Raw genomic sequence first — 60948 nt, 5'->3', positions numbered from 1 at the left:
CCATAATATATAATTTACTCAATGTAGTACTAAATGAAGCATGAATAAACACATAAGTAAATAAACAAACAAATTAAGGTATTCTCCTTCACATTCACGTACCCCTTAGCAGAATGCGTTGATTGTGCTCTATTGAAACCATTGGTGATTCAATTGATGCTTAAAGGTCATTGTTAAACAAATAGCTCTTCTTGATCTGCTCTTTTTCTGAGCAACCTTTAACAGCCTATACTGCGGGAAGAACTGTCACATTGAGATGAGTTTGAGCCAAACTGTTCCCAGTTAAGTTTCCGGTTTCTTTGACGGTGTCTCCCTCTGGTGGCGCATGATGATAAACACAACGAAGTGTGGAAAATGAGGAAAAACACAATTGTCGACTAATAGTGGCGGCATAAGTATTCAGGTCCTTCACCTTAGTAACGGCCAACATACCCCACCGTGAACACCAAGAGCAAGTTCTGCATTTAAATCGAAATGTATCGGAAACATGGTACTTCAGTGTTTTGGTTTCCTGTCTGCTCCTATAGTGTGTGTTCCCGTTTGTTTCCCTTGTGTCTGTGTTGTTGTATGATGTATTTTTGTTGTGTCCTCAACTCGCAAATGAACGTTTTGAAGCCTATTATTATATAGAACATAAAACAGGAGATTGCCTACATAGTTTTCATTTACACAAATAATAAGAGTAAATGTTGGTCTACTTATTTGACCAAAGGAAACCTTAACGTAAAATAACTTTCCATGCGGAAAAAATAAGGCGGTTGTTTAAAGTAAGTCTTATCCCTAACATAAACTACAATGACAAAAATACAGCCCATCTGCCGTGACATTGTATCGCAATGCCGTGACCCGGATTCGAACCGGGGTTGCTGCGGCCACAACGCAGAGTACTAACCACTATACGATCACGGCGAGCTACGATGAGCTGGCGGATATCTAATCGAAGAAACCTCGTATGTTGAATGGGACAGGCCCTCGGCGTGTTTGTACAGTGGATTGAGAGAGCTGCTGCCGCTGCTTGTTGTTTCTCTCACCGGTAGTCAATGTTAAGGGCACGTATCCTTCACATTTTCTTTCAAGAATCTTCCCAAACGCACCTTTTATAATATATTTGTTCAACTGCGGAAACTTGCAGCATAGCTTGTGTTGTTTGCACAGTAGGGACATCTGGTGTACAAACTGACACACTACAGGGGCTACACGTGATGCTTCACCGCCTCTCTGATTGGCTGATTCTGCTGTAGACGTAGCAGAGCCTCCAGTTGTGTAACGCTACTCAACGTGTTGATTACCAAACCAAATATCTCTGCGAAGACAACATCGACCACGCGTAACTGTTGAGGTAAGGTTTCGCTTCGCAACTGTGCATCGTTTTTGGGTTTATCTTGTAACTCCTTTGCGCTGCAACATGATGTTGTCATATTGTTGGTTCGTTGTTTGTGTGTGTGTGTGTGTGTGTGTGTGTGTGTGTGTGTGTGTGTGTGTGTGTGTGTGTGTGTGTGTGTGTGTGTGTGTGTGTGTGTGTGTGGCAATTCTGGTCATTGTAGATGTGTTTACAGGTTCAGAGGCATGGCTCATACATGTATTCACTGGTTCCGCAAGGGCCTCAGGCTGCATGACAACCCAGCACTGATGGCTGCTCTGAGGGACTGTAAGGAGCTGTACCCGGTGTTCATCCTGGACCCTCACCTCCACAACAAAACCCTTGTAGGGATCAACCGCTGGAGGTTCCTGGTCGGAGCCCTCAAAGACTTGGACTGCAGCCTCAGGAAACTCAACTCCAGGTAGACAGAAGGACGGCATTGAGAAATATTGAATACTTAAAAAGTTTGAAACACATATACATGTAATTATTCTGGTCATATTCTGCTATTTTGTGGTGTTTGGCTCCTCCAGGTTGTTTGTGGTAAGAGGGACGCCCGAGAAAGTGTTCCCCAAGCTGTTTGACAAGTGGAAAGTAACAAAGTTGACCTATGAGTACGACACAGAGCCCTACAGTCTGAGCCGGGACAAAGCAGTGACCACATTGGCCAAAGAACACAGAGTCGAAGTCATCTACAAAGTCTCGCACACTCTCTATGATATAGAAAGGTATCATTTACTAATGCTGAACGACGCCTACACATATTGGGGCATTGTTTCCTTATTTTACTTAAATTTCATGCAATTGTTATTTGTGAAATATTTTATTTTGGGTTTGCGACATACGTCGTTTTGATAGTCTTTTATGTCTCAGGGTGATTGAGGAAAACAATGGGAAGGCGCCGCTTACTTATAATCGTATGCAGGCGATACTGAAGACTCTTGGTCCTCCAAAGAGACCAATTCCTGCTCCAACAATGGACGATATGAAAGGTTGGATTCCATGGAATTATAACCTAAAAAGAATTAGTTTAAAAGCTATCTTATGAAAGTAAATGCTAAGAAGTGGCTGATATTGTACCATGCCCTGTTTCTTCTGTCACAGATGTGACGACGCCTTGTTCAGAAAACCAGAAGCAGAAATACGAGAGCCCCACGCTGGAAGAGCTCAGCCACGACACTGCAGCTCTCGGAGAGGAGCAGTTTCCTGGAGGAGAACAGGAGTCTCTGAGGAGATTAGATAAGCATATGAAAAGAACGGTATTTCATGCTTGTGTATTCTTCATCTCTTCACAACTGGATGGTAAATACATTACATTTCATTTAACTGATGCTTTTATCCAAAGTGACTTGCATTCAACCATGATTACAAACTTAGAACAACAAGTATCAAGAAAGTACAATTTCTTCAAGAAAGTCAAACTACAAAGTGCTATAAGTAAGTGCTATTTAAGTGCTACTACGGTGCGTGGTAATGAATTGATGTCATACGTCTTCTCAGAGGAAAATCACAATAACTTGAGAGAATGTGTTTTCAGAAAGCCTTTGCTCTCTTTCTACAAACATGATTATGCTCTATTTTCAGTCCTACATTTGATTCATAATTGTGGAACTATAAGGTTCACCTGACATCTTTTTCAAGTATTAGTCCTTTACATTTTGTAGCTCTAAAGCATGACAATGTCCCAGGAACAGAAAATGTACACATCTCGTCTTTGATGCATAAATGTACTCAATATGATTTACATCATGTTTTTTCTTCAGGGATGGGTGTGCGGCTTTGAGAAGCCACAGACTTCTCCAAACTCTCTGAGCCCCAGTACCACTGTCCTCAGTCCATACATATCGTTTGGCTGCCTGTCTGCACGCACCTTTTGGTGGAGGCTGACCGATGTCTATCAGGGGGTGAGTGTCACCATTTAGTACACAATGCTACACCAGGAATAACGCTGCACAACTCATGCTCTATAATACAATTGTAGCTTAGTTTTCCTCATTGTTAAATACATTTAAACGCAAAAAAATAGGTAAGCTGTTGATTTAAGCTTCATAGAAACAGCAGGAAATGTTATCGGTTTAACTAATGGACTATTGGCCTTTGTATGGGCCTAACTTTGGACTTAGTATGATTGCTGTGTTTGTGTGGCATTTGCAGAAGAAGCACTCAGCTCCTCCGGTTTCCCTGCATGGCCAGCTACTGTGGAGAGAGTTCTTCTACACAGCTAGTGTGGGTATCCCCAACTTTAACAAGATGGAGGGAAACCCTGTATGTACCAAGGTGGATTGGGACTCAAACACCGAATGGCTCGCTGCATGGAGAGAGGTACTGTATCCTTGAATTGGAGAGGAATGAAAAGAGCACAGGATGATGTATAATTCTCATGCTAGTTCAGTAGCATTTTTTTCTTCAATCATTAATACTTCCTGTCATCCTGAATGTACTGTATATCCCTCAAGGCTCGGACTGGTTTCCCCTTCATCGATGCCATCATGACTCAGCTGAAGCGGGAGGGCTGGATCCACCACCTGGCCCGGCATGCTGTTGCTTGTTTTCTTACAAGGGGAGACCTGTGGATCAGCTGGGAAGAAGGGCAGAAGGTGTGTAAAATTAGATTGCATTTCGTGCTTCTGTTGGTTGAGTACGGTAGACAAAACCAATCCAGGCTTACAGTACTCATTTCCATGCACAGTTTACAGTGTGTGGGAGAAAGCTGCAAAATAACACATATCTATTTATAAGTCATGATGAAATAGCAAAAACAAACAATAATAACCCTATATAAGTACCTTTTTATTAGGGCTGGGCAAAGTTGACAAAATTTAGCTGATTAATTGCATGATCTTTTTTGCTTTGTGAGGCAGAACCGCTGCACTTTAAGACATAACAATAGGTGCTTTGACGTCAGACTCAAGTCTGCAAGTCGTCAACACTGCCTGTCGGTGAGGCTACGGAAGCATGCGCTTGTACATAAAGCACCTTCAAAGTAAAAGGAGTGTATTGCATTTATGACGTGCATCTTATTCATTTATTTTAGATTTTTGATTGACCTCACACGGGCCGGACTTGAAGAGCCGTAAGACGCTTAGTTCTTAATTACCCTGTCTTTACGAGATTTAAAGTGCAGCACCTGTACCTGTGTGCGGCAGTGATAAGCCTCTCCAAATGCAAAAAAAAATGCAGTTAAAGCATGATCAAACAAGTAACGCCGTTAAAGGATTGTCAGATCAACACTGGATTAACACATTATATAAAAATCCGGCACGGCAACACACTAAAAAGTACTGAAACAATTGACTTAAAATCATCAAAGTGAATTGAGTTATGTAGTTAGGTATAATGTGAATCCAATTTACAGGATTTAAATATTATCACAAGTTTTTCTTCTTTTTTTTGCAGCCTTTTGGTTCTCACGATAAAGTTGTTTAGGTCTTTTTTGGTGAGCTTTTTAAGGTATTCTATCATGTATGGGTGAGGGGTAAATTTATAACAAGCCTATAACAAGGCGGCAGGTTTTGAAAAGAAAGAAGAAATAAAACAACCGAATTCAACCACATTCTGCTGAACCATTTTTGATCCTTACCATGAACATTCACCGTGAAAGTGTTCGAGGTGTGTGACGCTAAATCTGGAGAGTACTTACTTTGCTGACTTTCCCTGAAGGTGTTTGAGGAGCTTTTATTAGATGCCGACTGGGCTCTGAATGCTGGAAACTGGCAGTGGCTCTCTGCAAGTGCCTTCTTCCACCAGTTCTTCAGGGTCTACTCTCCTGTCGCCTTTGGCAAGAAAACAGACAAAAATGGAGACTACATCAAGTAACATCATAAACCTAACAGATTATACACATATTGTGTACACATGCAATATCTGTATATATGTATTAATAATAATAATAATAATAATGAAAAAATAATTGATGCTAATAATTTTGTCTCCACTTTACTTTATAGAAAGTACCTTCCTCTTCTCAAAAAATTCCCGGCCCAGTACATCTATGAGCCTTGGAAAGCTCCACACTGTGTCCAGCAGCAAGCAGGATGCATTGTGGGTAAAGACTACCCGCATCCCATCGTACAGCATGAAGTGATCGTGAAGAAAAACATCCAGAGGATGAAGTTGGCTTATGCCAAGAAATCGGCCGGCCCTACTGGTTCACCCAGCAAAAAACAAGGTCGTGCAAGAAAATATTTTTTTCTGAGAAATGTATCTCCTCTGATGTTACTCATGTTTACAGACCATACTGCTTCATTAATACTTTCACTTTTCCTCCTCAAGGTGTAAAGCGCCAGGCTCCATCTGTTGTTAACATGCTGAAGAAGAAAGACAGAAAAAAAGTAATCGTGCACATATGAATGCAGAAGATGTATGTGAGCAAGGCTGTCTATTATGTCTGCTTCAATACACCCTACAATGGTTCCAATTTCATATTTTAAGTACTTTTTAATATTGTATTTGTATTAATGTTTAATAGTGAGTGTACTTGTAGAACATATCTTGCATAGAGATTAAGTTAAAAGGGATAAAGATTGATAGTCTCATCTTGTCAGAAAACTATAGTTTATTTGTTCTTACTCTACAATTTATTCAACTGTTAATATTCAATTATAATTCATACAAAATATGTTCCAGATAGTCACAAGTTGTTGTTTTTTTTCCATTTTCAATTTTGTTGGCTTAATACTGACAATATCTAGGGCTTGATGTCCATTTTCAGTAGTTTATCCTGCATAAGAGTGAAACATATAGGTTGTATCTTCGAGCAGCAAATGTACAAACTCAGTCACAGCTTGTGTGGTTGTACTTTGAATCTCTCACTATAACCACTAGATGACACTGTAAGTCCACCTGCTGGGAAATATTGTGAATCAATATATTGGTTGAATTGGTCATGTTTAATATTTGGTCAAGAATATTTTTGAATATATTTTTGTTGTGTGGCGTTGCAAGAGGTAGCACATTTAACCCTCAGGAGCTGTGGTCCACACTGAGCAGCAGATATGTTATAAAGGATCAAAACATTTTTATATTGCATGCCTGTCAAACCGATAATATTTGGCACAATTTATATTATCTTGTTATAAATCGTGTGTGTGAGAGAGAGCTTACACAAAACAGAAAAAGGCTACATTTATCCCATTATTCATAATGGCCATCAGCCCCTGTCTAATGTACAGCAACAATTAACTTGGGCTGAGTAGGTGTGTGTGTGTGTGTGTGTGTGTGCGTGCGCATGTGCCCGTCCGTCCACACAGCTGTCCTTGGAGACCAAGTCTTCTCCTGTTTCGGCTTCCTTGGAGCTGACACTGGTGTGAATAACCAGAAGATGATGTCACAGCCTCAACAGCGGGCCAGACGGCCGTACAAAGCCAAGCTCAGTTTCCACAGAGACCTCTCAAACATCAAAACAATCTGCTGTCCTACTGTGCATGCGTGGTGGAGGGTGCTTAAAGGGTTCACTTGGCACTGGGCCACCATGCAAGTAACTCTCACGCCAGACCCATACAGGTCTGGATAAACTTATCAATCAATCATAACAAATTCATGTTATATTTGATTTTGCATTTGTGATCAGATAAACATGTTACATTGGCCTTAGCCTCTAAAATATTTATTAGTCTGTGATCAAAATCCCATTTATAATGGTCTCCATCCGAGTTGGTCCACTGGTGCGCCCCTCTCTCCGTCTGTGTCGACACCTCACTACTCACAGCGTCTTGGATCTGGGTGCTTTAATATCCCAGTTGGATTGGGACAGCATGTTCCCATGCAGCTGGCGTTTTATGTATCTTAAATAGTAGTGATTTATCTCAGGAGTTTATTTGCTCCACATGCAGCACCATCAAACGGTTAGTGCCCATTTTCTAAAATACCAAATTCACAAGTTCAAAGAATAAAAGGTATTGTCTTTATTTTTAACAAACCACTGGTCATGATAGCATGGGCTTTTTAACATTAATTGGGAGCAAAATGTATTAGTTAATTTATCGTTTTTATTCAACGGACACCACAAAATATTAGGACTGCACTCACCCACATGATTACCCAACAGAACGTTGGCTGGTAGTCTTCTTTACACAGGAGCGAGGATCATCACCTCATAAAACGTCGCCTCATAAATCATCAGTGGACGTGCCCATGTTCAAATCTCATGCGTCAGTGCCGGCAAATAATAGAGACTTTTAGAGACCCGTCAGTCAACACGTGTACCTGTTGTCGGGCAACTTTACCTGCTGAGAAGTCACACATGGCACCTGTTCATAGTGAAAACGTTGCAACTGTTAAATGGCACAGAAACATGAAACTACACTGACATTCATTTTGTCTCACTAGGTGTAGGAAGAGCACAGGATGATTTGATGGTGAATGCAGGTGTTCTTCGAAGGCCAGTTTATACCCCCCCCCCCCCATTTCTCCCTATTTTAGTCTTATTAATGACATAACCAGAGAAAGCATGAGGGACAAGATGTAGTTGTGAGGGAAAGGTTTATGACCACATGCTAAAAGGTCACTATTTATTGGAGGTCTATGGAGCTTTTAAATAAACGCCTCAGTGAAACAGCTGACAGTTGTCCAATCTGCCTCATAACTTTTGTTTAATCCTCATCTCCTCTAACATCCAACAACAGTCCTGTAGACGTCCTCCATTACTACTCTGTCTCTAATGACGGATTCTAACAATTTACATTTGCCCCGCAGTGACCTCTTTCTGTTTCTGACACTGCACAATTATGTTTGCAAAAGACAGATAGCGGTGTCAATGAAGCCAGAGGTAGTGATCTCTGTGAGCATCATCTGTACAGCCCCATCAGTAAATCTGCCAGACTAAGCCACAACAGGATTTTAAGAAGAAAAGCACAAGGCAATGGGCATGCAATGTTTAAATCGTACTCACAAAACCCCAACAGAATTTAGATTTGGAGAGGAATTGCAAAAAAAATGTAGGTAAAAATGTGTTTCAAGGAAATGAGCATGGTTGGCTAAAAAAAAAAATTGGTATATTAAAAAGCGACATTTGGTCTATCAAAGTAACTAAATAATTGTTTCTTTCCATTGGTCCTTTTTTTAAACAATATTTTGACCAAATAACATAATTACACAATTTTCCGTTATTGACATATGGGTCAACATTAGGAAATCCCTCTCCAGCCATCAGCAGCTGGGTAACATGCTTCAGGGGGTTTTACTGTGAAACAGGGTCACATGACAGAGTCTCCCATCCCCTGCAGTGTTTCCACACCCAGCTGGGCTTTGATCTCTCTGTACACACCCCGTCCAGAGTATTCAGACCATGTGTGTGTTTTCCAGCCCCTACACAGAGTCACACACAGCCAGTCACACTGCATGTCTATCACTGCAGTGTGTGTGCGCGCGTGTGTGTGGGGAGGGGTTTTATATGTTTATAGGAGTCGCTCATGGAATCTATTCTAAAATAACTATGACTGGTGAAGTCTATATGTCCATTTTGGGGGGTTGAGGTCCCTTTCTCATTGTTAAATCTGTAATTATTTCTCTTAAAATGTTCCTTTATTTTGAAATGTAATTATTCAGTTGATCTTGGTCGTTAAATTAAGTCACCTACCTGGAAAGGAAAGTGGAAAATGTGAGATATGAGGAACATGATGGATGGAACTGAAAATTGAAATTGACCGAAGGCTCAAGGCATGTGTAATATGAAGCATGTGTGTGGTAGTGAGTTGGAAAAATTCAGATTAAAGATAATTCTGATAACATCTAGTTCTCAATTAACTGTTCTTTTAAATTTGATTTGTTTGATGAGACAAACAATTTTAACAAGGTACCTTTTTTCATACAAACATTTGCATGAAAAATGTCAAACTGAATCAACTCATCAAGGGAAAAAGAAAAAAGAAATGAAATGGCAGATCCCTGATTTGTGTGTGTGAGAATACACGTGTGTTTGTGTGTGTACGCTCGTGTAAAGATAACAACCCATAGCTCGTTGGCAGTCAGTGGGATCTGCCTATATAAGGCTGTTCTATTCCTACTGCTTTTCCTCTGGGGATGTGAAGCAATTGTCACTCGCTGGACAATGCATTCCAGAGAGCTCGGTAGGCTTCACCATCTTATATTGTATTATAAGTATGTATAAAAACTTCCGAAGAACAAATGGGGACGAAAAGATGCCAATTCAAGAAAACAGATGTCAATGAATCTTCACACTTTTATGTTTGGAAAGAAAACCTTGTGAGAATGGAAACTAGAGAGAATGCACCGCTCATATCAATGGACTTAAGAGTGAAGGCATTATTCTCCTGATTGACAGCCTCATATGATGCTTCGCTACAGTCTGTACACAGAGCTTAAAGTTCACGGAGAAAGGCAGCCAGCTACTGACCACACCACTGCCCCCTCTTCTCTGAGTGCATGTATTCCATTGGAAACAAAATAGAAAAAAAGTCCTGTTTTTTAAAATCATCTTCAATTCAGGGAAGCAACGCCATAATGACCTTGTGTTTGAAATGGACTCGTTGTGGATGTTTCTTCTTTAAAAGTATTTGTTTTGTTACTATACACAACTTTTATTATATGGCTTTAGCTTGTTTTATAAAATGGTCCATAGACCAGTTTTGGACAGTGTGATGTGCTCTTGTGCCTATTTGCAGGCCAACTATAAATAGTCCAGCAGCCTACGCACGCTCATGTTTGATTGGAAATTGCAGTGCCTGAAGGCAGTGCTGAGGGGCGTCTGTCAAAGAAGGGACAGAAGCTAGTGAATGGTGAGTTAAATGTAGAAAATAGTCTGCTAACTGTTGTTCATGCAAATAATTAATAAGAAAGGATGTTAAATATGTATTTTTTTATTTTTAATCTCAAAGTTTTTAATCTTAAATTTCAATAAAACTTGATGTAATATAATATGCGGTTGTTCTGTCTGTGATATCATTATACATGTTAATGTTATTTCTTTCAGCTCTCATGAATCGCTCTGCAAAGTTCCCGAAAAAAGAGTTCCAACACAAACAACACAAACGTTTTGCTCCTGGAGTCCCCAGACTATCCCTTTATCTGGTGGAAAATGGATTCACGGAGAACGACGACACGCTCCTCTCTTGGAAATGGAAGATCCAACAATGGGGATAATATCAGTGGGAGTAGCCGGCCCGTAAGCTGCAGCTACCTCTCTAACGTGAGGCCGGAGAACAGGTACAGTTTCAACACTAACACAGTGAATGCAATTGTGTGGCATATTATTATTTTAGATAACTTATTGGTTAACAATAGCATCTCAGTTATGCTCCTTGGGCCCCATTTCCTATCAAGCATTACACCAACAACAGCTTCTGCATTCAAATCTGTTCATGGAACAACTTATGTCGACCTTTAAGTTCACAATGCAGACATTTTTATATACTGCCCTGCATTTTCTTTTCTTACATCCCAAATCTTAAGTTATTTGATAAACGGTGATGTGCAACATTATTGGCTTCTGGGAATATAATTATAAGAAACTAGAATTTAGATTTTTTTGTCATCTTCTGTTGGCCTTTAACACGACTATTGCCCGTGTGATTCATCCCGGAAATAATGTGAAGTGCGTAATCACTGCTAAATGATATGTGAAAATAATTTGGGGAGAATGGAGAGTAGTATTGTTTCCAGATTTGATTGGGGTAAAATCTATAACGATGTACTGGTCATAATTCCATTAGTGTAGTATTTTTTATTGTCAAAATACAACACAATAAACAGCAGTATGTAGTGCATGCACAGTAACTTATTTAAGTGAGATGACATTTAGTATTACTGTCTGCTTTTGTTTGCCTAATCACAATTAAGATGCAGTGAAGTGTAGCTGTGACTGTGCACTGACCCAACAAATGGATGTCAACACCAGACATGGATCAACTGCACGTCATGTACACAATACGCATGCCAGCCAACATTCATTTATGTTATTATGTGTGGGCTGTTTCTTCCACATTACTATATGCAATTATGGGTCAATATTGTTTAGCATTTATGGTGATATGTTTAATTTTTCTAATGAATATAGCTGAACTAATTAGGCCTCTCTGAGGACACAACACAAAGCTATACATTTTGAACTCCAGAAACCAAAGATCACACAAACCACTTTATTTTTCTTTCTGGTTTGTATGGTAGGCATAACTCAAACAAAACTGTTCAACACTCAATAAGAACAAATCTTAGTCTAATCTTATTTTGTGTTATTGATGTGAATGTAGGCTAAATTTAGATTTGGCTTTCGTGACCAAATCAGCACGTTTGAGAAATATAAGTCTCTTTTTTTCTTTGAGTAATGCTTAATCATAACTAGAAGCTCTCGCTCCACCCAGGCTTTTATTTATTTGAACCAACGTAGGATGTACTTTTTCCAACAACCACCATGCGACAAGTTGACTCACAACATTTGCGTACATTCTTTGGGTGACGCTAAAGTCACTTTGTCTATGCTTTTTCACAATGGTCATTCGATGCTGCATTTCCTCCCATTTTAAGTACCATGTTGAGGTAGTGGAGGCTCGGTCTTGAGTCAAATAACACCTCTGGTATTTTTATTTGAGGAAATTGACTGTTCACAAACTTGACCTATTGAAGGCAGCAATTTTGAATTCAGTAAACTTTATGAATCATTCCTGCCAATGCTTTTGCTCTTGAGTCTGAAAACTGTCCATCTATCAAAACAATAATCGGGTATGTGTGGAATGCCCTCTCTGTCACAGGAGCACACTCTGCAGCGTAATCGCACAGTTAACGGAGGAAACGCAGCCCTCCTTCGAAACAACCCTCAAGTCAAGAGCTGTATCTGAGAATTCCTATGTGAAGTTCTCGTGTGCGGTTACAGGTAAACGCAGCTTCACTGCACCACTTTGTGAGGCTTCACACCAGATGTATGTGACTTAATGGAAATGTATGTATATATATATGTATGTATTTTATTTTCCAGGACACCCTATTCCTCAAGTAACTTGGTACAAGGATGATGTGCAGTTAGACAGATACTGTGGACTGCCTAAATATGAAATCTTCCGCAATGGACAAAACCATTCCCTGCACATCTACAAGTATGTATGTTTGGAAACACTGACATGACATCTGAATGCACTTGTTCTATCAAAACCACACAAATTTCCAATTACAAAATTTATGACTACACAGCAGCAGATACTCTGATGGCGTTTTACTAAAGAGCTTATTTCCTAGACAAAGTTGAGCGAACACTGCACTTTCTCCTTTTCAGCAATGTTTGCTTTTGTTTTTCTCAGAGATACATTTTGTTCTTAATTTTTATAAAGGCAACTTAAATTGGCTTTTCTTTGCAGTTGCACTGTGGAGGATGCAGCTATATACCAGACCTCAGCCAGCAACAGTAAAGGCATTGTGTCCTGCTCTGGGGTTCTGGAGGTGGGCGAAATGAACGAGTTCAAGATCCACCAGCGCTACTTCGCCAAACTCAAACAAAAGGCAGAGAACAGACGCAGGGAAGCGGAAGGTAAAGAAAACCAGGAGCCGCACCGAAACATCAGTCCGGACCGCACACAGAGGAAGCGCCGCTCCACAATGGAGACCTTTCTCAGCAGTCCAGGCTCCATGGAGGATGAGGGCAACGAGGAGAGCATTCAGGCTGTCGCTGTGGAGACTGAAGCCAGGTTACAAGAGGCAACTGTGGAAGTGGTGGAGGAAAAGCCAATCCCCATCACCAAAGGAGCCGTGTCAGCCTTAACTAATGGACAGACTATCGGTGACAACGGCAGCAAGAACGGGACATGTATATACGACTCTGCCCAGAAGATTTTGACTGCACATGAACCCAAAACTCCCTTTGTCAAAAAGAAGATTAAAATTTCCAACAATACGCCAGGAGAGCAGCCATCTGAGGAGAGAAGGGCAAACGATGAGACCTTAACCTCTGTAGCTCTGGCCTGCACAGGGCCAGTTCAGTCCGATGGGAATGCAGAAGAGTTTATGGAAGTAGAAAACATTGTTAGTTCATCATCTGTGGATTCAGACTCCAGGAACGGGACAGAACGACATCAGAAATCAGAAACAGAGGAAGTATTGCGTGCTGAAGGGCCTTCAAAGGGTGAAAACAAATGTGTTGAGGTAGCCGTTCCTTCAAAGAAAGGACAGCTGCCGGCCTCAGTACCCACCACTCTTACATCTACAAGTCCTACTGTTTCAAGAACTGAAGGGAAAAAAGCTGCAAAGCATGAGAAGAAAGCTGGATGTAAAGACACTGAACGTAATTTGGAAATGCAGAAGCAAAGTCGTCACGTGACCTCAACACAGCGACAGTCAGGTGCTGCTGCAGCATCCCGACCATCTCGAAGCACAGTGAATGGTAACATCTCTAAAACAGAGCTTGTTGAAGTTATGGTTGTGGACAAGAAGTCAAATACTCCCACTGCTGGATCTTTAGCACACAAAGACATTGAGTCAGTAAACACACCACGTGAAAGCCGAAGCTCTTTGCTTCAGCGTCCATGTGAACAGACTGGAGGTCAGCCGTCTGCGAATAAAGCAAGCCCCACCCAAAGAAATGTGTCTGTGTCTCGGCCAGCACTGCTGAACGAGGTGAGCGAGCCTTTTCGCATGAGCTCATGAGCGCTTTGTGCTGCCAACACAGGCCTCATCAGTAACACAAGCATCCTGGAGCTATTCATAGCTTTTACAAGTATGCCCTGCTGTGTGACAAGAATTAAATGACGCACACGTTGACAGATGCAACAGTAGATTCATGCATTTGATATTCTTAGTTCAAAGGTCTGGAAGGTGCAGTATTTTTTATGATGTAAATTTTGGATTGTATTTTGGCACTCAAAAGATATTATGGTACCTGGATTAAGCAGATTTTCCCCCAAACAAAACTTTGACATTTGTTGATATACGTTTATTTGCTTCCTTGCAGAGAGTTAGGTCAGAAAAAGATCGATACTCCGCTCATGTCTGTCTGTTAAATCTAAATCAATAGCCAACAGCGGATTAGCTTAGCTTAGCACAAAGATTGGAAACAGGGGGAAACAACAAGCCTGTCTCTGTTAGAAGGTTATTTTAGTTTTTACACTTTCTTTTTTCATATGCAATCAGAAACAATGAGATTTATTATGTTAATGAGTGATCTTTAGAGCTGTAGGAGACCACTTCTACAATATACTACACTAGCTGTTTACTCCTGTAACTCCTGTTACTCCTGTAAACAGCTAGCTGGAGCTAGAGAAAATATGTCACCTATGCAGACAAAAAAAAACATTTCAGATGGACTTAAACAGACATGAGAATAGACCTTGTGTATTTCCCCAAACGTCCAACTCTTAAAAAAGAAGAGGAAAGTAAATGGAGGGTGTCGTGACGGTGACTTGATGGATGATGTTAGGCCTCTATAATGACATGCAACCTATACATTTGGCAACAGCCTATATAAGCACTTGTTTTGCTATTTGGATTACGTATCTTTATTGTCCACTGCTTATGCAATCCCCCTGACTCAATGTACATGGTTGAAAACTGACGGCACTGAGTGCTGAGACAAAACCCTGCACAGCTGAAGCACCTCTTGAAATGATTCACATTCCTTTCTGGCCACACTTAAGTGTAAAATAGCTCTCTTACTCGGGAATAGGACTGACTGTGTCAGCATTATATAGAAGGGAAGGAGGGAATCAGAAATTAGCGAAGCTGCTGATTTTGTATGTTGTTTATCATGACATTGAATATGACCTTATAGTTAAGTATTTTTGATGTTTTGCAATTGCTTTTTTAGGTAACCTACAGTATGGGCAGAATGAGAATGATCCTGAAGCTATATCATGGCTTACCTCATGACATATGACACGGGGAACCTCTTGTGCTAATTTGAAAGGGGATTCAGCTCACTTACAAACTTTATGAGGATTTAAAGCTCAACCAACATGTTTGTATCGCAGAGACATATGGAAGAGAGTACGGTAGTGCACCATGCTTACATTTCTCTATATGTCAGATGTATCACACTACCGGGCAGTTTTATTCACTGTTCCAGCAAAAGGTAATCTTTAACAAGTGTTAGTTAATGTGCTGGATTTGGATACTAGGTGATATCGAATTGTTTTCTTATTCAAAAACAATTTATTTCCAGGGCGGTCTAAGCTTCAAACATGAATGCAAACACTCATGTGGCAGGTATTTTACTGGGAGCAATGTGAAAATTGCCAACCGGTGAAGGAAAGGTTTCTTGTTATCATCACGTTCTATATTTTCTCTGGTTCATAAATTCCTTTTTGCTTCAAGGTCTTTCCATTCTGTCCTCTGTTTGTTGCTGGTTACACTGTTGCTGTTTTAAAATTGCATGTGTTTGTCTATGTTCTGCATAGCCAGGGATAAGGGAATAAGTATTTACAGCATGGAAACCTCTGCTTGTATTTTGCCCCAAGGTTACACAGGCCCATAAAAAGAGGAACAGGAATGATGCACCTGTCAGTCTTGAGCTTCCACCTAACCAGATGGATGCGCAACCACCGCGAAAGACAGACTCAGAGAGAGAGACCGCGGCAGATGACATCCAGACCCCGTCTTTGCAGTGTGGTCTTCAAGTAGCAATTGACAAAGTGACACCGAACACATGGGATCATCCCAAGGGATCCAAGGAAAGCCATAGGGCCCTTTTTACAGACATACAGAAGTCACCCCTCCAAAGCCCTGGTGGTGGTGAGAACTCCCAAGGGTGTAACGTTTCTTCCGGCACCCAGCAAAGCCAAATTAATACACCTATAAAAATGGTTGAAGGGACAGAAATACAAGTTGATGAGAAGGTAGAAGGCAACAAGGTAGCTAAGTTATTAGTGGATTCTACAAGTGTGACTCCAAATGAGAAGATAGTTGAGATGGAGACTGAAAGTGCTGCTGTGCATGTGATTGGACCCACTAAAACAGAAAAGACAAAAGATGCAGCAAATGAAGACATTATCATTGTTGATGGATCGAATAACGAAACTAAGACGAATGAGCATATATTAGATATGGAGAAGGAAACTAGTTCAGCATCACAGGATCTCTCTTTGTTGAAGCCTGCAATTCCACTCTTGACAAAAACTCCTGAAAACAAACACTTGTCCGAACTCCGGATGAAAGAATCCCAGGAAATTCCAAAACCTGCCACAAAAGACGTATCTGTAGCTGATCATCTGAGCTCACAAATAGAGGCTCTTGAATCCACAGTTGTAAATTCAGTGACCGCCTTACCGGTTCATGCTGGCTTTGTACAATATCCGACTACAACTGTGACCCAAACATGTGAGGAAGATAACAGCAAACCAACAGTGACTAAAACTGACATGAGTATTACTCCTCCAAGAGACATAAAAGAAACCCTCATTGAGGTTTATAATCAACGAAATACAACTGATCAGGAACAAATTCAGTCTCAAGGTGCAACTTCACCCCCTATTCAGGCTTTACAAAACCCAGCTGTAATCTTTCCTATCTCTGCCAGTGACACTGGCACCACTGCAGAGACTGCAGGACTTCACGACAGTGACAACACATATCATAAAGGTGTCATGAACATTTGCCAGGAAACTGAAGCCTCCTATCAGTTTCCTCTAAAAGATTGCCCTGTTGTTTCCCCTTCTGGAAGTGAAAATGTCAAACACAATCTTCCTCCTTTGACCTCTAAGGATGAACTGACCACACAACTTTCATCTGGAACTGTGCCACGGCAACCTGGGACTCCAACAGCAGTGACAAATATTACACTTCTGGAGCATGCCAAATGTGAACCTGTTCAAGGCAAACACATGGGAGTTACACAAAAGTTAACCCCAGAAAATAAACTCAACTTCCAAGCTGAAATGGGGATTACTGAAATTAATTCTACACCACTAGATCAATACAACAGGGAAGAACACAACACAAACCCCAGTTCTCTGCAGAGTGAACGAACGTGTCCCTCTGAAGGTGAACTTGGAACAGATACACAATTGAATAATATTCACATTATTCAGCAGGACAGCTCATTGGTGGAGGAATGTTCAAGGGCTGACTTTTTAGGCAAACCAACTCCTGGGGCTAGTCCATTGTTAAAGAGACGAGACTGTGTTTCTCCCATTGCTTCTGCTACTCCACAAGAGCTAGCCTCTGGGGCCCGACGTAAAATCCTAGTACCCAAAGCCAAACCTGAGGAGGCCTCAGAGGCCACATCCCCAGTTGATAACCAAACTCAGAAAAAGGAAGTTCCTACGGAGAGCAGCAAGCTTTCTGCAAGCCTCGTGACCCTCGCTACGTCTCCAAGCCTGTCAAGAAGGTCACCTCTACTTCAACCCCCTGTTGAGCCAACCTGTCCTACAGAAAAGCGTTCTCCGCTCTTGAACCGGAGGAAGACGCCATCTGAGACTCAAGCACCAAGCCAGCCGCCCTCTGAGGAGATTCACGCCCCAAAAAATGAGGGGAAACCTGCAGAGAAGGCCAAGCATGACCCATTCAAAGGTACAATAGAATTGTACAGCAAAGAAATGTTTGCTATGTAGCATATGGCAGACTGGATACATCCAGTATGACATTTTGAACATATACAAGTTTCTTCACTATCCTGTCTGTGTTGTGTCGCTTTCCCTACAGCTCCTCAAGTTATTCGAAAGATCAGGGGTGAAACCTTCGCAGATGCTTCAGGACACTTGAAACTGTGGTGCCAGTTCTTCAACGTACTTAGTGACTCGACAATCAGATGGTACAGAAATACAGAGACGATTGCTCAAATTAAAAGAAAGTAAGTTTTCAGTGGGACTTCAAAGAAAATCTACAGTTTCACAAGAAATACTGGATAATGTAGTTTTGTGATGTTTTTTTGAATGTATTGTTTATAAATGGCAAGAAAGCATGCAAAATACAAAGGAAGACAAACAGCTTTTCTTGTTTGTTTCTCAGTGCAGGGGATGAAACTCAGGTCAATCTTGCCATTGTTCAGGCAACATCCAAAGACTCTGGTGTTTACGGATGCACAATCACAAATGAATATGGGACCGACTCAACAGACTGTCTGCTGAGTGCAGATAGTATGTACTCTTTTACATTATATTTGGCATAAAACAAAAACTTTCTCTGCATTACTAGACCTCAACAAGTCTCATTCTGCTTTCACTTTGTTGCAGTCTTGGCTGGAATGTCCCTAAGAGAGGACCTTGGTGGTAAGATGAGTCTTTACATGGTTAAATCACAGTTTTTCCAGTGTCAGTGCCCAAATGCTTTTCTGACATTTCTTACATTCTTCTGTCCGCAGTTGGAGAAGAGATTGAAATGACACCCCTGCTATTCAACAAGGGCGTGGCTGATACTGGCACCTGGAGTAACAAATTGTTTGGTCGTATAATGATGCAAGAATCTCATATTGGTGATGGCTGTGCTCATAAAGTTTGGAGGGCAAAAGTCATCTATGGTCTGGAGCCCGTGTTTGAGTCTGGAAACACGTGCATCATTAAAGCATGCAACCCCATCGCCTATGGAGGCAAAGCAGAAAGTTGCCTTATAGACAACAACCTGGAAATTGTCAAGCAGGTATGTGAAAAGGTTTTAATTCCTTCGTGTCTTCTGAGATGTTGATATATAATTTTATAAGCTTTCAGCGTTAAAGTGAATCAGTCAGTCGTCATTCTTGCCACCCACATAGGATTACTGAGGCACTAATCAAATGAAGAATAAATAAATATACTGATGGAAATCGAGCATATCTTTACTGGCTGTTCTCCAACGTTCTGCATGCAGGAGTGTAAAATTCGAAACTTGGCCCGGGAATACTGCAAAATCTTCTCTGCAGAGGCAAGAGGGATTGAAAACTTTGGCCCCTCGCTTGAGTGAGTATGATCTCTTTGTTCAATCTACCTCAAAGTTGAACCTCTGCTTGAGTATCATTTGCAGTACACAGACTATCAAGCTTCTAAAAGTCAATGACGTCATCTTGATCACACAGGGTGATTCCAGTCTACCTGATGTACCGACCAGCAAACACTGTCCCTTATGCCACAGTGGAGGCTGACCTGTCAGGAGTCTATCAGAAATACTCTCTACTCGATAATTCAGGCAGAATAGACTTGAGGTCTGGCTCTGACGTGGAGCAGAAGTGCTGTGCCCTGCAGCACTGGATCTTTCAGTGGACCAATGGCAGTCTGCTACTCACTCGTCTAGAAGGTAGGCTGACACTTGAAATCAATGTGAAATTTATGTTTTACCCAAATTTGTGGCAACGATTTTTAATGATATGAAAACTGAGGCCACTTCATTTTTTTTTTAACCTTGTGGTTCATGCCACAACACAATAAACACGTTTCAAGTGTGTGTTCAATTGAAGAGGCAGTGAGCGTGTGAAGCTCAAAATTGGTTGACAGATTACACATACGTTACCATAATTACTTAAGTAATTTAGCTTGCTTGCAATAAGGATGTGTTTTTTTTTGCAGTGTTACTTAAAAGTTGACCTTCTCAACCCTTAAGTGCCGTGTTTATTCTAAACACCTTCAGGTTAATAAAACATGATTTATTATGCAGCGTTATATTTACAATACAATGAGAGTGAACTTGTATTTCATTTTCCGCTACCTCTTACATGCTTAGTGCTGGAGTTAATGTGGTGAATATTCACATTGCATGTCTGTCACATTTGAATATGTTTCCTGAACAACAGAAAAATAAAGTAATTGCATGGTGTTGTTTTGCAGGTGTTGACACGAAGATCACCAATGTTGGGATTTCAGTTAAATCGACAGGGTTAGTGTAATTATGTAGTGAAAACCTCATTTTACAGGTAATTTACATTCATGCTGACCACAATCACGACTGTGACATTTGGCTTTGTTGTGTGTTGCTGCAGGCATCAGGGTCTGTCAGTGGAAGGAAATCCCAAAGTTTTTGAGCAGTTTGTCTCCCAGCACCAGTGTAACTACTTCTGTGGTCTGCTCAGCCTGAGGTCACTAAAGGTCATGGACTCCTTATTGACACCATCGAAGCCTAAGGGCTCCCGGAGTCCATTACTTCAGCGCAAAATGGCGGCTGACTCCTCAAGCCCTCAGGCCGGCCGGAGAGCTGCAGGCAGCCCCAGACTGCCCAGGAGGACTGAGCAAGAGGGCAGAAACACCCCCACGAAACAGAAAGTTGCGGATGCTCCCAAACTTGTTACGATGGAATAGAGTAAGACATGAGAGATCACATACTTTCTCAAACCAGAAATTGTTCACTGTACCAGCAAAACAGGGCAGGCTGATTACAACTCGGTTTATAAGAGAGGTATAAACCCTTCAGAGACCAGGAAAGAGAATACTGAATAATGTTTTAACAGCCACCATTCCTTGCCATTATCATTCTTAGTGGATTGATGCCCTTACGAGTTGTGGTGATTATCTATTGTTTCCTACAATCAACAAATCTTGGGGTTGAAACAACAGTGAAGTGTAGTGAGAAGTAGCTGTCCTGGGTTTGTGTTTATCAATCCATGAACCAAAGGTCACAGATTGTGAATTCCAATCTCAGGTCAGTTTATTTGTGATAAATGAATTTGCAAGATAACACTTTTTGAACTGAAGTGGCATAATATGTAGTTTATTTTAGTAATGTGAATGCAAAGCAGGTATTATGTCAATAGTAAAGTCAAGTCATAACAGATAGCCATTACACTTACAGCACATTTTCAAGGCTGTGAACAAAGTGTGAACAAACTATATTTTTCATTCATGTATCAAGCCAAATGTAGCTTCAGGTGACACTGTTGTACGGTGGCAAATGGTGCTGTGCTTTTATATTGTGACCTGTCATGTTTACCTGCTGTTTTACGTTGCACTGCATTTTTGAAACCGCACCTTTGATTGCAAATGGCTGTAAAATAAAATATATGATCATGCCTTGTACGTTTGCAGAAAGTGCTGTAAAAGTGCATGACGTGCTTTTTGAATGTGGAATGTCATTCTTAATAGAGAGTAGCATATTGAGAATTGAGCTTAATCACAGCAAAGAAAGCATCCCACTCAGTCTCTCTGACATCTGCAGTCACTCATATCATATCGTCTTGAAAGATAAGTAACCCGGTGTTATCTTCTTGACTCCTATTATCTGAGAGGATAATACTTGTTCTTGTCATTTAACTGACAAGAACAAGTAATATCCTCGGGGATTGCCACATTTGGGCTGATTCCTTTCAACAACTTTACTAAAGCAACGTGTTTATTTTATTTTTATCCATATTCGTTCAGCTAAATCACAATTTTACAAAAGATGTAAAGCTGATCTGAGGGGAGCATGAATGTACAGGTCATCAAAAAATAAAAGGCCTTGAGACTTCAACTGACCACAAAAACACGCAAAATAGAAAGAAAAAGAAAGAAAGTGCACAAATGTGCCAAAGAAAATCTGTAAAAATTTAGAAACGAGATTCAGTGTTACAGCGCTGTATCTGTATGGGTAAAAATAAGCTTCGAGCTGACATGATAATAGGTTTAGCATATCATTTAGGTGTGATCTGGTTTAGCCGGTTGCCATTCCAGTTTAGCATTGTAGCATGTTATCCCTTGCTAATCAGCACTTAGTACAAAGTACAGCTGACAGTCTGGGGAATATCTTTAGTTTTGCTGTTATGTGCTCATAAACCAACGTATTGAACACAGTTAAACTTCACCTGATGATGGCACTAGATGAACAATGAAGGGATCGCCAAAGTTATTACAATTGCTACGATGGATTCAGAACAAAATATATACCTTCTAAATAGATGCAGTAAAGGATTTATCACTTTGTATTTTAGGGATCTTATTATTATCTGACATTAGAAAAGAGAGTGAAGAAATTTCACTGAGGGGCGAATCATCTTCACAGAAAATAGAAAATGACATGTTGCTCGGAAACAGTGTGTTTTACAGGGTGAAAGGCTAACTTCATCATGATAATCATTTGTGATTCCCGGTCGTTAGTGAGTCATCGTTTATGTAAGCAGTGGCCTCACGCTCAAGCGTGAGCAGTGCCGCGGACTAAAATGTAGATGTCACAAATAAGTTCCCTTAATGTCAATTCTGATGTTATCCAGTAGTGTGAGAGCGTCAGATGCTGCCAACAGAAGGAAGAGTTGACAGACTTTAGTGTGAGGTGATGCTTCTGTTATTAAGTCTATATTTATTACACGCAACTGTTTTGTTATAATTTATAAAACATGTTTGCAGTAAGGTAATACAAGTTTTTTTAAATGAAGTTTTGGCTTTGCTGTGTAAGTGAACTGAAAACGCTTACCTTGTAACCTGTCAACATACCAAACAATTTGTAACACAATGCACATTGGCCAGTGCGTGATAGTCACTTAAAAAACCCCAGATCATATGGCATCCACAGACGACAAGTTGCAATCAATATTCTTTAACAATGAGACCTAATCTTTAATTTAATGTAAATAGAACAAGACTGCATGACATCTGGCTCACGGGTCTCATAATTAATTGATTTCCACCACGTGTCCACATGATGCTGAACCTGCTGCCCTCCATTCACTATTCAGACGACGTGCAGATACAGTATGTTAGGACCAGACACACGGGGGGTATCGCAGGTGAACAGGCTGGATGTAGTATAACTGATGTGTAATAACAACATGGATGAGTTTGGACCTGCCATACAACAAGACACTCCTGCCACCTACTGTTTGTTAAATCACCGCACCATTATGAGACACGTGAAACAACTTCCGGGCTCTTAAAGTTTCAAATGATGTCTGTTTTAGTTGACCAAACTTTCTATATGAATATATTGAGGCGAATGCTTGATTATCTTTGGAGGTCATCAAATAAAGGTTTCACTTTCAATGTCACCTCTGTCAGTGTTAGTATTTCTTCACATGTGTATTGTATTTTTCTTCTATTCAATATTCATGTTTCTTGTATATATTAGTTATATAATTCTTTCTATTTTCTATGTATTTTTTCTTTTTTTCTATTAACATGCGTTGTATTTATTATGGTATTTTTTAAATAATTTATTTAGTAACATTGTGGTTATTTAGCATGAGCTGAACCACCCTACTTGATTTAATTTTTAAATTTCATTTCTCTATGTTTATGCCCCAATATACCAAAAAAAAACTAGTTTTCTGAGAAACCCTTAATGGAAATACATCTGATTCTGATTCGTAGTACTACTTTCATTACAGTTTGTTTTTACAGTTTGTTTTTACCTTGAAGGGTTCCATGAGTAAAATATTTAGTCACCGATTATCACTTTTCAAATGGTAATAATGAAAAAGCACAATAGTAAACAAATGGTGGGTATAGAGCTGTGAAACGTAACATACTCATCACAAAATGCACATGAAAATAAAAGTATAGTTTGCGTAGAGGTTTATCCACAATACTATCAATGGAAAAATATGTAAAATCAATGTTATTTTGGAAATTAACTTGAATGAAACCCTGTCTGAGAGGAATAATGACAATGACAATGAGACATCCGAATGAATTTCCTGCAATGCGTTACAGAAATAATTATGAGCAAATCGTGGAAATTACAGAGAAAAGATGCATTGGCACAGCTCTTCCTGCTGCGCTGAGTAGCTCTGACCAAATGCACTGACGAGCACTAATTCGTTCACAGTAATCTCAGCATTAATACCCATGATAAGACGCAGCAAATGAAAGAATTGTTAGTCCCCAACAGTAGAAATTGTGTGTACATTTAGGCCTAATTAAACGCCATCTAATTTAATAGGACATCATGTTGAGTTAATATGAAGACCTCACACTCGGAGCCTTTTAGCACATTAAACACATTTGTAGAATTCAGTCTCACATTCAGACTCATTATGTGGCAACATGTAAAAAATATGCTCCTCCACACAAAGATCTTATTTCATTTTGGTAGTTTTGACTGATATATAGAATAACATCTTTACATTCTGCCAGACAATATTTATACAACATCAAAGCCACGATGTAAGATCTCATTAAAGCAAATGAAAAAAGAGGGAAAACAGATACAGCGACAAGTGTGTATGTGGCCTCTCTCACAAGGCTGCCTGACCTCACATTGTTGTGCCTGACTGACCTCAATTACCATCAGCAGGCCAGGGTAGTTGTGAACATTTAGGCAGATTATATGAAAATGATCACCGGTCCCTAAATGCCACAGACCCGTTGGCATTTGAAAAAAGTTTTATCTCCAGCCCACCATAAGTTCCAGGCTGCCAGTGGTCTCTATGCCATTGCTAAGTTGATTGTTAATGCTGAGGTAATCTACCATATCACAGCAAGCTATTGCTGACAACAAAATAGTGACATTCTGATGCATATCTCATGTTATCTCCTCTCATGAGGGAACATAAAGGCTAAATCTGAATACTATCGGAGTTGTCTAAATGCTGTCTATGCATGGATGATATGCACATGATGAAGCGCTTTACAATAGGGCTGAGCAATCCTCTTTTCAAATACCGCAGAGGAAGAGGAGGTGTGTGGTTACGAGCTGAATCTGCTACAACATGCTTCTAAATCTTCTCAATTCTGTTTTGCATAAAGCACGACAAAGCCACTTCTAACACCTGGATGTCAAGAGGTATCTGTAATATCTATCACAAAAACAACAGGCCTATCATCTAGTAACAATCCCGGGCTATTCATAATCAAGAGGCATTAGGGACAACCTCTGAACAGCTTTCATGCTTTTCAATATTGCTTTTGATGGGATGGGATTTTAAAAAAATAATCAAAACATGAGTTTGTATCACTTCACAACCAACATCCTCAATTGCTCAGAGAGGTTGCAGTAAAAGTGATTTTCAGATATAGTGCACAGCATGCTCTGTATGGCACATGGAAAGGATAGCCACTAGATCACAACAGTCTGATGGAGTAAAAGCCACAACAGCTGTGAAGTTTTGCATTCACACCCTGTTTTTTGACTTACATTAGGCATGCACAAAAGTGTGAATTCGGACAAATGTATCTTTCAGAAATATGCAAGGCACACTTTTTAATTTTTTTTAAATTTTTTAAGTGGAATGCAATATTACTTGTAGCTGAGAAACTGCCCAAGAGATGCAGACACATTAATGAATAACTGAACTTTGCAGTGTTTGGGAACTTCACAGCTGCCATTGTTCCATAAGTGCACTTGGAGCACTTCATGCTGCTTGCACCATATTACACAGAGGAAAGTTTTGTTATGAAGTTAGATATATATTTTAACTTGGTTTTTAATTGATACCAAAACTGGAGAGGATTTGAGGATTTTATATATATATATATATATATATATATATATATATATATATATATATATATATATATATATATATATATATATATATATATATATATATATACTTTTTCTTCCGTGGAGAAGTACTGTATACAACTATTTTTATAGTTCAATATTTGTGGTTCGAATTTTCGATGAGGTAAACTTAAAAAAAAAAAAAACATCTCAGTACGACATAGACCCCATCATTTTTTTTACGTACATTTCAGAAAAACACACAGACAAGACAGTCTCCAAGAAATGATATTGACTTGACTTGCAAACACTGAGGGAAAAAATAATTAAATATTAGTCATATAAATGCCAACATAATTTAACAAACAAACATGGCAGGTGTGTTTCAGGTGTGTCAATGTTATCACTTACTCAGTCAAACGCACATCCTCTAGGAAATTAGATGTGTCCACTATAAAAGAAAGCAGCAGTTAATAATTAGTGGTGTTGGAAGCTTCTCACTTGTTTAGTGCGTGTTAGATTACTCCATTGTTGACAATGCAGGTGTTGATTAAGGTTGTAGTGGAAAGTAAACTCCCCTCCATTCACTTTATGCCCTGATTTATTTACATAATTTTATCCACCTTTAAAGGCGGTCATTAATACGCCATGAATTGCTATTTCAGACGAATTGTTTATATTGGTGCTTGTTTGGTTCATGAGTCAAAATCATTATGTCACTGTTAAGCTTTACTCCACTTGGCTCTCAATGAGAAGGACATATTTGTATCAAAAGAGAAGCTAATGAGTAATCTGAAAGGATATCATAATCATGTACATTCTGCATGCACTCTTACACTATCAGGTATAATTATGCATTATATTAATAGTTATTGTTTTTGTCGACTTTATATTTTCACTCTTCCAACTTTATACTGCAACTGCTGAATCCACACAGGGGAATTATCACCAAATTCATCATTATCCCATTACTGTCCGTATTTTAATGTCATATTCCCTCTTGGCTGTCCATAAACTACTGTAAAACACTATTGAACAAACGTAAAGCTTGCGACACGTTTCATTTCGTGTTCGTCCACCGCCTCGCTGATCTCTCTCGTATCCCGAACTGACACCTCGACACAGCGCTTGCTCGTGGGCGGGACTTCCGGTTGCTCGCACCCGGAAGATTCGGATGCAATTTTCGGTGTTGGACCGTGCATCCATATGCCAATTACTTAAACGTCTTCATGTGATTTAGGTATTTTTTCTTTCCAGTAGTATTCGCAACCATGTTGTCGTTAGACTTTCTCGACGATGTTCGGCGCATGAATAAGCGGCAGGTATGTAGCCGAACATGAGTTTTCTCTGATGTTACGAGCGCCTCTTTGTACGCTGAGCTAACATTAACTAGCCGCCGCTGGAGCCTGTCTATCACCTGTTAGCAACATAGAAAGTGCACTGTTTCGTGCTCATGTGTCTCTTTAAGTTCCCTTTTGTACTACAGTATGAAATACACTTAGTAACCTTGTTCAAACAACACTCCTGACTTCGTTGTGGCTAGCTGTTGTCCTCATTTTACCACACTAATGTAAAGGCACCGGTAGCTACAGTCTAACCTCAGATTAGCTCCACGTTACCAGTAAAGCCCCTTTGGATTTGATCTTATCAAACATTTGGGGGTACAATTAAGAGTTCACCAAGTTAGGTCTTGAGATGGTTAATACCTGGATTCGTGTTATTTATAGCTATACACACGTATGTTTTGATGGGTTGTTGGAAATCTAATTAAAATATTCCTTTTTTGTTAGCTCTATTACCAGGTGCTGAACTTTGGTATGATTGTTTCCTCTGCTCTGATGATCTGGAAGGGACTGATGGTTGTCACTGGCAGTGAAAGTCCAATTGTTGTGGTTCTCAGGTAAGTTTGTTGGGAACTAGGTTTCGATTATGCCTTAATTTGGCATATGCAGCCCTTATATAGCATCTCTCTATCTATTGTACATTTGTGACATAAGTGGTCATTGGCAATACCAGACTGAATAACGGCACATTTTAACTCAACTATATTGAGGAATTACGAATCTCTCTGTAGTACAGAGTTAGATTTGGTTGTTTTTCTTCCGAAAAAGCAACAACAGATTAGGAAAGCTTTATTTGACTGTCCAAAGTCCATTTCTTTAGCTCCAGTTTTACTGAGCCATGCCAAACCTTTGAAAACTAAAATAATATTAAATGCAAGTCACCCTTTAGCCTTCATTATGCTAAATGCAATAATATATTTGCCCTTGGGATCATTCTGAAACACAACATTTACATAATTACTTTCTGATTCTGTGAAAATGTATGAACATAAGTTAGTTGCTTAAAATAAAGTTGTGTTAAATTATGTGCTAATTGGTGCTCATGCCTTCCTGTTGTTAGTCTACAGTAATCTGTAGTCAATAGTAACTATGTTGACCTGTTGATCATACTCTTAGGACACATACGACTGAGCTGTTCAGGTGGTGGCATGGCTCGTAACTCCCTGGGATTCATGGTTATTCTGCCCACCTGATGCAGTCTTTTTTCATTATCTTAATCTCGTGCCATTTAATGTTGAGCAGTCATGTTGAGTCAGTTATTAATGCATCCTTGTTGGTTTGTAAACATTGCAATATGCTATTGAGCTGAGTTGGTTTCTTGTTTTTTCAATTTCTAACCAATCCACACTGTAAACATTTAGTGTGTTTTTAACTCTGAAAGAACTGGCTACTGACAAGTTGTGCCTATGTCTGTTATGTTTAAGATTGGCATTGCATATTATTCAATACAAGTAGAAATATTCTATATAAATATATGTATACAATGTCTTAGCTAATGAGTTTGATGATATGTATTCCAGTGGGAGTATGGAGCCAGCTTTCCACAGAGGAGACCTGCTGTTTCTGACCAACCGAGTAGAGGATCCAATCAGAGTTGGAGAGATTGTTGTCTTCAGGATAGAAGGCAGAGAGATTCCAATTGTACACAGAGTACTAAAGATCCATGAAAAGTATGAAGACACATTTTATTAGTAGTGTTAGATTCATGCCTTTCAGGCCTCTGTGATATTTCACGCTCATCATGCATCCTCATCCAGACACAGATGTGTGGAAAAGGAGGACTTTGTGTTCGTTGTGGTCTAAAATCACACTGATACTTTGTTTACAGGGAAAATGGCGACATTAAGTTCTTGACCAAAGGGGACAACAATGCAGTGGACGACAGAGGACTGTACAAGCAGGGCCAACACTGGCTGGAGAAAAAAGATGTGGTGGGGCGAGCTAGAGGGTAAGTACATTGTTTGGAGGAAAAATCCATAATAATAAGAAATAGGACAGATAACTTAACCTATTGTAGTATGTTTCTCACTCAAAACTGGACAATAATTGCCGTAAATGAAAGTTTGAAAAGTCCAAGAAAATGTATTAAAGTCAATAGTCTGTATTGGCAACAATACAATAACAAGAAGTGTTGCCAAAGCTTTTCTGCAGGGGGTGGACTCAATAAAAGTCACACTTACAATCTAATGGATCTAATCCAATTTTCATTGGTTGGTGACAAACTGAAACGAAGTATTATGCAAAAAACAGCAATTTCTCATCTTTGTTGTTTTAATATTTGGGAATTAGAGTTGTTCTATTATCGTTGCCAGTTAATTTATGTTGAACAAGGTAGGACGTATGCAATTCATGTGTTTCATCACTGCTCGTCGAGTTGAATGAGAGAGACGGTGTTAAAGTGACTTTCAAAGATGGCAATTAGGCACTAAGAGGGCTAATGTGGCGAGCTCTGTCTGACGCGCCATGTTCAAACAAATAGCATGACTCCATCACTGCGTTCTAGTTGTTTATTGTACAAACAAAACAAGAACCTTACCAGATGTGGTGTGCATGATGCGATATTGCGGAAAAACTAGACAATAGTCGTCTCTATACCCACCTTTGTACAAACAAATCTAATTGCAAGCGGTTGCGCAGGAAATACTAATTACACCTTCACACACAGAGATCAAATCCATCCCTACAGATAAGAAGGGCATTAAAGACTGAAACTGGGTGGATGTTTGAGCAGATGTTTATGTTTATTCAGAATATGGCAGTCACAATTCTTTAATTTTAGATCAATCTTCAAACAATTATTAGCAATTTACGGTTTATTTGTCTTCCATTTTATGTCAACAAGCTCTGTTCAGTTTGGCTTTGCAACTACACCTAAATCCATGTTGTACATTGCAATGGCTGCTCATCAAAAGTATGTGGTCATTAAAGGAGTGGATTAATCTTCAAATAGTTTGCTGAAACAGAGTTTGACCTCTCGCTCTGCCGCACATACTTATTTTACGTAGCTTGTTCTAAACGTGTGTTTCGGCTGCCTGTAACAAATGTAACGAAAAAGTGGTTCAAGACTTTCAATGACTGTAGAGGGAGGCTTGAAAAGTTAATATGCAACAGGGATTAACCGTTCCAGCTTAAGACTAACCCGCTTCATTTTACCCAACAGAAAGCAAAACACAGGAACTTGAGTCTTGAGGAGCTGCAATGTATATCAGAGACAAACCATTATGAATCAAGAGACCCGTTCCTAGCGACTCTCTATTATCATTATCATCGTCATCATCTTGCTGATGCAAATGTGTCTATTTCACTTCCTATTTCTTGCCACATTAGTCTTTTCACATGATTGTGAAATCCAACGATTACGCAAATTTATTGCGACCAGCTCAAATGATATAAACAAAAAAATGATGGCAATAGACCCTTACCAGAAGGGTGTTCTCTGATTATTAAAGTTCTTATGACATGTTTTACCATCATTCCAACAAAGGCCAATGACATCGGATCGCCGATGTCTTATTACATCCATTATGTTACAAAAGTCATAAAAGTGACCTAAGTTGTCGAACTTTTGTGTACTGTGGGAAATGTTATCAGTAAAATATTTAACATATTTGATGCATCAATGCAATCTTTTGACCGTAAGCATTTTTTACCATCTCCAGGTTTGTGCCATACATTGGAATTGTCACCATTCTCATGAATGATTACCCCAAGTTCAAAGTAAGTTGGTGGACGCCATCGCACCTTTTTCTTTGACAAGAATTGCTTAGTTTTTTTGCTTGAATATTTCGGCATGACCATCTAATTTGTCAAATCTTCTGTGTTCATTCTGCAGTATGCTGTACTCTTCCTGCTGGGTCTCTTTGTGTTGGTCCATCGAGAGTGAGATACCCAAACGTCACGGCTCACAAATGATAAACTACGTCCAGGAAACCTCAGTCATGCCTTTCAAAACAGAATTAAGTTAGATTTTGTCAAACCCAACTGGCTTTTTTGTACCATTTATTTGAACATTTTGTAGAAATGTGGATAGGGTGTTTACATTGGAAAAATTCAAGCTTTAAAAATATTTTTGTGAGGGGAACTAGACTATTTAGTTTGAAACGTATCTTTATTTGTAATCTTCAGAATGTGAAACTGCATTCATCGAGATACATTTATTTGTGTTTATTTTCTGTTCATTCATTGTCTTTGAAAAAATATGTGAAGTTTTTTATGAAAACTCAGTATGACTCATATTAAATATTAAATCTGGTTACCATTCACTATAGATTATTTAACGATTTGTTTCATTTTCTCTCGGCCCCTGTGTTACATTAAAAGCCACTGTCCACCATGCCACCTGTTTTTAATTATTAAAGCTAAAAACCCGATGAAACCAGAGGTACGCTCTGCCAAAATTAGGGTGAATTTGCCAAACTACCATAAGTAATGTGTTGCTTTTACATTTTTGTGGAAATGAAATGATGTAATGGGTTGTTTGATAACTTTCTTCTGTAAAGGTCAAGGAGTGGTTGACACACTGTCTCTTTTTAAGTGGGCTTAGCTTTTCATTGGACAAGCGTTAAGTGTTAACCTCGTTTCTCTTTTATACATCAGGAGCACACTGAACGTGTGCTCGCAATCAAGATGAAATTGAGTGAGGCTTTCCAACGCAGCCATGTAATCATAAATATTACCATAATATTAATCCACTGGAAATAGTTGTGATACTTTGACTAAAATTGTAATTGGTTGTTGTGTCCCATGAAACCTTGATCTTGTTGCCTACTTTGTGTGGATTTTTCTTTTGCCATGTTTGGACACACAACATTATGCTTCACTGGTCACAAATAGACATGATGCATCACACATGTAATAAGAAAGTCAAATATCAAACACTCTCCGTTAAAACGGCTTTTCTGATCAACTTCATATAGCTCTGTTAGTCCAGTATCAGTTGAAGCGTGAGCTTCTACACTGTCATCTTCTCATGTTGGTGTGTTCTTGAATGAATAAAGCAACACCAAGTAGCCCCCCCCCCAAAAAATTAATTGTGATATATCCATCACGCCTTTAAGGAAAATGCAGTGTTGCACAAAACCACGGCTGTCTCCGTTCATCTAATCTGTGAACTTGGTAAGAGTGATGCAGTGATGGTCAGCCTGTCTTCTAATTAGACTGACATTCAGCTGTGCAGAATGTCTAAAATCACAAGTGTGTGTGTGAATGCCAAAGGTTATGAAAAGAGCATGACGCAAACCGCAGCCCTTCCACCAAACCTGCAACTTTAGCCCCCTGAAGTGACAAGGAGGCTGTTTGTCTTATCAGCTCTAAATTAGCAGCGAGAATCAGCAGGTTCTCCTGTCCTCAGAGGACTGATGGTCACAGCAGCACGCTGCAACTGGCCAAATGTCATGTTGCTCATTGTTAGGGGCCAGACCTGGGCCTCAGAGTGGGAGGGGGTTGGGGGACCTGGGCAGGAAATCCCTCAATGTGTTGCTCCAGAGAGAAGTGTCAACTATCGCCTCTTCCATGTTGTGGATCACACAATTTACACCAACAGTGCACAGCCATAAGTCATTATGTATGTGTGATGCTTTTATTAATCGTGGCAATATATCATTGCATATGTTGATGGTTTTCATGTGGATTGTAAGAGCTTGATGAAATGCAGTCGTACTCGTCCTTAAAAACGTCTAAAAATCCCTCAACCTTTAACAGAGAATGTGCAATTAGTTATTGAACCCTCACTGAACATTTGCTCCCTATAGCTGCTGGTGTAATTTGGTGGCTGAGAAGACAGTTTTTCATTAAACATTCTCATCTGCCCCGAGTTAAAGATGCATCTTGTGGTGCGTAAATACGCACAGCCAAAGGCTCTGTCCAAACAAAACCGTGACAATGACTTGACTGAGTAGGCTACATTTCGATTCATGCAGCTGGCTGAATTAAAAGTGAACTAGACGCAACATAAGCAGAGCCCACCCCGCACAGGAGAGCCTATAAAAGCAGGATGCGTCTGAGCAATCCACGACCGAGAGGAAACACTTGAACATTTGCACCCTGGAGGACAGTGCGCCACTCCACGCTGAGATGAGAGGCTTTACGCTGAATAGAGTTTGCCATTGTGGCTTATTTGCTTGTCTTGTACTCTTTTCTGTCATGTCTTTCACTGCTGCAGTCAGTTTCGACCTGACTGAGCTTAGGAATAAAGTTGCAAAAATTAAAGTGGATCCAAGAGGCAATCTTTGGGCGACAGGTAAGAATCATCGTCTGATTTCAAAAGCTGTGGAGTCGGTCATGTTTGCATCGAATATAATTAATTTAATCAAATGTCCTATTTTTTCACATGTAATAGTCTATATTTCATTTTGCATGCGAACATGTTCTGCCTTTGACGACATTGCTTTCGTCATATGCCTAAAAGGTTTGTTCTCCCCTCAGTTTGAGTTTATGTTCACGTGCGTTGTCTTTGCTTTGGCAGGACATTTCATGGGCAAGAAGAGCGTGATGGATACCCCCTTGCTGCCTCCAGCTCAGGGGCAGGGCGTCGATGCGCTGGAAGTCAGCCTCCCCGTGGAGCCCAGCGCCCTCGTGGAGCTTTTCCACGACTTCCTGCGGGTGGCGTTGCAAGCGCAGGTGGATACACAAGAGAGCCGCACGAAAAACCAGGTGATTACCACAAGCGTGCAGATCTTATTTGCTCGCGCAGACAAATGACTGGAATTCCTTTTTATTTTATTTGATTGAATATGGTGTTATGGGCTCTCTGTTTCAGGAGGCGAACATGTTGATGAAGATTTTAGAGAGCTACATCCAAAGCCGAAAGTGATACAAAGGATGTCTGTCGCGCATGAACACGGATTCCAGGTCATCGGACCTGATGGGTTATAAATAAATACATGATTGTAATTTACTTTAACTGTCTGTTCATCTGCCATTTACAACACACGTAAAGTTTTGTTTTTCCAATTTATTTTGATGATGATATTTCACATTGTCTTGTCGTTGCAAGTTATTTATATTAAATAAAATAATTATTTGCACTGCTTTGACTTTACTCTGCGGCAGATACATTATAAGGTGTCAATATATCATATTTTGTTACCCTAAAATTCTGTCGGCACACAGACATGTTTCTTTCTGTTTATGTGTTTCTTAATAGAGGATTTAGCTTACCGACGTCATGTAGTGAGCGACGTGTGACTCATTGAGGCATCAGCAACGCACGTGGTGCCTAAACTTTTAAAATGAACACAGAACAGTTTCTGTAATTGTTTTAATATGGCTTTAAAATGCCAACATTGTGTTTGCCTCTGCAAGGGTCTGATACATTTGACCTCCACATTCCTTATTTATAGGCCCAACACCAACAACCCATTGCTGAGCATGAGTAAGAATGTTTTTCACTTTTGTACTAAAGGCATTTCCAAAATAACACTTATATAAATCCAAATGTAGGCATCTTATATAAATCACACAATATAGTTTTCTGAATATGTTAACATTGAAATCAATATTTTCTTTTGTACTTGTCATTGCATAAAGGGATGATTCTCTCAATCAATAGTGGTGAGGTGAGATGGCATATTTTTCGCTGCGGGCTATTCATCGTCAATATCTCTAACACAATGCCTTGACTGTTGCTTCCGTGGGAGGAAACATGAGATGAGAGTTGTGTAATCTAGATTCCTGGTTAACTCAACGGTGAGAATAAAGAACAGTTAATTAGGTCCACCAAAAAAGAAATGCAATCAAATACAGCAGTCCTGAAATGAATACCTTCATTGTCAAAAAAACATTTCAAGCTAAACTTATTTTGTCAAACAGTCTTGAAAACCTGTAACATTGAGGAACGTTGTACAGAAGGTTAGGCTAGAAAAGGTACAATTTAATAAAATGAACCTTTTCAGTGTAGGCAACATACAATACGAGTTGTTAAACAGAAACATTCAAATGTGCATTCAGCTTCAATGAGGACATTGAGTTACTTAAAAACACATTTTCTTGTGTTGGTTCAAATGTTCTTTTTGTTTGAAGTACAAACTGTTCCTCAGTCTTTGCAGTGAAAACACTTGGAGCTAATATTCAGATGATTGAATTGTCTAAAAAAAAAAGAACAAGCATAGCTTATTGCTTTTACTGATAGCGTCTGCACACAAGATGTTCTCGTCTGTATTTGAATTTTGAGAGAGATTTTATCTTCTCATGCAAATATTGTGTCCTTTATTAATTAACATGAAATGTCAGGCGACCGCACAGAGCAGCTTAATGTGTTGAGTACAATAATAATGAATGTGTTAGTGTGGGAATGAGTAAATAAAACTGTCCTAAGAACCTAAAAGTGCAAATCCAAACAGGTTGCAGGGTGTAAACTGCAGAGGAAGGTAATCTCTCCACTCAATTTAAAGGTGTGACTCCTGGGGGAATGACAGATTCAACCTAGCAAACGCTCTGCGTTTACTTGAAATTGCTCCATTGCTTAAGTAAATGTTTCCTTCTTTTACACATTCAGATGTATCCAATAATTCCTTTTTCTGTCGACCTATACACAAATAAGATACAGGTATTTCAAAATTCACAGGAGAAAATTGAGACTTGCCAAAAATAAAAGACCATTTAGGTTCAAATTCCTCTCCCTTATTTCTGCATTTATGATTTTATTATTTAATTTAAAGCATTTAAACATGAACAAACACAACAGACAGTTGAGGATATCGCTCTGTTCACCAGACAATTAATATAGCGAAACCTCTTGAGGCAACTCAATTAGCAGTTGTGCACATGCAATTTATGATGATTCATGATTTTTGTCACTGCATTGAAATTAATGAATGTTATGTTTTCATCTGACATGTAGAAGAGAAGTAGAACATGTAAACCCAACGAAGGCCTTTTGCTTTTTCAGCTAGTAAAGCCACACTTAACCAAGGTGATTTATTTACCACAACATTAACCAAACAGCCATTATTGTCCATAGTGCATGGTGGAAAAGGCTATAATGTATGTAAGTCAGTCAGTCAGTCAGTCACATATTCCTCGTAGTTAGTTGCAAGAAAATGTCACGCAAATTCAAAGCCATACTTTGGAACTTTTTGCACTCTGTCTTATGTGTTTGTTTCTTATTGTTCTGGTTTAATAATGACTGAGGTAAAGTTGATGCATAATTCACACTACAGATGTATGTTGTGTCAACAGTATTATAAACTTGGCTTACACTTGAATTTGTAAGTGTTCAGTTTGAATCACCAATAGCTTTCGGAGACAAATGTGACAAGCTTTAACTCAATAAAAACAAGTCTTCAGGCACCAGTCCAACTTCTTGTGGATAGAGTGCCCCAAAGATACAAATATTCAATAGAGTAATCCATCTTGCCCTCAGAGGAGAGTCATGTGTTTTTGTAAAGAAAGCATCTCAAGTTAATTCATTTCTACACAGGAATGTATTAGTGCACTGCATGTCTTATCATTTTATTCAGACTGAACATCTGAAAAAATGTATAGTCATCCTCAGGTTTGTCATATGGTTGTAGGGTGTTTTTACCAACCGCTTACGCTTGATATATCTCTCTCTCGTTTGAAACCAGTGTAAAACCAGCAATGCTATACTGCCATCATGTGGCTGAAAATGCCATGAAATAAACCCTGAAAGCTTTTTCTATGCTGATGCTGCCCGTCAGTGTTTTTCAAGAGGCTTACAGTAAACCTTCATGTTCGGGAAAGGGGAGCTGCTTGTTCAGACCTCTAACAAACCATGATCACACCAGCATCAGTAAAGCTGAGTTATTGCAAACCTACGACCTGCATTGATTTAATGCCATTGAGAAATCAACATATGCTGCATTTATAAAGTAATTTATTTGCTCTCTTTAACTACTAGTCTGGCAGACCCAGACAGGTGTAAATGATTGATGGAATTATTCCTTTTGCTCATGACGCCTTACATCCCACTGACTTAATATAAATCTCTTTTTTGGTGAAACATGTAACTAAATGACAATTGGAAGTGTCAGATTAAACTACTTTTTTATTTTATTTTTTTTTAAAGTTTTTTAAACACATAATTATATGATGGGTGTGTAAGAAAGTGTGCAACGAGGTTGCAGTGATGCACTGTGATGATTAACTTTAAAAAAAAAGAAAGAAAAAGTGACATACAACATAACCAGTGTATTGAATGCACACGCCGCACTGTGTACATAGGATGCAATGAACATTGCTACAGAGCTAAACATTCAAGTATAGTCCATCACAATTTGTTTTTTTTGAATGATGATGTCATCGGAGCATGTGACCTTTTTTCTTTTCGCGGCGTTTTCATTGGTCGAGCCCAGAAGAATCTGCACTTTGGGACGGGACCACCGGAGCCATTTTATTATCATAACAGCAAAGGTGCAGGTGCATCAATATATATTTTTATAGTCACAGTTTTAATTTTGGAGCTCAAGTTACCATGGGACAGTGTGGAATCACGTCATCCAAAACCGTGTTGGTTTTTCTCAATCTCATATTTTGGGTAAGAAACACGCGGACGGCCGTTTGGACAATGTGCAGCATCCCGTAGAGGCCAGGGATGGAGCGCGTTAGCAAGCTAGCGAACTGCGCCAGAGATGCGCTGCAGTCTGCAGATGGCGATGGACGAGCTGCTCTTTGAAGGCAGTATATTCACGGTCACAAAGTCCCGTTAAAGGGGGCACTCGGTGGACAAGCAATAACGTGAAGGCAGCAGGCTACACTGTGTCGGTATTGCAGCCCACAAGTTGGAGCAATGACGTTATGCAGCAGCTGTTCGGTCCTCTGGCGGCTGCTCTGTGAGCTATTGAATCATGGAATTAACAGTGATGGATTAAGATATACATGGATATTGAATATTGCTCTCTTTGGTTTATTTATAATTAAAAAAAAAGGCTGTATCATCTCCCAGGATGGATGAAACATAACAAATGGCCTCTCAAATGTGTTTCTTTGTCAATTTGAGCTAAATGTTTTTTTTTGTATGTATGAAAAGTAATTGTTTTTACCAAGTTATTTATCTATTTCATGTTTGCTATTTCATTTATTTAGTCTTGAATTCAATTTAGCACTGTATATTTTAATTTAAGATGAACAAATCACCCCTATTTACAAAGAGAAAAAAAAGAAAATGCATAAGACAGAGTTTAACATTTCAATATACAATTTAAAAAAAGTCCTCAGTCTTACTTTGTCTGTGCTTTGTGTTTCTCTCTGCAGGCTGCAGCTGGGATTTTATGCTACATCGGAGCCTATGTGTTTATCACATATGACGACTATGACCACTTCTTTGAAGATGTGTACACTTTGATTCCTGCTATCATAATAATTGCAGTCGGGACTCTCCTCTTCATCATCGGCTTGATTGGCTGCTGTGCAACAATACGTGAAAGCTCCTGTGGTCTGGCAACTGTGAGTGTGGACTACTTTGCTAATTAAATAGCACTAAAAAATCACGAGCAATGTCAAGTAATCATTTTATTTCTAACTCACTTTACTAAAAAGGCTCTGAACAATTTATCTTTGTTGTCTTTTCAGTTTGCTGCCATTCTGTTGCTGGTGTTTGTGACAGAGTGTGTGGTGGTGGTGCTTGGCTACACATACAGGGCAAAGGTAAACAGTCTCATTGGACTACAATTGTATTTCCCAAGTGAAGTTAAATGGAAGTGGGTTTGCAGCATTTTAACAGAAACTCAAGCTTTTCATTCATATGTGTGGTATTTTGTTTCTCTGTCTGCTTTTAGTTGTGGAAAATAAAAATTTATATAGTTCATAGCATTAATTTTCGCAAAACTTAACATTTTGTTGCGTCATGTTGTTGTTTCAAAACTTGCTTTGCTAGAATTAATTAATGTTGATTTGTTTAGCCTCTCTCAAGTACTACAAATCCCATTGGTTAAAAGTGTTACTTAAGGGCCTACATTGTAAATTAGCTTCATAATAATGTGAAAATCTGTCCCTTAGAGATAACATATGCAAATTGCAGTCACTGAGCAGGGGCAGTAACTGCTGCTGCTTTTATTTCAGGTAGAAGATGAGGTGAACCACTCCATACAGAAGGTTTACGACGAATACAATGGCACTAACACTGACGCCCCCAGCCGCGCCATCGACTATGTGCAGAGGCAGGTAAGAAGACAACATGCTATGTTCGACAGATATATTCTCATGTAAACAAACATTTACATTTTAATGAATATACTTTAAAAAAAAAAAAAAATGTATTATGAACTTTAGACTCTGAGTATTTTTCCTCTCTATTCTTTTCCATGGTCCTGTTAGCTTCACTGCTGTGGTATCCACAACTACTCTGACTGGAGGAACACGCGCTGGTTTAAAGAATCTAAAAACAACAGTGTCCCAGTGAGCTGCTGCCAGCCCAGCATCACTATCTGTTCCGGCACTCTCACTCGACCTGCGGATCTCTACCAAGAGGTACAAACAAGATGCTAAACCCACATAACCACATGCCATCCATAACTTGAACTTTCAGTTCAAGTTATGGATGGCATTTTCTTTCTTCCGTGGCACAAACAGAAGTACAGTGTAAAAGGTTGTCGGCTGTTATTCTGGTTTTGTTTTGTGAGAAATGTTCTACCTGTGAAACTATTTTAATGTCATTCCTTTTCGTTTGTAGGGTTGCGAAGCTCTTGTGGTGAAAAAGTTAAAGGAGATCATGATGTACGTCATCTGGGCTGCACTCACTTTTGCATCTATACAGGTAAGGAGGACAACTTTAATGCTACCAATGTTTTTAAGTAGAGTCAATCAGTGCAAGTCCTAGCTTGGCAATAGCCTCTCAGCTACTTATTTGGAATTTAATACAACGGTGAATGTTGGAATACACATGCAAAATTGCTGCCTCTCTGCAGAAAACACACAACATGCATCTTATTCAATAACTGTGTTTCAATCAAGTGAAAAGCATGTTTATTGGGAGCATAATTAAAACTGCAGTCATCTCCCTCAACACAAACTGAGCGAACAGCAGCTCTGACCTAATTGTGTCAACTAATTCTAGTTCTTATTGAGTTTAAAATCTCAGCATGGCGGCTGCTGACCAGGAAAGCAGCGACTGACAGCATGCCCAATCACTTAGTATTACACTCAAACATTCTCATTATAACACAGCATGCAGCCTGCGTGTGCTAAAAGAGGATGCTTTTGAGTGCAACGTTATTTGCTTAAATAGTGTGATTTCCATAGCAAAGTGGTAAAAAAATAAAATGAATCCACAAGGTCATTAGCGCTTGTGTTGTTTTCCTGCCAAGTGTTCTGAAAGGCATAAGGACTCGCATAACAGCTTTTCTTTTGTTCACTTGCTGTGTGCCTACAGATGCTGGGCATGCTCTGTGCCTGCGTTGTGTTGTGCAGGAGAGGTCATGATCCTGCGTACGAGCTGCTGGTCACAACCAACAGCTATGCATGAAGGAAGCAGCCAACCAGCAAAGCACTCAATAAAATCTAAAGGAACATCACTGGACATGTCCACCGTAGATTTCAGCTGTAGTTATATAAGCCCAAGCACACCTTGCACAATTAATGATAAAGTAGTGGACACTGGCGATGTGGTTTGGTGCTTCAAGACAAACAAGTTATTTATTGACATGCTTTGTAAGTTACTGTTACTTTAAATGTTCTTTTTTTCTCCTTACAAATACTGAAATATTTACAGTGGCCAAAGTTGTATATGGCTAATTGACATGATTGATGTTGATGCTGAACTTTATTTCTTTTCATGTGGCTTGATCAAACTGGTGAGGATTATGAGAAGTAATTTGGAGCGTAATGTGTAGAAGAATGTATTTCCTTTGTGTGCTAGTTTGCACTACGGCTGGAGCTCTGGACATTTTTCCCAGTTGTAAATTAAAATATATGCTAAAACGAACTTGTACAATATTCCTAAGAACTTGGTTGGTAAGAACCAGATTTTTGTGAAAATGGAAAAAAAAACCCCTACTTTTTAACCATAGACATAAGGGATACAGTGATTTTGTCTTTGACTTTTGTTTGTGGAGCAGCTCAAAATTTAATCTCTCAAAGCCATGTTTGGAAGAAAGAGTTTTTCATATTCACAAATATTCAGGTTGTGAATAATGTATGTTCTGTTTTGGTGTGAATGTTCTCCGAATCAGGCTTCATTAGCGAGGCATTGCCAATACATCAATTGTGACTGAACCTTTTATTCTCCAGCGCTATTAGTAGTATTATCAGTGTTACCTGAAGACCCGTGTATGTGTAGGTTCAGTTTGTTACAGTTACAGAAATCCCTCTACTCTGTTTAGATTGCTAGCTATACCCTTGCTATCAAAATAATGATACATTATTCTATTATTTTTTGTGAAATTGTGAATCGTTTGAATATTTTTTAGCTGTTAAGTTGACCCCTAGATATTTAGCTTGTGACACTGCAAAAAAACATGACAAACAAAATGGTGTATAGACTGGAGAACAGGCAGGAGACAAATAAAGTCATACATTTCAACTTGACTGTTTAATTGGCATTTCATCCGCATGGCTTTACATGAAATTACATTTGTATTATTTGATACTTCCTCGGTTGGATGAAAAATATGAGAATGTTTAAATACACAGCTACATCATCACTTGACATGTGAAAATAGTTTCCTAATGGACCGCAGACGTATCATTCTAGTACTGTAGCCTTCACTCTTCCCCAGCTCACAAACATACAAAAAACCTTCTTAAACAACGTGAGGAACCAGGTGGAAAGCCCCAGCTGCTGACAGCCATGACACATGTTGTTTTAGTGATGAGTAATTTAGAAATTCATAAAATCCTGGAGAAAGCCTGTTATAAAACATCAACTGTTTTAAAAAAAATGGCTTTGCTTAGCTAAATATGCTCCATAATATAACAAGTTATCTGAAATACAATGTCAAGTGTGAAAACTGCAAAGCATGCCCAACGACTGCAATTTGTCTGTTTTCCCAAGTAGCTACGGTTGTTGTCATTGGCTCGCAGCTAGCAGAAGTTAGTAACTGCAGTCAACACCAAGTTTGTGGATTATCTTTTATAAAACATTTAAAATTTTGTCTTAAACTGTAGATTAAACACCTCACGGCCCACCAAGCGCGGGATATTGTAATAAACCAAAAAGTAATACTATTTAACGTGAAGTGGTGAACGTTAACTAAGCTAACTGCTAGCTTGCAAGAAGATACAAAGGTTTTTTTTTCCCATATCTGTTCCCCGGTCAAGAACAGCCTGTCAGGATCTCAGGTATCTTTCTGAGAGAATAAAGTAGCAGGACACTGCGCTGACCTTGTGAGAGCAAACTATAGCAAACTACCCAAACGGAAAATGCAACAGAGAATGAAGGAGAACAGGTATGTGCCCCGTTTTGTTAGCATATGCCCTTATTAAACTATGAGGTAAATGTGAAACAAAGTTGGTGCATTGAAACGTCAAATTGTGTAATTTGCATTTCTGAATTCAGCATCATTGATGTACCACCACTTTATCCAGCCCTAAAGGCCTTATGCACTGAATTTCATCTAATATTTACTCATGATTCATCACATCAACTTTAATAATAAATTATAGTGGAGATACATTATTTTTATCACCTTATTACCTTGATATCTGAAAATAAGGAATAATGACAGAGCAAAATGCCTGGAAGCCGACGAACAACTCCTGGTGGCCTATCGTTCAGATTTGACCCAGATAGTTTCCTGGCACCAATCCAGTCACCCCGTTTCTCTCCGCTATCCACCAGCAGTCTTCTCCTCGTTCCAATACTCGGACCACGTCCCCTCTACTGACGGACAGTTCATCCTCCTCCTGACCCGTCCATGTGAACAAACATGAAGATGTTGGTTACACTAAGAAGCCTTCCTCACTGACATCTCTTCCCTGATCACGTCCTACATACTGTACATTTGGAGAAGCGGTACTGTAATGGTACAGTAATTAACAAACTTCAATTGAATGTTTAGTGACGTCTTAGAATTAAAAATAGTACGACAATGATAAGTCATAAGTACCTGGGCAGTGTATGCATAAAGTACAATGTAGCTGTTGTCATCAGCTGAAACTGTGGCCGATGCTGCTGCCTGCTGGAGGCCTGAGATGTCATGTCCTCCAGCTGAAAGCTCAACTGAAGCCAGAGTGAAAGAAGGCAATCGCAAATGAAAAATGTTAACTTCCTTGAGAAATCAAACTTTATGTATACAATGCATTGCATACAGCACATTTATATTTGATTTAATGAAAGTGTTCAATTAAGTGATGTTTCTTTTCAATTACATATTTATGTTTTGTTACAAATCATGGTTTTATATTAAATTCAACATTATAAGTAGGCCAATCATCCGTACAATATGAATATTCAGGCTCGCTCGCGTGGTTCAGGTTCAAAGGTGTACTGTAAATATCAATCATATTGTGACCCATCTGTGGGAAAGACTGACAAAGATGGTATGGTGTTTTGTAAGCATATGCCGTTGTTATCAAGTTCAATCTGAATTACAAATGAATTACATGAAACTGGCTTTGTCTCATGATTTATTTTAAAATATCTGAACTTTTAAATCTAATGGTAACTATAGTGATTGCTTGAAGGTCAAATTTAAGATTATGCAAGCACAATCTAAATATCAATCCATATTTAAAGACATCCACTATACGAGCACAAATAGGCTGAAATATTTATACCTCCACTGAATATTATGGTCTAAGAGAGATTAAACAAGTAAATGCAATACTTACACTCCCCAAAAGGTGTCATTGCTGATTGTGAGTTTTGAAGACTGTCGACACTGATGTTCACAAAACTTGCGAGAAGGGGATCAGAGCACCTGCATGATGCAGGTCAGGGTAGATATATTTAGGATACACAGAAGTGTTCTGATCAACAGAACATTTCGGTCTAAATAGGAGCTGATTCTATCACATTTTCTTTTGGTAGTGTTTAAAATGGAGAAGAGGCACTGACGAAAGATGAACCAGGAGGAGACGGCATGTTTCTACTGCCACAACGACCTGGCAGTGTTCATGTGTTACACCCTTCAGTAACAATGCTGTCTCCTCCTGGTTCCTCCTCAGATGTGGATTGTGTCAGACCTCATTGTCACGTGTTCTTCTCCTGCTGCAAAATTAGCTTGGCCATTGCTGTCCCGGGATGTCTCCTTCTGGTAATAGTTCTCAAACAATATGGGCTCTGTGTGAGGAAGAGAGAAACGGCTGCTTTGAGAAGTGAGCTCAAGTGTTGCTTTCTGTCCACCGAAAGAGAGAGTTAGAAGAACACAGTTATTTAGTGATGGCCCCATTCTTTCACTTCTCTTCTTAAGTTTGTAGTTTTCTCTGAAAAGTAAAAGACAATCTACGCTTACCTGCAGGCCTCGTTCCTGTACTTTTCATTCCGATGAAATGGTTGTTGTCTGTGGTGATGTCACACTGTTCCAGTAGCTTCCTCACCTCCTCGATAAACTGAGAAACAAGAGGCAATTCCTTTGAATTGTACACTTCCTGTGTGCCATTATTCTCGGGAGAGCCTTTCAATTCAAATGCAGTTATCCATGCAAACAAATAAATGAGAAAGCAACTAAACATGTATGAAAGGTGCTTTGGCAAAATCCTCGACCAAAAGTGTGACATCTTGCTTTCAAGAAAGAGTTGTCTACATATCTACAGCCATACTTGCATTATGGCTGCACTAAACTGCATGCTAACATCAGTATGCTAACATTGACAAAGCTGTTAAGAAGATATACGTAAACACTGTTCACCATCTTTGTTTAGCTTGTTACCATGCCAACATTCGTGAATAAGTGCATCCTCTTGGGACCATGATGGTCTTCTGAAATTATTATGAAAACCAAGTTCAGACCTCAGGGAGACACTCACCCAAAGCTCAACCCAGAGGGTTAAAGGGCAGTTCACTGCAAAATCAAACATATATTATTTTCCTCTTCCCTGTAGTGTTATTTATTAATTGCCTTTGCTTTGCAACGAATTGCCTAATTTTAGATATATCTGCCTTTTCTTGAATATATTTGGGCTGTACAGACCTCAGCTTGTTGTACTCAAAGGGCCCAAAAAATGCATTTGCAATTTTTCTTTCCAGACATCGTGACCCTATTACTCAAGATTATCCATACCCTTGAGCAATTTTAAATAGTAACTGTATCCTTAAAACCATAGTTCCTATATGAAACTGTGATATAGTAGAATTTTGTTCCAGAGAAGGCAGACATCACTACAACTGGTATCTCCAAAAACCTGTATTTTGGATTCTGGGATGAACTGTCCTCTTTAGGTTTGGTTTATCAATATGAATTGATTTAACTAGAGAAATTTGAGGTCACCTCATCATCTTTGACACACTGTGAGGAGTAGTGGTTGCAGTGGTCCCAAAGAGAACACCTGAGCATGTTGATGCGATCCCCCTCCATTTGCTGGAACACCTGAGAAACAAACACTACTGGTTTACCAAAGTTAATTTCAGTTACTCAGAGAGACTTGATTACTTTCTATTCTCTGCATCTTGTTATTATGCATTACCGCACACCGGGGGCCTCATCTGACTGTATTAGCATTGGCTGGTGTGCCAGTTGTGGACATTTACATTGAAAATGCATGACAAATCTTCACTTTGAAGAAGTTGCTTTCTGGTTGAGGGTTTGTTGTTGCATTCTTTGCATAGTGTAAGATCTGCATTTCCTCATTGGTCAGCAGTAGCAAGGTGTTGGGAGAGGAATCTTACTTTCGTGTGAGGACTACTCTGTGTGGTTATAAGCCCTTGTTGTGGTTTATGACAGCAGTGCATGTAATATAGAAGTATAGTCCACAGTACCTCGCAGGTGCTTTTGTGTGTCTCTTCCCAGTCCTTGCGGACACTCTCCAGTTGAACAATGTTGGTTAAGTACAGCTTCTCTGTGAGAGATTGCGGTATCATTATAGATGGTTGTAGTTAGAATTTAAACATACTACCAAACACAAATGTATTTGAAAAAACATGTGCAGTGAAAGTATATGTCTTAAAACAATGTATGTCATAAATACAGACATACACTGAGGTGTGCAGGTTAAATATAGACATTCTAGAGATGAAACATGATTCTGGGTCGTACCGGCTTCATTGGCTGCCTGTCTGCATTGCTTTGCCTTGTGACGCATCTGTTGAAAAAGTATCACACAGGAAGTGACATGCATTTCAAGGAGATGACGATAGCAGCTCATGAACATACTTCAGCAAAGTACATTTGCAGTTTGGGGTGCAAAGCCAAACATCTGAAAGGAAGTCTGTATTTGAATTCCTTAAAAGCACAAACTGGTCTGATGGTACTCTTATAGTGAGGTAGCCAGTTTAGTTAATATACTTTTTCTGAGTTTTTGGATGGAACAGTGGTCTTCCCGGCCCCTTGTTCTGCCTCGTCCGCCTCTTTGCATCTCAGCTCATAATACTTCTTCGACTGTAAGAGACAGAAACAGAAACCAGTGTTCCAAGAGCTGTGTAATGTTCGCTCTTTATGCCAATGATGATCATAAATACAGCATGCCATCCAATAAGTTTCTCAATGATGACAAAAGAAGTCATGTTTGATATTAGGATTAAATGCAGAGTGTAGCAAATGAAATTATATCAGCTGCGGCTGTTACTTACATCCATGGTCCTCTTGTACAAAGAAACCTTTTTCTTCTGAACCTTCTCCATGATGCTTTGGAACTATAAGGGGCAGCAGAATAGGCTAACTTGAAATGTGTATTGTATTCATCGACTGTATATCCTTTTGATACCCACAGTTACTAAAATACTGTAGAAACTAAAAAGGAAGAAAGAAAAGTAAAAGTATTTCTAACTTGATGTAAATGGAAAACACTTGTTCACCCTCTGGAAGGTTCAATAATGACTGATTGTGTTATCATTGTAGGAAACTTGGTGATTACTTAGCTTTGTAAATATGAATACATATTTATTACCTAGAAGGCATATAAATTACGTTAGGAATACATATAATCTGCACACAAAGAATAGTAAACTCTATATGGCTCAAGCTAGATAAAGCCATCAAAACTCACATTTCCTCACATTATTAGGGCAATTAAACCTCATCTTTATTTGTGTACAATAAGTTAGTTGTTAAGCAACGCAAATTGTCCAGTACCTTCTTCCTCTGCTCTTTCTGCCGTTCTCTGAATGTCTCAATCTTTTTCACCTCCTCTTTCAATATATCGGAGAGCTGGATGTGAAAGTTGCCAATGTTCTCGATTTCTGTAGACGAGAACAGCAAAGTGAATCAATTGTACACAATATACACACATTAGAACAACAGCAGCAGTATTTTGTGCTTGGCTAGATACACTCACGTATTTTTAATAGTTCAAAGGATGCTCTCAATGTGCTGGAAAAACAAAGCACATGAAGGATCAGAAATAAATGAGATAAAAGCTTGACACAACTTAAATGTCTGTCTGCTTGTGTCAGGACAGGAACAGGAAATCTGGCAACACATAATGACCCACAGTTGCTGCTGTAAGTTACACACACAGTAAGTTGCAGACACAAACTTTTTTTTTTCTCTCTCTCTCTCTTCTGTCTCACAGAAATAGAAATGTGTTTCCTTTAAAAATAATATATGACTCATAGATGCCTGACCGATGTTTCATATGTCGAGGGTCATTTGAAATCAGCAATAAACTTATCACGTTGTCCTTTCAACAAAATGAATTTGTAAACCCTTTTTCCAACATGCCATCAGAAAGAATTCCAGTCGATGTACTTACCTGATCTCTGTGTGTCCTCCGGCCTTGCGAGCAATAGTCTCAAGTTCCTTTCCGTACTTCTCCTCTGCTAGTGCCCTGTGAAGTATGACCACAGATGCATCACATTGCAGCCCATAATTAGTTTTCTCAGTATTTAAAACTGAACTGTGTTTTTCTTGTCCTGAGAAAAGAGATGCATTTTGCATCACTATATTTTTTGGTGATATGCTAACACCATTTACACCTCACACCTCTATTTAACACTAAAAACCCCTATTGTTGTATGTTCGTCACTACATCTAAATCAGGTAGTCATAACATAGAAAAATATATATATATATTGGTTATAAAATGTCCTTAATTTGTCCGACCCATCTTTTGTTATGTTAGATTACATCTTAAATCGTTACCGCATGTCTCTTGCAATCTATTATTATTTACAATGTCCAGTGTTTGTATTAACACACTGAACCTTTTTTTTAATGTACTAATTTGTTAATCAATTAAGATGCAAAGCAACAGTGAGACTGACTGAACACAAGTATGACTGATTACATGTTCTGTCTCATGATAATAAATACTCCAGTCGCCTCACTTATTTACAGAGTAATCCCGTTGTTTTTTCATTCTATGAGGAACTAGCCCTCGTTAGAAAAAGCTATATTTACTTGGATTTCTTTAGTAACATCATTACACAACAATGCTAAAAACAGGAATTTCACAAATCCCTAAGTTTTTGTTTCAGTTACGGAAATACAGACTGACTCTACCTCATCTTTAAAAGGTCCTCCACATCTTTGCACATTTGCTTCCCATCTTGCAGCCTTTGGATAACAGCATCATACCCTGCATGGCAGGTGAAATTGGACCCCTGTATTTAGAAGACATAGAATAAGCTTTAGAAGACATATTAAAATGAACAGCATTGCTTAACAACTGTTGCAACATGTTATTGAGTCAATCCTGAAGTCACTATGTGGTAAAAATGCAGAACTAGCATTTAGCAAAAATAGAATAAATGACAAGCCAGCAGTACTTCATGAAACTGCCCATCAAAGAGCAACAGCTTAACAGTCAGTAGCTCATTGCAGTAACTTACACACAGATGGACCTTGTAGCACAGAGTTTGGGGTATTTATAAACTGTACAACTCATCAGTACTGTCTTGGTTAAGTGATACAACATTGCCAGAACTTAAGAATTAAAAAAAAGACAGTTTTTAAAATATAAAATGCTAACTTTGACCTCTACACTCAAAACGCTGGCTCGTTTGGATCTGCAGATTACTGGTAATCAAAGGTTTGTGTTACGTTTGTTACTTTTGAAGACCTGCCAAATTAAACTGTAGTTTACTCAACATGTGAATTCGACATAAAGACATGAACATAAAAGATTGCATGACTGCGAAAATACCGATTCACTTTCAGTGTTCAAGGACAAGGAAACCACAGCAAAGCACGAGAGCACAAACAACGACTTACCCAGAACACATCTTTGAACATCAAAGGTGTCATCTCAGCTTTTACTTCCATGAACTGAACACAGTGTGAACTTATTTCATTGCTTTCTCTCTGTTAATCGCTCACCCACAATTCCAATAAAGCTGTTGAAGGCCGAGTAGACTGTGGTTCAACGGTGACTGGCCTGAACGTCAGTGAGTCCTCCTAAATGAGGAAGAGCTTCTGCTCCATGATGTCACTGACCACAGTCGGCTCAGCCCATGTGTAAGACAGCATCTCTTTCACTATCTGTTGGTGTATAACACTGAATGTCTAGTTTAAAGGATTTGTAAGGGTTTGTGAAACAGCAGATTATGTTCACTGTCTACTTGGATAAAGTAGTCTGTATGTCTGTGTTTAATATAATCTGTTATCTTCAGATTATATATACATATTTATAACATTTTATTTGTAATATGGCCATATACAGTAACAAACTCACACATGCAGTAGTGTGGTTTCAGTTTCAGCTTCAGACGGCTGAATATTTGGCAAGCTAGCGCCTAGAGTGGCTCTGTTATAAAATATATATGAAATTCTTATTATTCTATATTAGTGAAATTATTATAATACTTTATCAGTAAGTACGTCAATATAATACAAATATCTCCAAAAGATGTTTTGTGACGGACAAACATTTTCATCCCACCGTTGTTCTGCACGTTCCTGTGATGAACACAAGGGGGAGACACAGACCTTTCATTAAAATATATAAAACCAATCTCTAAGTATTACATGGGATCAAACCCTCCCTTCACAGAGTCAGTAGTTCTCACATCTCCACGGGGGTCGGAGATAAAATCCCAAATCTCGCAATCCAGTTGAGATGGAAACAAATCTGTGCCTCAGGCATATTTCCTGGAAGATAAGGAGACATGTGAATGTGAACCTAGAAGCGTATTATTGATTTTCAAAGTGAGGAGGACAGACTGTGGTGTCTCTCACCCGTCACTCAATAAGATGTGTGAAAATCTTTGGCTCTCTCACAAAGCTGGGGGATCATTCACACACCTAACGACATGTTCAAGGGACAGTATACTAATCAATACAGCCAACTCAGAATAATTGGAGTTTGTCTTTTACTGTTTTATTTGTTTTATATTTATGTGTTTAAAAATAATAATAAAGCAGTTTGAGATACAATTCTATATTGCACCGGCCAGAAATATGTTTGATGTATTGATTAATTGGACAGACAGACCTTTTTGGAGGATTTATCCAAGTGCAACAATGTCGTGCTGTGACATTTACCCACACGACATACTGTCGACCTTGTGACAGCACATTATTTTCCGATTATTCAATTAGTTTTTAAATGGTTTTAGGCTTGTACCGCAGAAGTTTGAAATTTTCTTACCATTCTTCTCAAGTGGCCATTTTGGGGTATTTTCACTTAAATTTGTATTTATTTATTTAGTTTACTATGTAATGCTCCCAGACCAAGGCTCCCAACAAATTTTCAAGTCGAGATGACTGAGTCTGTGGTGCTTGGCCTTCGGTGTGACCCCGTTTGAGGCCTCTAATGGAGGGACAAGCACTGGGAATCAGCTGTGCAGCCCGGGTCTGGGCACACTATCACACACCAGGGTTTCAGTGCGCACTCACACACAAATACACTTAAGTTTCATACCCCTCTCTCACTCGTTTTCTCTCTCTCTCTCCCTCGCACTCCCTGGAGTGGCAGTTATTGAACTGTGACAAACGAGCCGTGTCAGACCAGCCCCCCTACCTGAGGGGATTGGCTAAATGACCTTTCCATTACCCAACCACTGCTGTATTCCCCCTCTACAGATAGAGTTACATACACAGCCACAAAGCCCATTTGCTATAGGACCAGTGTCAATGTTGCTGCCATTAGCCACTACATTGTTCTGTGCTTTTTCATGAAGATTCATAAAAAAAGTATCTATATATATATAGTATCTTTATATTTGTTTGCCTTCATTCTTCTAAGAAGCAGGGCTCTGGACCATGTGAGCATGCTAAGTGATAAACGTGATGCCAGAAGCAGCTTTTGTCCGGTTGCTTTGCTTTGTGCTTGTGTGTGGGTTGTCTCTGCGCGCATGCGTAGATGTGTGTGTGTGACTGAGAGAGCCACTGTCCAGGCAGAGTGTTTGGCTTAACTGTTTTTCACACATTCTCCAACCTCCATACTTGCTAATCCCCCGTTGATCCTTGGCGCTAGCCTTAAATAGCGCCACATACTTTGAGGAACAAGTCTAAGGAGAAGAATAAAGAGGGAGATGAGTGTAGTGGAAATATTAAAAGAAACGAATGAGAGAGTAAGAGAGAGAGAGAGAGAGAGAGAGAGAGAGAGAGAGAGAGAGAGAGAGAGAGAGAGAGAGAGAGAGAGAGAGAGAGAGAGAGAAGTAAGTAGAAGAATGCATGATCAGGGGGAACGGAGAGGAAAGAGGAGTAAGGCAAAGAAAAGAAACAACCAGACAGAGCGTAGTCTTTCGCTGACTGCTGCTGCCTGTTGGATAGGAATGCAATGAAGTGAGTCCTTGGGAATTAGTGGGAACCTGTTAGGAAGCTGACAGATGGAGAGCTAATGATGTGTAGGCACAAGGGCAGGGCCTTTAGTTGCTAGTGAGACAATCTGTAGTGGCTGTCATAATACAGCTGAAAACCAACAGCTGAGGGAGGAGGAGGAAGAGGAGGAGGAGGAGCAGGAGGAGGAGGTGGTAAGGAAAGAGCAGAATCACGCTGACCCCAGAGAGCGAGCCGCAGGCCTTTCTAACGTTTGATCCTGTTTGGCTTTGAATGAAACATTTATTAGCTTTCTTAATCCTCAGCATTACTGCTAAGCAGTCCGAAGTCAATCAATTTAAGCCTCATGTGTTCGTTATTCTGTTTGTCCGTTGATGTGCTTCTCTGGACACTGGGATGAAGGCAGTATGGTCATGTATGTGTAGCATGCGTGCATGTGTTTACTGTCAGCACCAATGTCACAAAATACATTCATTTAATGGCCATGTTTCTATTTATTTAATGATCTTAAAATGACTTTAGATAAAGTTTGGTAAAAAAAAAAAGAAATATGTGGGGAAAGAGATTGTGTGTGTGTGTGGGTTTGCTTGTGGGCTCGCGTGTATGTAAGTGTGTGTCTCTACATTTGAGTCAATGTGTACTGGTGGTGACCCCTGTAAAAACTGATGCGTGCCACAGGCAATTCCCCCTTCGTCCTGCTTCTCTCTCCTTCCCCCGCATGGTCCCTTCAACAGACTGGCTTTTGGTGTTACACTAATTTGCCCAGCGGCCATTCGCTCCACTGGGACGCACCCTGTCCTCCTCACCTGCCCCCATGCCCTCCCTTTTCCCCTGCTCTCTTTCCTTACACCTCCTGACCATCCACCTTCTTTTTTTTCACTTCAATACTCCCCTTCTCACTGTGTCATCATCCTCCTCGCCACTCTCCTCTCACCTTCCTCATACTCTCTTCTTCTTTCTCACTCCCTCTTTTCCTCACACTCTTCTTCTTTCCAGCCTCTGCATGTTTCCAGTCCTGCTTGTCTCTCATGAACTGGCCTTTAACCATCCCATGCTGCTTGTTTGTGTGTGCAAATGTGTGTACTCGTGCACCTGTATGTGTGCTTTTGCTGTTTGCACTGCTTTGTTTGTCCACGTGTGTTGCAAAGAACAAATGGAAAGACTGCTAATTTGCTAAGTGGTTCCATCTATCTGACAGAGGATGGAGATTCTGCTTGGCTTCACTTCTCTGATCCAGGCCATAAGGGGAGTTGAAGCCTGCCCAGATGCAGGCCAACACGCGGCCACTTCGTCTGGCCAAGTGCCATTCTTTGCTTTGTAGTTTTTCTCCAAAGAGTACAAATGGATTTTTTTTAAGAGCATGTCTATGGGTGTGTACAGGTTTAGTTTACATTTGCTCAGTGGAAGATAATGGATTGTGTGTGTGTGTGTGTGTGTGTGTGTGTGTGTGTGTGTGTGTGTGTGTGTGTGTGTGTGTGTGTGTGTGTGTATGCATACTGACCTTTTTGTGTACCTTTTTTTGCTTTGTTCAAAGGGCTATGAAGTGAAAAGGGACCTGTGATTTGACATACTGATAAAAAGTGTCAAGTTTGTTTTCTGTGATTTCGATAGTGTATATTTTCTACCCTTTTCTGAATGAAACTACAACAGAAATAATAATCTTGGACAATGTGACTTGATAGTTTTTTTCTGCCTCTTAAGCACCAATTTCTTTTAAATCACACCTCCAGTTAGTGGCTTTTTGTCAAAAACAACCATTGAAGTCTCAAGCCATTGCAGAGAAAACTCTGACATCCTTAGGGTTTTACTTTGAAACTTGGGAAAGCTCCCTCCAGAGCCCCAACAATGAGTTTAGTTTAATATATGTGTACAAATATCTTTTAGACTGTTATTTTTCTTTCTGCTTTATCATTTAATAACAATCCTGTGTCCGTTTTTGTCATTTTTAAATGATTTAAAAGCCTCCTTTCCTGTACACTTAATACTGCGAGAGTCACATGGGTACATTTGAACACTGAGGACAATGCACACATGGACAGCAGGTGGGGCTGTCGAGTTTCTAAGTTTGCAGTTTGAGTTTGTTGGCTCATCCACATTCTTTGTTTTCTGTTCAGTTTCACAGTGAATGGTGAGGCCTTCACTGGCTGCACCGCTGGTTGTCCATCACAGATGTGCGGCCTGTTGTGATAAAGGATACAGTCCATTTTTTAACCTTTATCTGACGGAGGTCAGCAAAGCGCTACATCACTGTTGATTTTACGTTATCTATTTTATTCTATTTTTATGTCTTTTGTATTATCTGGACCTTGAGTCTGTAATAAAAGTTTGAATTGAATTTGAATTGAATATTCAAATCAAATTCTCTCTCCACTGCGTTTGACGGTGTCTTGCGACCTGAACCAAAAACCTTGGAAGTTCTTTGTGAACCGCATGAGGAAATCACATACTACAGATAGGTTTTTACCAATTACTAATTAGTAATTTGGTGCATAGACGTCGGCTTATATGAGCAGCTTTATGTCACAGTTTATATTTTATGTTGTGTTGCTGTGTGAAGTGCAAGATTGGTTGTTGGTGATCCATCAGACATTTTATTGCCATGGTAAAACTGAGGACAGCACAGACTGCATTTTACAGGATTAGAGTTGACTCAGTTATCTAGCTGTTTTCTTTACATCTATCGCAGGCTTGTTGTCTTCTTTTACCCAGCTTGTTAAGCTATAGGGATATATATATATATATATATATATATATATATATATATATATATATATATATATATATATATATATATATATATATATATATATATTTATTTATATCACTCAACAGCTAATTAATGAAAAATGTTGTGTGTAACAGTAGTAGTAAACACATTTTTGTATTGAGGGAATTAGAAAGAGGAAGGCGCTAATATTATCCTGTAGCCTGCTGACGTAAATATACACTTCTTGTGGCTGAGGCGGTGTTCCTCTCCCCAAAGTAACACAGTATATTAGAAAGTAACTAGTTTTCTTTGTTTTAATTCCCCACACACTCAGTGTGTCATCAAACTGCTTTAATCTTGCATGTACCGTGGTACAAGAGATCCGATTCAATATCTTTTAAAACAATCTCCACATGATGTATTAATGTTAGTGTGAGCACGGCTTCATTCAGGCGTGTTTGTTTATGCAGGCAGACAGGCGGGCGGGGCAGGCCGGTCGGCCGGCCCAGGTATTGCAGTTACAGTGGTGTTGTGCTATGCGGTGGTGTGCATGATTATCGACCAGCGTGTCATGCAGGATAAGGCCCAGTGTGCCTCTGTTGACTGCTTTGCGGTCAGCACTGCAGGGAGCAGGATTGTGGTTAGCCTACAGACAGCCAAGGATGTGTAAGAAGAGCAGCTGTGTGTGTGTGTGTGTGTGTGTGTGTGTGTGTGTGTGCGTGTGCGTGTGTGTGCGTGCGTGCGTGTGTGTAAGGTTTGTCTCCCACCGCTCTGCCCTTTGTGTTTTCTTTATGCTTTGTATTTATGACTGCACATCATTTCTATCTTAATAGTTATCTACCTTCTGCCTTTATTTTTTTTCTCTGATCCTTCTTCAGCTATTGTTGTTTTCCCCGCCAATTACACACAAACACACACACACTCACACACATAGACTTTTACCGATGAGCATTTGAGAAGTGCCTTAGGCCTCAAACAAGCCACCAGTACTAATGGCCCTACTGAGTGCAAGAGGAGATGTACCTCCGTGCCATAGCGCATACTTGATATATACAGCTAAATGTTTTCAACCAGTCTCCTTACTGCTTGACTACATTTAGTCTTTGAAGTCATCGTCATAGGGTATTGTACTTTGTCTTGTTGGTCTTACTTATTGGTTTTGCTTAAATTCTCATGCTCGTATCTTGTCATGCCCACACACAGACACACACTTTCACCCTTTCACCGCAGTGACCGTGGATGCGTGCAGGAGTTGGGCCCCATGGCGGGAGCTAATGGATGGCTCTCATAAATGGCGGGGGCTTTACATAGTGGAAGCATAGACGCAATTTTTGCCATGCTCTGATTCTTCCCTGTCCTGATGATAGCACCATTCCAGAGAGCTTCATACATTTTTCATGGAGCCCAGCGCTAAACACAAACAATATCTGACGGAGGTTTGCCACAGGCATGCTCCGAGCACACCTCCATTTTCTCTGTCTCCTCTCAGTATGTTTTGCAAGCTTCAACAGTTCCAGTACAGTCGTGTTGGAATGGGGACATCTCATTCGACATCAAGTCGATTGTTTGATTTGATGTATTTAACCGTGGCTATGCCTGGTTCTTGTCGTAACACACTGAAACTATTGATTGTGGTTGTGTAAGTGTTATTACACTTTTGTATGTTTTCAGCATGCATAGAAGTCGAAGCTCAGTCAACCTGCTGAAAAAAATGTTGACTGGAGCCGCTTGCACTCATTTCTGGCATACAGATGCTGAACCACATACCATGTACTTAATCCTAACTTAACATAACTAAAAAAAAAAAAAACACTGACAAAGCGAACAAATTAACATTTTAATTGAATAAACACCTTGTATGCACGTATTTTATTGGAATAATATTCATCCATGAGTGATCACATTTAGCTGTACAAGTTTGAATTATTATTATTATTTGAATGGTTTAAAACTGTATTAAATTCATTAACTTGATGTAACAAAATATCAGATGTCTTCTCTGTTTTCGTAACATCTGCAAAAATGTCAGCATACGCTCAGTTATCTGCATATCCTCTTCCTGACATTCAGGTCATGATTGATGAATTTGTTTGAACACCACAACCCCCCTTTAACCCAGCATAACTACCAACTCAGTTTGTATCAAACACTGTATCCTAGTTTGTCTTTATTTACGTCACCTCATACACTATAAGACATGAAGCACAGATACTGTCTTGCATACAAACAGTATTTGCGTAATTTGTTGCCTAAATGGAACACAACTCATATTCTCCGATTATGGGGAAATGTGTCTGCTCCCGTGCTCTGATGGGATGAATTATTTTATGAAGACCATAGTTCTTACTAACTCTTGTAACAAACAGTGTCATGCAAGCAGTTGTGTCATTGTGATAAAAAAAACCTCCATATTGATTTCAACTCATCTGTGGTCATTTCACTCATCTGTCCCTGTTGTTGATGGCTGATGATGAGGAGTGTGGTGAGATCAGATGTGTGCGCTTTACCCATTGACTTGAGGCCTCTTGGTTTCTCAGGCAGCGCTGTTCTTTTTTAGCAGAGTTCAAAGGGACATTATCATTTACATTAAAATATTTTTTTCTAGTGTAGCAGGGAACTGTGAACAACATGGTATGACTATTGTTGTTGTACACAACACATAGGTCAATTAGTTAATGTTATTGTCTTATATAAAAAAAGGGAGGGAGCATGATGATATGATACTACTGTTCAATTAACGAACATCGTTAGGCTACAAAATAGATTGCATGAAATGTCATCTTATACACAAGTGGAACAGCTGACATTCTCATCTGGAGAAGTCAGAATTCAAAATTCAGAATTGTGTTGTTGTACTCATCTTTCTGAACGTCACCGTGCGAGTCCTGTGCCCCGCAGAGTCCTCCACAGTCTGATCCAGGTTAAACTCATATAACCAGTCCTATTAACCTCTCTGTCTCGGTATAAGCGGTCCACTCTGCCTCTCATGGTCCCGGCGTGCTCCTCGCATTTGATTGAGGCTCTTCTGCCACAGCAGAAAGTCCTCACACACCTCACTAAAGGTTGAAGTTCCTCTGTGATTTACTATCTAATGAATGGGACTTGAAGTACTATACTTGTAATAAATAGTACTTAAGTAAAAGGAAATTCAAATATTTTGCAAAATACCAAAAAAAGTCAGTACACAACAAATTACTTTGTTATAATAACGAGAGTAAACGTAACCCTTCCACCCCTGCACGGCCCCCATCCTTCCTCAGGGTTTTTCATTCAACACCTGATGGCTGCTCAGCGACGCTGCCGTCTTCCCATTGTTAACCAGCATCCATGATAAGGAGCTGTGGTGGCTCGGACATCTTTCACTAGTCGACTTGTCATTAACTAAAAGCACTGTGAAGCTTTACTCCCAATTACCACTCCCCTCACTGCTCACATAAATCACACATTGTCGTCTTTCATGAGCTGCACTCTTGTCTGATTTCTCCCCCTCTCTCTCTCTCTCTCTCTCTCTCTCTCTCTCTCTCTCTCCAGCTCATCGTTGTCCTCTCACCCACTACACTGTCTTTCTTTGCCCCACAGTTTTTTTTTGACCAGCATTCTCTCTTGATGTCGGTGTACTGCCATTAAGAGAAGTAGTCACTTTACCTCCCAACCTGTCCAGCTATATATTGAGTGCAAACGGTGGTTTGATTGCTGGAGGTTTAGGCCAGAGCAACAATAGAGACCTCATCGTTTAAGCTGTTATGATCTTTTAATGGTCTTCCATTACTGTATCATTGTCCTAAAAGCCAGCAGTCACTACTCTCGCTTTGATATCGCTTTCATTAAAAGGATGCCAGTATCATTTGTAGTGGAATTTAAGTCATAGGTTGAGGGTGTGTGAATATGTTGTCTGTGTGTTTATAAAGGAGACTAGCTGAGGTGCAGTGTATTTTTATCTGGATCATCGATCTGTTTCAACCTCCCCTCCTCTGCTCCTGGGTGTAGAAGCCTTGACCTTCAGTGTGGGAGGTATCAATGAGCCATGTGACCTCCGCTCTGGGCCACTGCTGCTACACCATTCTTGCACACACTAGTGAATCATGGATAACAAAAACTTGAAAACAAATTCTGGAAAGTTTGAATTAAACCCGAAATGTCAGACCACTCCGGAATCCAGTTGCACATGCAGATCAGTCTGTTTTCTCTCTTTTTCTTCCATCCCATAGGGTCGGGGTCAGGGTCTCGAAACACAAGATTTCTGTTGTCTTTGTTTGTCGTCAGCACCTTCTCAGGCGGTTGAGGTTTCGGCTTCTCCGGAATCAGTCGAGCGCTGCAAGGGGGTCTGCCTGTGTTGTGTATCAGAGTGTGAGTGTGGGTAAGGTTGTGTGTGTGTGTGTGTGTCTCTGTTTCCGTGTGTGTGTTGAGGAGGAGGTGGAGGACTCAGTAGCTGCAGGGCCCTGTATTGATGTCCGCTGCTTCCCCCCCGAGGCACAGCTCTGTGGGATAGTGTGTCAGTAGGACAAAGGCATGGCGCCATCCGTCCTGCTCTACGGGCCAGTAACTAGAATTAATTACAACCAATCGAATCCGCTGCAGCCAATTGGTAAACTAATTGGTAATTTCAGCTGCCCATCTCGTCATGAACGGGCATCTAGCTGTGTCCACTTGTGCTGGTGTTCTAGGTGCCAGCCTCGACTGACTTTTGTTCACTGTGGCTGTGCCAATACGCAGTAAACCCTTTGGCAGAGCTGTTTCGTTCCAGGGTTACTGAAATTACTGTAATACTGCCCCAGTGGTCCCAGTGTTTTACAAGTTAAATTGTTCTACTTTGACAGGCAACCAAAGTAATTTTGGCAATGCATTTAACTAAATACGTAATTTAGGAAATGTGCCACTGACAATATTAATTGTGAGTGATTAAAACATATAATCTGGGATATGCATGAAACTAACTATAGTTCATACAACGTGTTTGTGGTTGGTTCAAATTTCCACACCAGAGGATGGGACAAAGGATGCCATCAGAGAGATGGGGTGAGATGCTGTAGTAGTTTTAATGGTCATAATTGCACTTTTTTTGCAGTCTTTCTTGGAAGTCATAGTGTTTTACTTCTTTGTACCAATAAAATGTGACAGAAGTGTTTGTGTAAGGACCCAGAGATTGAGAGAGAAGTTCAAACCCTTCTTTTAGCTCACCGCACACCTGTCTAATTGTTGCATTACGTGGATTTGAGTGTCAGCTTGTCTGCATATTTGGAAAACATCAAATACCAAATTCCCTCACACTATCTTCATTAGTTGCATTGAGAGATATTTAATGACAATGTTTTGGTACATAGACAACCATCAAGTTACTTCATCGCCTGCACCTGTAGACCTACTGCTGAGCAAACTATTGAGCTAAACTGAACTTGTAAAAGTGTTCCGGCGCCTTTGCCGTCACATCTTATTTCAACAGAAAACACTGGTCAGGACATGCCCCATTGGCCCCTGTCAGCCTCAGCTGCTTGTTGCTAGCGTTGTAGAAGTGGTGGATGGGCGGTTCAGGTTACGTGCCGCTCTGACGTGGCGTGGTGATTGGGAACACGGTAGAGCCACTGACCCCACTATTCCCCTGCAGACATTCCCCACAAATAGGCCCATTAGCTGGGGCTGATGCCCCTATTCTTCCAGCCCATTCAAGGATACTCTCTTCCTCTCTGCATTTCTATAGCCTCAGTAATAGTAAGACCACTGCTATGGAATCAGGGAAGATCAGGTGGTTAGCACAAGCAGTCATTTCTTGATCGACCGTTTTGCCCGCTTGTGGTTCCCCCCTCCCCTTCGATGATGCTGCTATTACTCCAGTGTCATCCTTGCCTTTTATTGGCTCTGAAAAAGTCCTCAAAAAGGACAGTTGTGTGTGTTTCAGCGAGCCGTCAACATGTCTGGCTCCTGCCGTTTGGGAGGAAGTGCATGAGGGAGGATGAAAGGCATGTCAAGGTGCCAGGTTTCTGGAGGAACATCAATCTCCCAATTAGGCCTGAAATAACCTGGGCTGACCTGACACTTCCTGTCGGGCTGAGTGCGAGAGAGAGAAAGAGAGAGGAGTGGGAGGACAGGAGGGCAGGGGGAAAGTGTGAGAGATTGAAAATGAAACCGAATAAGAATCCAACAGAGGCACAGGGCCTGCGAGTGAAGTAGTGGATAGGTGTCATACATACATGTGCACAGTCAGCGCCCATGTGTCTCAGAAATAATGTTTCATGTCATTTTTTGCAAACACATTGACATTTTGACATGTGGGTATCAGTATATTCCACGCAGGTCATCGAGAGCAGCGGTAGTTCACAGTGCTTGTTCCCCTCGGGAATGAGATCACCTGTCATCAAAGGCAGTGGTACCCGTAAGAGGCACTACATGTGTGAAGCCTCAAGGCACGGTCAGGTGTTTTTAGTTCATTGGGTCAGATTGTGGATGGCTTGTTGGCACTGTCGGTGACATTAGGCGAAGGCAGGGTTCACCCTAGACAGGTTGCCAGACTATTGCAGGGCAGTTTTAATCATGTTATATATTAGATTAAGCTGCTTAGAGCAAGTGGTATGATGTTAAACAGGTCAAAATTCCCATACTTATATGGATTTTATATTTAATTAAATTTATTTAGTATAGCCCAAAATCACAAAT

At 39.8% G+C, this 60948-nt stretch overlaps 6 protein-coding genes and 1 non-coding gene across 8 annotated transcripts; 5 read left to right on the top strand and 2 right to left on the bottom strand.

Moving 5' to 3' along the window:
- Window positions 1–837: 837 nt before the first annotated feature.
- trnah-gug (transfer RNA histidin (anticodon GUG)) lies at window positions 838–909 on the bottom strand. The gene has a single exon. It is a non-coding gene; the product is annotated as a tRNA-His (tRNA).
- A 293-nt stretch (window positions 910–1202) lies between these two features.
- cry5 (cryptochrome circadian regulator 5) lies at window positions 1203–9048 on the top strand. Of its 2 annotated transcripts, none has more exons than XM_068597727.1 (11): window positions 1203–1339; window positions 1557–1781; window positions 1894–2088; window positions 2234–2352; window positions 2465–2619; window positions 3124–3264; window positions 3515–3682; window positions 3817–3957; window positions 5021–5172; window positions 5308–5528; window positions 5633–9048. In XM_068597727.1, exons 2-11 carry the CDS (start codon window positions 1567–1569, stop codon window positions 5707–5709), a joined length of 1584 nt encoding a protein of 527 aa, XP_068453828.1. In that variant the 5' UTR covers window positions 1203–1339; window positions 1557–1566; the 3' UTR covers window positions 5710–9048. The 2 variants fall into 2 exon arrangements, with proteins under 2 accessions (XP_068453828.1, XP_068453901.1); XM_068597800.1 differs by having other exon boundaries at window positions 1232–1339; window positions 1545–1781.
- Window positions 9049–9830: 782 nt separating this feature from the next.
- alpk3b (alpha-kinase 3b) lies at window positions 9831–21202 on the top strand. Its single transcript, XM_068597499.1, has 14 exons — window positions 9831–10095; window positions 10290–10522; window positions 12064–12185; window positions 12288–12405; window positions 12664–13915; window positions 15751–17800; window positions 17933–18080; window positions 18239–18366; window positions 18463–18498; window positions 18591–18865; window positions 19073–19161; window positions 19278–19495; window positions 20023–20071; window positions 20175–21202. Exons 2-14 carry the CDS (start codon window positions 10395–10397, stop codon window positions 20488–20490), a joined length of 4929 nt encoding a protein of 1642 aa, XP_068453600.1. The 5' UTR covers window positions 9831–10095; window positions 10290–10394; the 3' UTR covers window positions 20491–21202.
- Window positions 21203–26707: 5505 nt separating this feature from the next.
- sec11a (SEC11 homolog A, signal peptidase complex subunit) lies at window positions 26708–30905 on the top strand. The gene is made up of 6 exons (XM_068572868.1): window positions 26708–26862; window positions 27331–27440; window positions 28404–28553; window positions 28712–28831; window positions 30543–30600; window positions 30716–30905. Exons 1-6 carry the CDS (start codon window positions 26812–26814, stop codon window positions 30764–30766), a joined length of 540 nt encoding a protein of 179 aa, XP_068428969.1. The 5' UTR covers window positions 26708–26811; the 3' UTR covers window positions 30767–30905.
- A 1972-nt stretch (window positions 30906–32877) lies between these two features.
- Window positions 32878–33866, top strand: nmbb (neuromedin Bb). The gene is made up of 3 exons (XM_068575957.1): window positions 32878–33121; window positions 33347–33534; window positions 33641–33866. Exons 1-3 carry the CDS (start codon window positions 32956–32958, stop codon window positions 33692–33694), a joined length of 408 nt encoding a protein of 135 aa, XP_068432058.1. The 5' UTR covers window positions 32878–32955; the 3' UTR covers window positions 33695–33866.
- A 3345-nt stretch (window positions 33867–37211) lies between these two features.
- LOC137800169 (tetraspanin-3-like) lies at window positions 37212–41359 on the top strand. Its single transcript, XM_068597258.1, has 7 exons — window positions 37212–37378; window positions 38095–38286; window positions 38413–38487; window positions 38902–39003; window positions 39157–39309; window positions 39512–39595; window positions 40211–41359. The coding sequence occupies exons 1-7, from the start codon at window positions 37316–37318 to the stop codon at window positions 40301–40303; spliced, it is 762 nt and encodes a 253-aa protein (XP_068453359.1). The 5' UTR covers window positions 37212–37315; the 3' UTR covers window positions 40304–41359.
- A 6-nt stretch (window positions 41360–41365) lies between these two features.
- Window positions 41366–49215, bottom strand: pstpip1b (proline-serine-threonine phosphatase interacting protein 1b). The gene is made up of 15 exons (XM_068597381.1): window positions 49086–49215; window positions 48375–48475; window positions 47626–47700; window positions 47209–47243; window positions 47007–47113; window positions 46505–46567; window positions 46221–46313; window positions 45972–46017; window positions 45695–45774; window positions 45207–45305; window positions 44232–44328; window positions 43963–44059; window positions 43609–43697; window positions 42885–42997; window positions 41366–42681 (listed from the first exon to the last, which is right to left on the bottom strand). The coding sequence occupies exons 1-15, from the start codon at window positions 49134–49136 to the stop codon at window positions 42550–42552; spliced, it is 1278 nt and encodes a 425-aa protein (XP_068453482.1). The 5' UTR covers window positions 49137–49215; the 3' UTR covers window positions 41366–42549.
- Window positions 49216–60948: the final 11733 nt, after the last annotated feature.

The sequence above is a fragment of the Clinocottus analis genome, unplaced genomic scaffold (assembly GCF_023055335.1).
Source record: "Clinocottus analis isolate CAN_PGR_092001 unplaced genomic scaffold, fCliAna1.0.p SCAF_1, whole genome shotgun sequence".
NCBI classification, from domain to species: domain Eukaryota; kingdom Metazoa; phylum Chordata; class Actinopteri; order Perciformes; family Cottidae; genus Clinocottus; species Clinocottus analis.
Note: the sequence above shows the minus strand (reverse complement) of the source record. Positions and strands in the feature narration are given on the sequence as shown.

Bases quoted from the DNA above. Each gene is read 5' to 3' on its own strand.
- cry5 (XM_068597727.1), top strand. From the start codon at position 1,567: ATGGCTCATACATGTATTCACTGGTTCCGCAAGGGCCTCAGGCTGCAT. The intron at 2,620-3,123 runs GTATTTCATGCT...TTTTTTCTTCAG, and splicing joins ATAAGCATATGAAAAGAACG to GGATGGGTGTGCGGCTTTGA. The intron at 5,173-5,307 runs GTAACATCATAA...TTTACTTTATAG, and splicing joins AAAAATGGAGACTACATCAA to AAAGTACCTTCCTCTTCTCA.
- alpk3b (XM_068597499.1), top strand. From the start codon at position 10,395: ATGGATTCACGGAGAACGACGACACGCTCCTCTCTTGGAAATGGAAGA. The intron at 13,916-15,750 runs GTGAGCGAGCCT...TTTTGCCCCAAG, and splicing joins GGCCAGCACTGCTGAACGAG to GTTACACAGGCCCATAAAAA. The intron at 17,801-17,932 runs GTACAATAGAAT...CTTTCCCTACAG, and splicing joins CAAGCATGACCCATTCAAAG to CTCCTCAAGTTATTCGAAAG.
- sec11a (XM_068572868.1), top strand. From the start codon at position 26,812: ATGTTGTCGTTAGACTTTCTCGACGATGTTCGGCGCATGAATAAGCGG. The intron at 28,554-28,711 runs GTATGAAGACAC...CTTTGTTTACAG, and splicing joins GTACTAAAGATCCATGAAAA to GGAAAATGGCGACATTAAGT. The intron at 28,832-30,542 runs GTAAGTACATTG...TACCATCTCCAG, and splicing joins GTGGTGGGGCGAGCTAGAGG to GTTTGTGCCATACATTGGAA.
- nmbb (XM_068575957.1), top strand. From the start codon at position 32,956: ATGAGAGGCTTTACGCTGAATAGAGTTTGCCATTGTGGCTTATTTGCT. The intron at 33,122-33,346 runs GTAAGAATCATC...TTGCTTTGGCAG, and splicing joins AGGCAATCTTTGGGCGACAG to GACATTTCATGGGCAAGAAG. The intron at 33,535-33,640 runs GTGATTACCACA...TCTCTGTTTCAG, and splicing joins AGAGCCGCACGAAAAACCAG to GAGGCGAACATGTTGATGAA.
- LOC137800169 (XM_068597258.1), top strand. From the start codon at position 37,316: ATGGGACAGTGTGGAATCACGTCATCCAAAACCGTGTTGGTTTTTCTC. The intron at 39,004-39,156 runs GTAAGAAGACAA...TGGTCCTGTTAG, and splicing joins TCGACTATGTGCAGAGGCAG to CTTCACTGCTGTGGTATCCA. The intron at 39,596-40,210 runs GTAAGGAGGACA...GTGTGCCTACAG, and splicing joins TCACTTTTGCATCTATACAG to ATGCTGGGCATGCTCTGTGC.
- pstpip1b (XM_068597381.1), bottom strand. From the start codon at position 49,136: ATGGAAGTAAAAGCTGAGATGACACCTTTGATGTTCAAAGATGTGTTC. The intron at 46,568-47,006 runs GTACTGGACAAT...TGCCCCTTATAG, and splicing joins AGAAAGAGCAGAGGAAGAAG to TTCCAAAGCATCATGGAGAA. The intron at 44,060-44,231 runs GTAAGCGTAGAT...TTCCTCACACAG, and splicing joins TACAGGAACGAGGCCTGCAG to AGCCCATATTGTTTGAGAAC.